This window comes from Podarcis liolepis (genome assembly GCF_965112155.1).
Source record: "Podarcis liolepis genome assembly, chromosome: 1".
NCBI lineage: Eukaryota > Metazoa > Chordata > Lepidosauria > Squamata > Lacertidae > Podarcis > Podarcis liolepis.
Window position 1 is genome coordinate 100,608,548 of NC_139554.1, and position 72,089 is coordinate 100,680,636.

Consider the following 72,089-nt stretch of genomic DNA (forward strand, 5'->3'; position numbering starts at 1 on the left):
CAACTGACCACAGGCTAAATCAGATGAAGTTGACTGGAGCATCAGCTGATCTGCAGCATCTATGCTGAAAACATCTGGGAGTCAGTAAAAGTGGTACCCTGGAAGCAGACTTTGCTGGATCCTCCATGCACTGCTTGGAAGGAGGGTAACCATCCCTTGTGAAAAGCAGTAAGGTACAAACATATACAGAGATGGATGTCAAGGTTAATTTGTGACTTGCCTGTCATAGCAGCTGGGAATGGGCCAAGCAGAACTGTGCTCTTCTTTTTCTCTTTGCCTGATCTTTTCATGCCTGGAACATATACATTGCACTCAGAGAATTCTGGGCACTGTAGTTTGTTAAGCGTTGATGGGAATTATACCTCTGTGAGAGATAAACTACAGAATTCTTTGAGGGAAAGAATGGACTTCAAATGTGCTTTGAAGGAATAGGGTGCTTTGATGGGATAGTGTGTATTTAGCCTGTGACTCTAATCACTCTATCCATGCCTATACCACCCACACACCCCACAGTCATTTGGAGTATCTTCAGGGATCTGTATTTAGCTTGCTGAGATCTTTGAATGAAGGGCAGAACAACAACAACAACAACAACAAATTATTATTATTAATATTATTATTATTATTATTAGTTTATTTATTTATTTAATATTATTCTCTATTTACCAATAAGCCTGATGAACAGTTCTGGAGTATACTCAGTATTTTGTAACATTTTGGTTGGCTTAAGAAAAGTATTGCCCGAATGTTGGTTTTTGGAATTTTTCTTCTGGGCAAACATGGCTAGCTTTGCTTTTTTTACGTATGATTTATGAACTCACATTTTGAATTCGGCATAAATTCTCAGTCAGCAGAGCAACATGGGAGAGCAACATCATGGGATGGGTGTTTCCAGCTACTCTACCCTTTGCCCTTGGAAGCCTTTTAAGAAGCTGCTTCTGACTACAGATTTGGGCTGGTGCAGACTCAGCTGTGCTACAGTTGTTTCTACGAAAGGTACAAATCCCTCTTCGCTTCTGCCCACTATCACCAATCAGCCATTGAATTATGATTTACAAAATATTCACAGTGACAAGACAGTCACTACAGTGGACAGACTCATAGTAGACAACATTCCAGAAAGAAAAAGGAATTATGCCATAGCTGGAATTGATATAATGGCGTTTTTCAGGATGCTTTAATAGACATGAGTGATGTTTTGGCAGGCAATTGCAATAACTCTAGATATCTGATTGCATTACTGACTACTAGCAAAGGGTGTCTCACGGGAAGGAGCATTACTTAAGGTACTTCATATTTTTAACTTGCTGTAGCTATTTTATAACCTAACGTAATGCTATTTTCTAAGAGACACATATTAGAAAGGAAAATATACAAGAAGAAAATGTGAAACATAGGCATAGTTTCTTAGGTAAGCACTGGGAAATACTAATGACAATTTCTTTGGTTATGAGCTGCTTAAAATAACATGTAAGATTTGATTTAGGCAAAATGGCTGCCACTGAACAGAGTTAGAATATATTGTAATCATGGTTTAGGCTTAGGAAAATGTTTGTTTTTCATATACCGTAGTTCATTTAATTTTGAATGTTACATGAACATTTTGGTTCTGTTAGCTTTGGCCAGAGTCCTTTTTTCATGGTCAAGATCTTATTAGAAGTCAATGGCAATCTTCTCACTCACTTGTATGTCTCTGGGTCACACATTGCATCTCGTGAAACCTCTAAAAACACCTCCAGGCATTTAAAACAAACTAGGAGAGGTGGCAGGAGAGGAAGCCCAATGACTTCTCTTTCCATTTCCCAGGCATGCTTACAACGACTGAGACAGAGCCCTCACATGTTTTCTGTGGTTAGGGGGTCGCAGACAGAAGTTGATATGGGGTACTCACTTGTAACAAATGCCTGTGATTCTTAAGCCTCTTGATTTTGAGCAAGATCACACTACTGAATAAATCCTGATCCTTCTCTGTTTGCCTTTTGGGTTGCTCCATAATGACATGGCTTCAAGAGCTAGAAGTTTTAAGCAAGCAGCATCAAACACCAGGAGTCCCTTTTTCACGATCAAGATCTTATTAGAAGCCAATGACAATCAGGAGTGGTGCTAATGCTAAGGTCTGGATACTCATTAACATGGGATATTTTGCCCATAGCCCCAAAGATGCCGTTGCTGATTTTGTTCAACTTATGTGCCTTAGGGCAGGCACACAGTACGGTAACCCGGTAACTCAAGTTTAAGAAATGCTTCCTCCACAGGCAGGTTGGAAGGCGGAGTTTGCTCAGGACATTATATCGAAAGGTGTGTCTCAGTGATGGAATGTTCAGTTAATTTCAAGGGCTCTGTAGATTTTATGAAGGTCTTCACTCTGACAAAATGTGTTTTTCGCCCTGACTACAATGGAACAGGAATGTGGGTCTGTAATTCAGTATGAATCATAGAATTGTAGAGTTGAAAGGGACCCTGAGGGTCATCTAGTCCAACCCCCTACAATGCAGGAATAGGCAGCTGCCTCACATGGTGATCAAACCTGCAACCTTGGCATCACCAGCACCACACTCTAACCAGCTGAGCTATCCAGGCATGTGAAGCACCAGTTGTTTGAGCTGGCCTTTCTATCAATTATGACTGTAGTTTGTGCAATCATTGTGACTTTTTTTTAAAAAAAAGGTACTATACTCACACAATTCAACCTGCATGTGGGCTTAGAGATTATTGATTAATGTAAGTCCAGGTCCCTACAATCCTGCAACCTGCTACAATCCCTCTGACAGCTCTGTACGCCCCCACAGCTGATCACATGAGGACTGCAGAGCAGATGAACAGAATTAAAATAGACTATTCTCTCACATGCCAGATTACAGTATAGCATTCTCTTACAGGGAAAGAGGCACTTGCTTAGAGGCAGCAGAGCATTCCGGATCTATTTTATTTATTTATATATATGCCATCCTCACACTGAAATACCAGTGGTGTAAAATATATAAAAAACACTGTAAAATATCAATAAAGCCATACACGCAAAATAAAGTGGGCAGGGGCCAGGATGGGGAATAAGCAGCATAGTAAGCAACGGGTCTAAAACCCAGAAATTTTTTGTTGTTTAGTCGTTTAGTCGTGTCCGACTCTTCATGACCCCATGGACCAGAGCACGCCAGGCACTCCTGTCTTCCACTGCCTCCCGCAGTTTGGTCAAACTCATGCTGGTAGCTTCGAGAACACTGTTCAACCATCTCGTCCTCTGTCGTCCCTTTCTCCTTGTGCCCTCCATCTTTCCCAACATCAGGGTCTTTTCTAGGGCGTCTTCTCTTCTCAAAAGAGAACCTGGAGCAGGAACCGGCAAGCCACTCCAGTATCCCTGCCAAGAAAATTCCATGGACAAAGACAACAAACCCAGAAATAGACCACAGCAAACCAAACACCAGCAGCCTGAGCTGTAGCCCTGGAAGTGGGCTTCCACCCCCATCATTCTGCCTGGACGCTGAGGTCCAGCGCCGAGGGCCTTCTGGTGGTTCCCTCATTGCGAGAAGCAAAGCTACAGGGAACCAGGCAGAGGGCCTTCTCGGTAGTGGCGCCCGCCCTGTGGAACGCCCTCCCATCAGATGTCAAAACGATAAACTACCTGACATTCAGAAGACATCTTAAGGCAGCCCTGTTCAGGGAAGTTTTTAATGTATAATATTTTAGTGTTTTTTGGTTTCTATGGAAGCCGCCCAGAGCAGCTGGGGAAACCCAGCCAGATGGGCGGGGTGCAAATAATAAATTATTATTATTATTATTATTATTATTATTATTATTATTATTATTATTAGTGCTTGCTGAAATAAGTGAGTACTGTGATGTTTTCAACAACAATGAAAATGCTTTGGTGCAACCACAAAGAAGGCTTGGTTGTTTCCTTCAGCTATTTCTCAATTGAAGGGACAAGGTGGGGCCGAAACTAGGCTTTCTGTCACTGAGGGCAAAGACCCAGTTTGACACCCCACCCCCCAGATGCATGTTTGTGTACATACACATACACCTCCAACACATTTATTCATAAAGGGCATAAAAGTAGGCAATATATCATCTGAATACAAAGGAATCCTAAGAAGTACTATGACTGCATGGTCATGCATCATGATGCACATATGGTTTCCAGTCAACCCTCCATTCAGACACTGACCATCAGCAAGATGGCGGCCTTGTGTACCTTCAGATCATTTTACTATTACCATTTTACAGTAGAGTGAGCTTTACTTAACTCTGCTTATTTCAATGAGTCTATTTTGAGTATGGTTAACACCGGGTATCACCCATGATATATTTTTGATGGCATTTAACTGACATCATAGTTTCTCTTGATCATGTAACACTGAGATTGTGAATGATTGGGGAAGGTCACCTTAAATGGATGTAGTATGGTTACCCACAAGAATGCTATTAGCATTGCAATGCGGTGATGATGAAATTGCAAATCTCAGTTTTAAAGCTCTGTTTAATTCCTCTGTTGCACCCACCCAAAAAGAAAGGCAAGGAAAAGTGGGAAAGAAAGCCTTCACACTGAAATCAGTATAAGTATACCCCCAAAAGAACTGGTCTGGTTTCTTTGTAAATGAGCAGAATGATAGGACCAAGAGAGAGGCAAATTAACCTACAAGGAAACTGACAGCTTTATAACCCATGCCTCTGATTGAAATGTCTCCTGGCAATTGTCCCAGACATGCAGGTAGAACAGTGAGTTCGCTTATTATGTGAACTAAAACAATCTGGCTTTCCACAAATGCACCTTGGGCCCAGCTAAGTGTGAAGGTGTAGAAGTGTGTGCCAAACCAAGGGAAAGACCTTATTTACCTGAAATGGTTTGCTATCAGGATTTGAGATCTAAATATGAAGAGGGCAAAGATGCCTTAAACCCTTACAGTTCTCATATATGTAGAAACATCTATGGTGGTATCCAGGAGGCAGCGAGTGTATCAAGTCTGAGATAGTTTGGTCCATCCTGATTGATGTGAAGAACAGCATATTGATGACAGAGATGGTAATATACACTGCGTAATTCTAACATGATCTTCCATCCTTCCTTTTTGCCGCTCTCTCAGTGTCAAAGAGAGGAGGACAGCTCTTTTGCCTCTCACTTGGATGGTGGGCAAAAGTCTGGAGCTGGCCTTCAAAATTTGTTCCCTCACCCCAAGTATAAATTATCAGTTGGATCCAAACTTAGTAATACTTACCAAGTGGGCTGATTGAAATCTTTTGAACTTGTCCTGATTATTTGAAGTCACATTGATATCATTGTGTCTAATCTGGCTATGGTAGGAAGACAAAACCCAACCATATATATCTAGAGACACCCACAATACAGGCTTATGCACAGCTTCCCTCCAGCAACTTCAGTAAGTAAATCTCTTCTTAAATGAATAAATGGGGCCTGTCAGGTCAAACGTTCAGAAAGGTATTGGACTGAGTAGTAATTACAAACCAGAGATATGTTAAATCACCAAAGAATAATTTATTTCCCTAGCAAAATATACCTAGAAGTTTATGGGCTGTGGGGTCATTGTTTCACACCTTCCTTCCAGCTTCTATAATAAATTCTAGTGAAAAATCTACTACTGAGATGTGGAATTTGAAAGTTATCTTCCTGAACACCCCATGTACTTCCTTTTTTCATCCCTCTGGAAAGAAAGGCGGGCCTCTTTTCTTACTGAAAGGCACAGAAGCCATGTCACTTTGTGATATCTTCATAGTTTTTACTGGGAAGTTTTCAGCGTTTTTCTTTGTAGATGCTTTTCTTCATTCCCAGTGTATCATCCTGCTTGATAGCAGCCCTTTGCCGTGTGCTTCTTTTAAGAGCTGGTTGTGGTGGGGGGGGGGGGAAGAAAAGACAAATAAAAAAGGGAAATAGTTCAACACATTGTTCAACGATCTTTTAGATTTCACTGAGCAGATGACATGAGTGACAGAAATGGAGAGTGCAGCTTATGAAGGCCTGGCATATAGCAAGCCTGCAGGAAAGGTAAGCACAGCTATCAAACACATTTTGTATAAGTGCTTCTCCGGTTGGAATGATTTTTGAAGTTTTTTAGGCCTGCAGGTTAATGTCCCAGGAACATGTCGATGCGGCTGAGAGGCAAGACCATGAACCTGGAAGATAGAGACGGACAGGTTCTCTGGGGAGCGGAGATGAAGCTAAGCAGGTTAAGAGCCTCACCTGTCACAGGCGAACTACCTTCACAAGAAAGCGGATGTTGAACAAAGACAGGGATCCGCTGACAAGAATTTCCAAATGTGCAAGGTAAACAAAACAGAAGGAGAGGGCAGAGCGGGGGAGAGGGAAACTCTGGTTTGTAACCCAAGTAGAAAATATTCACCATAAATAGCAGCTCACTTGTAGCAAGACTATATTAAGGCTTGACAAATTCACCTGTCTAGGGCCTCACACACAGCTGATTTATATGACTGGGCAGGTGGAAAAGTGCTGAGCCCTTTTTTTTTTCTTTTTGGCAAAGGAAGTGCAGTTGTTAGTGGAGCAATGCAGAAGAAATGCCATCTCCGACACTGAGACTGAGCGAAGAATGGAAGAGTTCTACAAATTAGCATTCCCAGATAATGGCATTAAAGTTGCTTAATGCAAAAATCTTGTCCTTTAGATAGTGTACCCGGTACTGATGTACTGATGGATTTAGTTTATTTAGGGCCTCATCATTTTTAGAAAACAGTGCTTTTCTTTTCTCCTTTAAAATGGCTGGGATACCCTTCTTACAGAGGCAGGTGAATGAGTATTGAAATAATCATAATGATGATTATTATAATATAATATTATATGCATCGGTAATGCATATGATCACACCCACACCATACATTCAAAGCACATTGAAAGCAGATGGCTTCCGCCAAGGAATCCTGGGAACTGTAGTTTGTTAAAGGTACAATCCCTGGGAATGGTAGCTGTGTAAGGGGAGAGCTACTGTTCCCTGGGTCCATTTGGGGAAAGTCATGTGTATTAAATATGCTTTAATTGAATGGTGTTGATCTCACCAAAGAGTACAAAGGGAGGGATGATCAGCTCTGGCAGGCCAGTCCAATAGTAGCAAACAAAGCCACCTGAGGTTTCAGTTATGTCATATAAGATTTCCACCCAAGATTCCAGGAATGGAATTAGGGTAAGTTGTGTTTGAAAGATATTTTCTCTTCACATGGCATGACTCTTCTAACACTCTGCTGAAGCTGGGATAACAGGGAAATGGAGGCTGATAGCAAAGGCCTCATGGGATTTCCATGGGAATCTTAAAATGAGACATTTGCTCATTGCTTTTTTCCTAATAAGGTAACTCCTGTCTGGAGCTGCAGCCATCCCATTAAGCCAATCACACTCTAATATGCCAAGCTGAACTCAGTAGCCTAAACTGTATTTTATTTTTGTGGCTTATGTGATTCTGCTAGGTAAGCAAGCAAGGTTGTTTCGATTATGGGTGTTACATTTTGTTTCAAATTGTGTATGTTTGTGTGTGCATGTTTTACCAGTTAAGTGAAATGGTCAACAGTATCAGCAGGATAAAAAGTTATTTTGTCTCTTACTCATACAGCAGAACTGACAAGCAGACAAACAGAAAATACTTTTGTTGATGTCAGATTGATACTGAAAGATTGTCAGCTACTTTTGTTAGCGTAGGATAGATATCGAAAGGTTGTCGACTTCCATTTAGGCACCCTGGTCTTGGAGAAGGTGTATTTACTATATATGTATGGCCTGAGCCATCCCAAAGACTCAGGGTGAGTAAAAAAAAAGTGAACAAATAAAAATACCTACAATACAGAACAGAATATTCTATAATATCATGTTACTAAGTTGTTCAAATGTCCCTATCTTTCTCTTGATGCAGATATATTTCCTAGATCAGCATATAAGATGTCTCTCCCAAATGCCTTGGTAAATGTCCAAAATCCCAGGGAGGAGGGTGGGATGGTAAGAGAAAATAATATATTGTGGGAGGACAAAGATTGATATATGGATGCGGGGGACTGAACCCCTTCAAACTGCACTTTATGTCTCATCAACTATTACGAATCAAGTCCAAACCTTCCAAAATTTCATGCCCAACTCGTAATGGGCTCACCAGAAACCAAAACTCTCCACCATCAGACATGCAACCCTTCAATAAATCCCCCACTTTCATCCAAAACTTAACACTGCTCAATCATTTGAGCTAAAAGCTTTGGAAACTCTTTTTTTTGGGGGGCCCCCACTCTTCTTAATGGCAGTGGGTACTATATATACACAAGTGGCCAGGCCATAAAATGAGGCATGTGCTGAATCGCTGCACAGGAACACTCCTACTTTGTGACAGCAAGTTTGTGGGAAGGAAGGGGAGGGGAGCTGCCCCAGACAAGCTTCCTTGGAAAGTCCCTCAGCTTTCTCTGAGAAAGCTCAGAAAGTCCAAGCTTAATTATGAGGCGAGTGAGGGAAAAATTTCTCAGCGCTGGTCAGGACTTCCTTTTTTGCTGACTTAATCCTGAGTTCCGAAGGACTAGCCCCCAAAGAGAGATCTGACTACACTTCCCCAAAGTGCAGAGGCTTGAATTCTGATGAATCGGCAGTTTGAAGCATTGTATAACTCTGTGGTTATGTCCTTGTTGTGTGGAGAACCACTAAGAAAGTCTCTCTCTGCACCTTTGCTGTCTGAATGTGGGCCTCTAAATCAGCTTATAGTCACAGCACAAATAATGAAAAATGTGGAGAAGAGAAGGGGCTTTCTCCAAGTACTTTCCAGCTGTTGATGACAGGAGCATAGTCAGACCTATGAACAGCTGAAGTGGATTTCATCATTTTATTGTATCCTGATAGCCCCTTCTCCTTCTTTTAACTCCTGTAGTTCAACAGAGTCCGTCCCTGCAGTTTGCATAAGTTTGCGATATTTTCTTTTTTTTTTGCCAAGGGCATAGCTGTAGCTGAGTGACTTTGTAAAGAATGGTCATTCACCCATCATTCTGTTTAGCAGAATCACTCAACAGCATTAAAATGCTGAAGGCATTTTAACTGGTGTGGATATGTTGCTCTTCCTGGGCAGCTTTCATGATCCTGTTAGCTGGCAAGCCTCTTGGTGGGTTGTCTAAAAGGACACTTCTGAAGGAAATTTGTTTTATAAGTAAAAGATGTCTGAAGCAGCATAATTATATGGAATGTTCCTTGTAACTCCCATTCTTTATGTGTCTAATCAGATTTCATTAGCTGGCTTGTCAGCCGAGGGGGCGGGGGCGGCGGTTCAGAATCGATGCAATGCACATTTCGCAAAGTTTTGAAATATATGTTTGATTTTTGCAGTAACGATGGCAAAGGATGTTGCAAGGAGTTGCAAGGGAGATGTTTCCTAGAATTTGACCTTGTTCATGTCAGTAGGGTAAATGGATTGGCTGATATGCCAGATGAAAACATGTCCAATGGGATCTAGACTGCTAACAGCTGACAAAGAATCAGTAACCACCTGCCTCTTTCTTAGTGGTGCTTTATTAAAAATAATGTTTACTGGTGATGGTGGTAGCCACACTATGGGATGGGGGATGTATAGCCTCAGGCAGTTACTGGATGAACTGCTGCAATGTCACAGTAAGCTTAAGGAGCCATTCTGCCATTGGCTCAGCTCTTTTGACCCTAGAGAGCAAGTAGGAATGCAAAAGCCTCAGGAACACGAGGCAGAACCAGAGCAGCCTAGAACAGGAAGCTGTTGTTCAACATCTGGGGGCGAACATGGGCTCCCCATCCCTGCTGTCAAACTGCTACTCATGGCTTTGGGATCTGGGTGTGGAAATGAGCCCCTTTGGAGTTAGACTGACCCACACACCAAGGGACTGGGAGGGGGGGGGTATAGTGAGGCAGGAAGACAGATGGTCTATGTCTCCTTTGTATAAATTTATTTTTAAAAAACTTGTTCTGGTGTGCTTCCTCATTATTTTTTTTCTAAAATCTACATGACATTCTTACTTTAAAAAAGTACTACTTACATAGTTATTAGACATGGTTATGAGGTGATCTGAGGGCAGGGGCGGAGGAAGGGGGGTGCGGTAGGTGTGGACCGCCCCGGGTGTCACTGAGGGGGGTGACAAAATGCCAGGCGGCACTCACTGTGGGGCCTGCAGTGCTCTCGAGCCACGTGTCACTCCTGGGACAGATGCAGTGGCTAGGGCACACGCAGGCTCTGTGCTGCCCAAATGGTCCTCCCATTGCCTCCCCCCCCCCCAGCCGTAGGACGGGTGAGTGGGAGGAGGCAGGCAGATTCGGGGAGCCCTGCGGTTCACCCTGCCCCTGTGGGCGGCTCACCCCGTCCCTGGGCGCGCCACCCCAGGTGCCTGAGTGGCTTCCTCCCCCACTGTCTGAGGACTGCCTTTTAAAATAAATTTTCACATTATTATTTTATCAACCACCACCACCAGTAAGACCTGTTCCAAGTGACTAGAAATGCCCCTGAAAGTTATGTTATGACATGTCAACCCGCTAGGGACCTTATGCGGAAAAGAGGTGGCCCCATCCCTAATCAGGTATACTTTGCTCAACACCTGAAAAGGTGCAACCAATGGGTCAGGTTCAAACGCCCGTAGGCTGAGGAAAGGTCGCAAGGCAGCTTCTGCATTATATAGCATTTCTGCATGGTCTATAGTATGTGTTGTAGATTGCCTTTCCACTGAATCTTAATAATAAAAAACCGGCCTCAGTTAACCAAGTGACATGTTTCTCTATTCCAGGAATAAATGTAGCCATCCTCTCTTCATTTTATTTTAGTTTTTAAAACAACTTTGATCACAGAAATCATCCAATTCCATCAGTGGTATGTTGCTGGTGATAAGACAATCTCTTCTGTATAACCATGAACACGTTATAGGAGATACATTTCCCTGTTGAATTATAAAATTCATCACATCCTGTAGCTGGTTTCTTTTTTTGCTTTCACTGCATGGCCATAGAGGAACTGCCTAGAATATCAGCAAAAGCACCTGTTGTCTATGAAAAGCTATATGGGGATATTGAACTATAAAGCTTATGGAGGTTAATAAATTAACAACCAATTCCACCAGGGCACATTTCACTCACACAATATGTGGCTCTAAGGCTGCACGTGTCCCCTGCCTAATTTTATGCAGCACTTCAGAAACTGTAGGACCAGCTTTGCCCTCTGGTCCATCTCTGGGGGAATCACTCTCTTCCCTGTCATATTTGTAGGTACCAGAGAGAAATGGGGTGAGAAAGAGATGCCATCCTGCAAATACTGCAATACACTTTTGGTTCTGGTCCCACCCACTGCCACTATGTGGCACCCAACATATTCCCCTTGAGGAAATGTGGATTTTGAAAAAGAAAAATGTTCTCCATTCGTGGTTTAGAAGATTGAATTTCGAAGTTATTTGGCTCAATATATGAGATTGTGGAATACTGGTATTAGCAATAGGAAGGAATTTCTCTGTTTGTGAGGAGGCCCAAGCTCCAATGACCCTCATTCCTGCTCATAAGAAAGGCTTGCTCAGTTCTGAATTCTGACCTGGGTTCTGATAAAAAGGAGCCAGGTTATTTTCCTATTTCATTTGGAAAAATAACCAGGTTCTGCCAAGTCCAAGCTGAGCCAAGGGGAGACCAACCATTACTAGTACTGTTGATTTGAATTAGCCTTGATTTGATTGAATCAGCAGAAACATGTTCAACTGGAATGAGACTAGATGCAAGGCATCGTTTTCTAAACTCTGCTGTTCTTATCCATGCTCCTCTGACACATTCTCCTTTAATTAGTCTAAGGTAACCTAGTGTATTGGAGTTGGCCATGGAACAATTGGTTGTTGAACTTCTAGTACCATTGAGTCATGGGGTAGCCTTGAGGTACCCTTAACGTTTTTTCAATTCATTTCTAGTTTCATTGAATGCAGATTCCCAGGCACACAGATGGAACCAGAATTTGTGACTCAGTCCTTCCATCCTTGAAAATGCCAAGCATGACTACATTCCTAGATCACTGAGAATGATGTGATGATTACAGTGCACATCATTTATCCAAATAGCCTAGAGGGCCATTGGAATAATCAGAAGCTCAGATAAACAGCCATGCTATTTACAAGGGTTTGCCATGAGTCAGGCCACATAGCTGGGGGTAGAGGGGTGTAAAGAGGCAACACAGACACTTTCCTGCAAAAATAAGATATATTCTAGATTTTCCCCCTGCATTTTTATATGCAGGACCAAAATTTTATATTTCTGATTTTTCTCCATATGCTATCTTGCATTATTAAGAAAATGAATACTTTAATTCTATAATTTCTATAGGATTATTATAGAACTATTTCTATAATTGGTGCATATATGTGTATACATCACTTGATTGCTCCATTCTTTTATTATACACCTGGTGATTGGCAGTTGAAGTTACAAGAAGCAAAATTAAAGTCCTGTGCTCACATTTTAATCTGCAAGGGCCCATTCACACATTCAGCATATTGCGACACAAGCCTGGCCATGATTCTCCATACCATGGTACCCCTCAGGTTGGATTAGCTCTGTTGGTTAGAGCATGGTGCTGATAACGTCAAGTTCATGGGTTCGAGCCCCAATTGGGTCAACTGCATATTCCTGCATTGCAGAGGCCTGGGCTAAATGATCCTCAAACTCTCTCCCAGCTCATCTATTCTAGATTCATGGATTACTGCAGTGCATTGTACATGGGGCTGTCCTTGAAGACTGACTGGAAATGACAGTTTGTATAGAATGCAGATGTTACACAACTTACTAGGCTGGGTGTTGAGATTATATCTCACATGTGCTTAAAGAACAGCACCGGCTCATGGTGTTTCTGTGAGCACAATTGAAGATTGTAACATGGGACTTGGAGCATAGCTTCTGAAGAAATGTCTGCATTCACATCAGTCTACCTGTGTGCTAAAATTGTTGTCACAGAAACTTCTCTGGGTGTCTCCTCACCCGGAGAAGAGTTATGGGTGCATAACTACAGAGGGTCTTCCCTGTTGTGACGCCCTATTTGTGGAACTCCCTCTCCAGGAAGCATATGCCAGGAAGGCCCTTTAAAATTCCCACCTGAAGGGGAATTTTACTGCTGCTTTATCTTCCTGTTTTTATGAATTTCTTGGCTTTTTATTGTATTTTTACCCTTTTTAACATCTGTAAACAATGCTGATAATGGGATTATGAGCATCAGGATAACGAATCCCCTAATAAATATTTATAAAGTGATGAACCCGCAGTGTGAATCAGTCTAGAGGCTTCAGATAACCATAGTTCAGAAAACCTGGTTCATGTTGTAGCTACTCCTATACACATGCTAGCTATTCTTAGCATTTTTAGAGCTGAATGACTTAATCTATTCTCAATTCCACATCTTCTCACTATGTGTTTCCCCAATGATTTACTCGTTAAACTGCTGCACTCTTGTATTTAATGTGCAAGGCTTTGAGGGGATACGGAATTAGCTGTTTCTCTCTGTTTTGCAAAGTTGCATTGTGCATATGGCAACATCATTTGGTAGCATCACTGAAAACTGCCTACTTCCCGGACAAGCACACTGAATCTAGTTTTCCTCCAATTTCCATCTATCACCCTGTGAAAGCTAGCGCAACAGACTGAAAATGGCTTCTCAGCAACTTCAAGTAGAGATTATCTGTGGTGTGTCGGGGAAGTGGGATGCTACTCAAACATGTGATTTTCCTTTTGAATGGTTTGACGACCGGGTTGTACCATGGGATAGCTTGCAGGATGACTGGCACAGATATTGTCACCTGAGGTTAGATTACTCAATCTGTAATTAATACAAGCAGTGGCCAAGCTGACCCCATAATATCTGAATAGGCTCAACGGGGCTATTCTCAAGTAAGTGGCATGATAATTGCAGCCCAATATCCTGATCTTATGCACAGATGGCACTCCTGAATGAGTGGACTTCCCTGTTCACTTCAGTGGAGGAGATGAAACACCCACCCATCCTTTTGCATATGCAGAGTTTTCCCTTTTCTGTTTAAATTAATGGGAAAGTCATTGAAGGCAGGGAGAATTGTGTGGATGGTTGGGTCAGGATCTTATATTCATGAGAGCTGCAATTCAGTTCAGCCAGAATGTACTTAACTGAAGCCAGTTTAGTTCTATTAGACTCTTGCTCAGTTGGTTTGTAGATCAGATTTTTTTAAAAAAATTGTCCTTAATCTGGCAAATGTTCTATTTCCTAGGGGGTCCAGGAAACTTCTCTAGCATTTTAGTATACAGCTTTTTTGCTTCCAGAGCCCCCTAAGTCTTCAGTGTGTCCCTAATTTATATGGCAATGCTCCAACTGTTTTACCAGCACCAAGCTCTTTTAATAGCATCAAGCACTGGTGTCTCGGCTCTGGAGCAAACAGAATAGTTTGGGTGTGCTTTTGTCTTTGGTGAATGATTTTCTGTTGCGTGGTTATTTGTAATAATGGGCATTCATTATCAAGAGAGAGTCCTTTGCTCAGGAGTCATCATGGGGCATGCTGCAAATGAATCTTGACACGACTTTGCATTTGTGTATTAGGGGCTCATAATGTGCATTTATTTGTGTAATGCAGAATGCAGTTTTTAAAAAACATCAAAGTGCAGATCATACATAGCAGATGCTTCTAAAATATCACATCTTGGCCAATTCTTCTGCGCCCCCCGCCAACTTCCAAATATCTTGGTGCACATTTAAAAGGAATAACCTGCCATATTTTATTTAAAACCATAGCCAAGTTTGAACTTACAGAAGCACAAAGAGGAATGGAATGCTCTTTTTATTTTTTTTAAACAAATAATTCCTGTAACTTTAAATGGTGTAATAGTTTTTATTGTTTTGTTTAAGAAAAAACTATGAAAAATACACTGCTTGAGGTTCCGCCTGGATCAGATTGCTCCTGTGTTATTATACAATGCAGAGTTTATTGTTGCATAAATTCAAGATTGAGTAGTACATATGGTATGCTTGGTTATGTCGTTCTGTATGAAATCTGCAATGCATCCTATACATGCTTACTCAAAAGTATGTCTTACTGTATTCAGTGGTGTTTATACCTGGATGAATATGTCCAGAATTTCTGTTTGAATTGTTCTAATTTAACAGGATCTTTTTAATACTGCTGAGGGCAGGCATATTTCTTGCCCACATTGTTATTCTGTTCGTATTCAAAAAACTGTTTAACCTTGTTCTTTTAGCAGTGCTTGGTAATATCTTGCAATACAGAAAGTTCAAAATAATGTATGAGAAGTCATTACTTTTCTCTGTAGTAGAGCATTGTGTGATGCAGAGACCTGAAAATATGATTTCAAGCAACCAGGTAAATAACATTCACATGACCATTATAGCCTTAAACTGTTTTCGTGGAATGTCTGTATTTGATTACATTTTGTGAGAGTGAGTTGAGGGTCTGTGCGAAGTAAAACTGAGCATTTTAAAGAAACCTATATTCCTTAAAGTTGCCTCTATAGTTATAGAGGAGAAAAGCAGAAAATTGTTCAGTGTATTGTAAAAGGTGGGTGGGTTTCATGGTGATATTAGGAGGGGGAAATAGTTAATTTGATTAGCAAAGACAAGAAATATTATGGAAAAGTTTACTGTGTAGAACACAGAATGAACCATAATATTCCTATATTTGTATATATGCTGGTAACATTTAATAAGGGCCATGAAATCCCAATCAGTTGCCTTATAAATATTACCTAATGTATTGTAATACATATTATTATTATTATGTCTCTTTTTGCCATTGGTTCTGTGCATGATAATGTAATAAATGTGCCGGTGTGTTTCCTCCTTGCTTTCTTTCCCTTCCCTTCCCCTCTCCATGCTTCTAAAGCCCTGCACTTCAGTGTATTTTATTTATTCAGAGTACAGCTCTTGGCCTGCTTAACCAATCAGAGAGGCTTTAAGGGCCCAGGACTAGCCATGGTGCTGAGCTCCAAATGTGATTCCAACCCTGACAGGAGGATTATAGGAAACAGATGACTTACGCTTCTAATTTGTGGCCTTAAATTGCAAACAGAATTTCAGGAGTCGAGCAGAGTAATAAATGGCAATAGAGAAAGCCACACACAGCCAAATCAGTATGTGGTGGTTGTAGGTTAAACTAAATAGGAAGAGACAGGTTATGATGGTTTAGTGTATTACAGAGAAGAAAGTCTTAAATTACTAGTGCTGAGAGGTATTGCACTATAGCAGACAGTATTCCATTGTATAGTCTGCAGATAGCATGAGCAGAACAATAAAAAGGCAGGTTTAGCAGAAAACCTGTTGCTGGACAAATCTTTTCCCTTACCTAGAAAAGAAAAGCTGTGTTTTATGTTTGCTTTGACCTTAACTATATGTTGGCCTCTTAACATCTGTTTTCTACTGTTGCCGTTTTTCACACCAAATTAACTGTCAGGGAGTCAGATAAAATAAGTTTAAAATACTTCCAAATTATTATTTTTTTTATTTTCCACGATGGCCAATAATACTGCCCCCCCATTTTCCCTCTTTATCTCAAACTGTATGAAAAAAATAATCAACAAACTTACACCAGATTTCTTTCTGATAGAAGGCATAATGCCATTGTGATTCTAGCACACCATAAATATATTATTATTATTATTATTATTATTATTATTATTATTATTATTATTATTATTCTCTGACATAACATTGCAGGAGATGAATCCTGGTATACTCCATATTGCTGGAAGATAGTGTAGTTACAGTAATTCATTGTTTGCTAACTAGGACAGTTTCTGGATGATTCCCCCCCCCCCAAAAAAAGAAACACAACCCACCACAAAATGTTTCAGGAAATTTTAAAAAAGGGAATTTGCAAATTTCTTTTTTAAAATGTTATTTATGATTTTCATTTATAACAAATATACATTTCAGCAACACACACACACACACAATTCTTATATACCAATCTTTGAATTCCTCCCCCCTCTTTTTGTGGCTCTATAAATTTGTTTGCTTTCTTTACCCCTGCATATCCCAATTAACTCTATTTATTCTTTTTCTCATCTATTTCCTATACAATTTAGAAACTGAAAGTTTTTTACAATACAGTGGTACCTCGGGTTAAGTACTTAATTCATTCTGGAGGTCCATTCTTAACCTGAAACTGTTCTTAACCTGAAGCACCACTTTAGCTAATGGAGCCTCCCGCTGCCGCCGTGCCACTGCTGCGCGATTTCTGTTCTCATCCTGAAGCAAAGTTCTTAACCCGAGGTACTATTTCTGGGTTAGCGGAGTCTGTAACCTGAAGCATATGTAACCTGAAGCTTATGCAACCCGAGGTACCACTGTAATCCTGCTAATGTCTTAATTTGTTAATAAATATTCAATAAACAACTTCCATTCCTTAGTAAATGTTTTGTTGTCTTGATTTCTTATTCTTCCGATAAGTTTTGCCATTTCTGTATATTCCATTAATTTCTGTAGCCATTCTTCTCTCATTGGGACTTTGTCTTCTTTCCATTTTGCGGCAAATATCATTCTTGCAGCGGTAGTTGCAGGGAATTCGCAAATGTCATGATCTAACAGGACCAAAGTGATTCTTTTTCATGGGTGTTTCCAGATTGGGTTAGGGCTTCTCATGCATAGCAGTCCCCCCCCCCCAGTGTCTGCACTATATTGTTGGTTTCAAAATGCCTGCCCTCCCAACTTATCTGAATTTATGCCTTCAGGGGGGAAATCCAGTAATACAGACATGCTACCAATGACCTGTTTCTGATTATATCAACAACCTAGTTGCAAATTAAGCTCCTCTCTGGAAGCACCCCAGAACTACTGGATCACATGGTTTTCTTGGAGCATCTGAATTTGGGCAGTCCAGTTTCGCGCCACTTCATTAGCTAGAGCTTGCAGTGAAGTGCATCACAGCCAACAAAAGGGGTCTTTATTTCTATTGCCAACATTTATATTCTTCCCCTTCACTGTCAGTTGGCATTTCCAGGGTGGCAAAGGGAGATGAGGAGTAACAATAGCAGGAAGTGATCAGTTTGACTTTTCCTACAGAGGCACTTAAATTACAGAGGCTGCAGTTCTACACCTACTGACATGGGGGATTAAGCCTCATTAAGGAAAGGGGAGTTTACTTCTGAGTAGACATGTACAGGATTGTGCAGTTACAGGATCAGTCCTTTGTTTATTTACTCAGAAATATGTCCTACTGGATATAATGTAGCTGAGTTCTCAGTAAATGTGCCTACGACTGCAGACGTGGCTCTTTACTCAGTGTTAATGCTGATTTCACACAAGCCTTGTGCAATAGTAAAAAGATTTAGCAACAGTGAAGTCTGCCTTAGGTTCTCAATTTACAGGTGTGATAGTCCCTCCCCCCTTCACTACAGCAGTTACACACTTTTGTGTTTGCACTCTCTTAGGAAGGAGAGGAGAAATACCAACCCCAAATACTAATGAGCTACTGAGTTGCTGTCTAATGATTTCTAATAAAGAGATAATTGTCTTGAAAAAGACAAATGTTCAAAATACAATGATAAGGTTGGTGGGTGGAGAGAACAATTCTTTGCTTCAAAGCAATGCTTGAATATATTGTGGCATATAAGGCTTAAAGATGCGTATATTTAATCCTCGAGCCATGTAATGGCATTTTCTTGGTCAGATAATTCATCATGTTAAAAACATTGGAAGCGCTGTGTTTTATTTCAAGCATCAAAGCCCACTTACATCAGAATGAACGAAAAGTGTTGTCATTGCCAAATGGTTATTGTTTTAAGCAGGTCTGTTGATTATCATTGGAAATGACTTGCTAAATACATTTTGATTAATCGCTTGCAAAAATTATGCTTGTTAGAGCTGCTTTCTATTCTGTTCTCAGCGTAGGTTATATAGCTTGCTTCCTTTACAACTGGGATGCGTAAGCCACCCATCCCCCGCTCTTTAAAGTTACCTGGTGAGAAAGGAAAACAAATCTTAGTCTAAAGCTTTTGTCTAAAAACCCTGGTTCCCTTTTTAAACACACACACACACACACACACACACACACACACACACACACACTTATTGTCTGTGCCATACAGGAAAGAATGGAGCCTATATATCAGACCTGGACATTTTCCGACAGGAGATGGCTTTTGTTTTTGCACCCCGTCAACACCGATCACCTAATTAAATCTGATATCTCTGGCTGCCACAAAATAATTTGTTAATAGTTCTTTGGGAATTTACTTAATGAGTTTAGATGTCTTTTGTATGGTACATGTGGGGGCATTTTGGAAAATGGAGCTGAGCGGGGGAAATGGGGGCATAGCAAAGAGGAGTTCAAAACAAAACAAAACAACCCCCCCCTCCACCACCCTCCTGATACAACCAAGCCAGACGCGGTAGGTGTAGTTTGAACACATATGCTTGTGGACTGTAGTCATTCATTAGCAGAGAACAGAAAGCAGTTCTGAAAACAACACACAAAAACCTTCCCTATCAAATCCAGCCGTGGACATCTGTCAGGGATTCACATGCTACACCTTGATCAAGCCGAGACGGTGGCACCATTTTCTTTAACAAACACCAGAAGCCTTCCTTGAGCCTTTATTTTAACATTTTCTCAGGGGTTAGATTCCCTTTCTTCTCCTGCTCTGTGGAGAGTAAAAGGAGCTTGTTAACTTGCTTAGATATTTTGACTGCTGATGCACTCCGGCCACTTGCCTGTGGTAACAGTGTCAAAGCGTTACTGGGGATAATTGCTATATTTGCAGTCCAATGAGTGCCTGGACTTGGCTGCGTGTGCAAGCGGCTAAAACAGAAAAAGGGCAAAGGAGAGAGTTCTGTGAATCGCCTTCCATGCTTTCCCAGTGCATCGTTCGTGTGAACAAATGTCAAATTAATTCAAACTTTGAGCGGGGAAAAGAAGGTGGGAGGTTATAAAGAAGAACTTGAAAGTATAGTCCGTACCTCAACCTGCATTGCTTAAGGATTGGCCAAAATACAGGTCTATTTTGTTGGGTTGATGGCAGTGTTTTATAGGCCTATCTAGAATGGCAATACTACTTTTAACCGACATGCCCCACACCCCATGGATCCTGGGAAATGAGGTCTGGTGAACTTTTTGTTACCGATTCCATGCTGCAGCTCCCATTACTCTTGGGGAGGGGGGCAGGGAGGGAATGCCTATTAAACTAGTTTAACCCTGTAATAGAGATAAGGCCTACATATGAGGAACAAGTCTGTGGAAGAAGATAGAAGGGTTTTCTCGATCAGTGGGCTGTAGACTGAGGGCAGAATGAGCTAGAACAGATCTGTCCAGCTTGCGACCTACTCATATAAATGGAGTTCACCAGCCATGCATTGTTTTTTCTTCTTCTTTCCCTGAGGACTATTGCAATCTTGCTGTTTTTCCGATCAACCAACTGCTGGCAGACGAACAGGAACTGGTGGATCTGTGTTTCACTTGTGACTGATGGGTTCCAGAATCTGTGGCCAGTGCTTGAGCCAAGAGCGAAGGAACGTGCTATGGCATGATGTTTTCTGTTCATGTGCACCTTCATGGCATTTGCTCTCCTCCTGCCCTGCCCAGGAAGGAAGGACTGAATGAGGAACCCAAAACCAAGAAGCTAACTCAGAGCAAACTGTCCTGATCAAACAGATATTCATGGAGGTGGAGCTTAAGAAGAAATGAAAGACTGTAGAGAGTTCTAGGTAGGAGAAATGTCCACCCTGCATTTAGTTGTGCCCAACTTCTTCTCCGTTGGAGGGGCTGGTACTTTATCTTTCCCCAGATGGCTCCTCCTTTTATGAAAAGATGGATAAAACCTCTTGGCAGTGTGAGACCAGGCCCTTAGTTTTTCTGTGAGCGACTGGTTGCAGCTTAGATGTCCGTAACAAAAAACAAAACCAAAGCCCTCCTAGGATCTCTGGTAAACATATCCTGTTGCTATACATGCCCAGCCCACAACAGTAGTCTTGGTGTGTGTTTGACAAAACACAGCTATTCCCATAATGTCACATTGTGCAATATAACATATTTTCTCTTCTCATAGAAGTGTGAGAAAAGTTGCCTAAGAAAGATGTCTGCGCTGGAGCAGTTTCTAGGCCTTCAGTAAAATCACATGACCCTCATTCTGGTCAAAGAATGTTTTCTTCCCATTGTTGTTGTTGTTGTTGTTTAAACTAGAACACCCAAGGTCCATCAACCTGACCCAAGTGCAAGATTGTGGCTTAGAGTCCTGGACGTGCACTTGCAATTAAGGAACAGCTTGCACTGAAGTACACACTCAGCCCAGCATTTTGTTTTTGATACCAGAAATGAGCTCACAATACCGACTTGCAAAAATCCACACTGCGTTTTCTTTCCACATTTCTTGCTTTCAGGAGCCTAATTTAGATGAGGAAAGCCCTTTGTTGCTGCAGTTTTTAAACAACAGAGAGTGAGAGTGAGAGTCACCCAGAGCATTCCTAGTAGATCCAAAGCTATCTTCTACCCAGACTTTCTCTATGGAACTTGGACACAAGGGTACAACTTTGAAACTCTATGAATTTGGACCTGGGGAGCTTTGAACCACCAAAGGGCCAAACCTTTGAGCTCATCACATCACATAAGCGATTAGAGAACCGGGCCAAAAGTTATTCATAAGACCATCTCTCCATTTTAAACTTTGAACACGTGCTGTAAAACATTTGAGCGCCCCTAATTAAGAAGTAACTAGAGAGTATTAAAAATATTAGTTACATTGTCAATTGTGTCACAAGTCATATACAGTATAGATTGCATCTGACAATTTTTTGATGGCCCTTCATTTAGTAAAGATGTGAATAATTTATAGATGCTCTTATGACATCCATTTTCCGAATGGAAATTGAGAATATAATGGAATTTAATGTTATTAATATGCAATAACAAATGGCAACTTAAGGAAAGATTGGTTATAAAATATACCTTCATGATAAGAATTGCATTCACGGCTTGCTGTGCAATTAATTTCTTTTTCTTTCTTCATCAGGAAAGCCAGAATGCATTTTTTTAAAGAATTCTGTTCAAAGAAGTCCATACTTTATAGCATGATGCTTGTGGATTATGTCACTATGAGCAATATATATAGACCCGATATGGCTATTGTAGTGCACCTATGCACTTGCAGCAAGGAGTCTTATTTTACTTATTTAATCAGGATATTTATAAATCACCCTTCCCACGGTGATGTACAACAAACATGCACGTAACATAAAACAAGGATTTTTTTTTTTAAAAAAAGTGAATATTTCAACATGGTTAACAAAGGCAATTTTACTTGTTTTATTAAGATACTGAAATATTTATTATTAATGTAAATCTCTCTCTTGGAACGTGAGGTGTGCCACCATATGACAGTAATGCCAACAAATGGCTATAGTTGCATGAGTGTGCATGTATAACATGTATATTGCATGACAGTTGGTTCAACTCATTTCAACCCTCATTAGGGACACCTTAGGCAGGTAAAGGAAAGGGTAGAGCTGTTGGAACTGTTAATAGTTTTCTATAGCTCATTTCCGAGTATGCTGGAGATTCCTACAAAAGTACTCAAATGGAAAAGTCAGCTGCTGAGCAAACACTCGCCCCCCACCCCAGCCTTCCACATCCATGTGATATTTTAAAAATTATGCCCTTTTGAGGGGTCAAAAATTTGTGCTGGGTTTATCCCATTATCATTTTTCCCTGCTACACACAGAAGAAAAACCCAAATAGAACCAAGGGAGGGCTGCAGGCAATGACAAGGCATTAAAACATAATGGGCCCGATCTTTAGCTGGTGTAAATCAATGCAGCTCCAACGCTGTCAGTTGAGGATCCAGCTCAGGAGGTCAAATTGAGCATACGAGACCTCCTGACCTCCCCAAATAAATCTCTCCGAAGCCCTCTTCACCTTCTCTAGTCAGCTCAGAAACCCTGAGAGAGGGATTCAGTTTGCAACACTCTCCCCTGGAGGCAATTCCCCATTTCCTGTACTACAGCCCAATTTTTCTATCCTCCTGGGTGGTAAAGACAAGGAAGTATAGAATACAGCAATTTCACAGGAGCAGGAGTCGTAGCCAGGAAGCTCTCAGGGAAATGGATGCATCCTGCATTTTTACTGTTGCTCGTAGCAAAGGCTTCAGTGCGCTCCTTTTCTAATGCAAAGTGAAGTCTACTTTGTTTTTCCGCCTCCAGAAACCTTGTGAAGATGGCTGATGCAGGATGATGTGCATTTTACCTGGCAGCCAGGAGTGTTTGTTTAATACGGGATATTATTTTGAATCTGGCAAGATGCTGAATGCTAATGCTCAGCATGCTAATGACTGCCCTCTGCTCTCACGGAAACCATTAGGTACGGAGGGACTTTCGACACATGGCTGAATAGACCTCAGAGCAATATGTCAGCTGCCATGAGGGGGAGAAAAGAAATCCAGCTGGGTTTTTGTAGCTCACTCTGTTATCCAGTAGAGATTCACCTTCATAACAATTAGAGTCCTGGTTATAGAGAATTGTCCACAGCCAGCCCTACCATTAAGCAAAGTGAAGTGGCTGCCTCAGGCAGTAGATGCTGTGCTGAAGGACAGGCCTGTATGTGTCATGGGGCCTGTCCTAGGCTCCCTAAGCTAGCCTGCTGCCCTCAGGTGGATGCTGACAGCGCTGTCCTCCTCCTATTTCAGTAATGTCCACCATTCCTACATGACGAATGCCAAACAACCACCCACCATGGAAGCAGTGTAGGGTAGGTGAGGGAACTTACTCAGTTTGGATGATGGGGGAGGGGAATCCTGAAGGAGCGTCTCCACCCCCATCGTTCAGCCTGGACACTGAGGTCCAGCGCCGAGGGCATTTTGGCGGTTCCCTCCCTGCGAGAAGTGAGGTTATAGGGAATCAGGCAGAGGGCCTTCTCAGTGGTGGCGCCCCCCCTGTGGAACACCCTCCCATCAGATGTCAACTTTTAGAAGACATCTGAAGGCAGTCCTGTTTAAGGAAGTTTTTAATGCTTAATGCTGTATTGTTTTAATATTTGGTTGGAAGCCGCCCAGAGTGGCTGGGGAAACCCAGCCACATGGGTGGGGTGTTGTTGTTTAGTCGTTTAGTCGTGTCCGACTCTTCGTGACCCCATGGACCAGAGCACGCCAGGCACTTCTGTCTTCCACTGTCTCCCGCAGTTTGGTCAGACTCATGTTTGTAGCTTCTAGAACACTGTCCAACCATCTCGTCCTCTGTCGTCCCCTTCTCCTTGTGCCCTCAATCTTTCTCAACATCAGGGTCTTTTCCAGGGAGTCTTCTCTTCTCATGAGGTGGCCAAAGTATTGGAGCCTCAGCTTCACGATCTGTCCTTCCAGTGAGCACTCAGGGCTGATTTCCTTAAAGAATGGATACGTTTGATCTTCTTGTAGTCCATGGGACTCTCAAGAGTCTCCTCCAGCACCATAATTCAAAAGCATCAATTCTTCGGCGATCAGTCTTCTTTATGGTCCAGCTCTCACTTCCATACATCACTACTGGACATGAGTGGGGGATAAATATATTATTATTATTATTATTATTATTATTATTATTATTATTATTATTTACCTGACCCTAATGTGATCTTAGAATGCAACTTGAGAATGAGTGAGCAGGCAGGGACAAAGTGGGCTGGCTTGGGGCTGGCATGGTATTTTGTAGTCTACAAAAGTGTAGAGCCAGTGTGGTGTAATGGTTAAGAGCAGGAGACTCGTGATCTGGGGAACCGGGTTTGATTCCCCGCTCCTCCACATGCAGCTGCTGGGTGACCTTGGGCCAGTCACACTTCTCTCAAGTCTCTCAGCCTCATTCACCTCACAGAGTGTTTGTTGTGGGGGATGAAGGGAAAGGAGAATGTTAGCCACTTTGAGACTCCTTCAGGTAGCGATAAAGTGGGATATCAAATCCAAACTCTTCAAATCCAAACTCTTCTACTTTGTAGTCTACAAGGCTCTGCCACCCCACTGGAGTATCATGTGTCATGTTCACACATATGCTGACATGCCTCACTTATGTCCAGGGCTGGATGCAGTGCTGCATCCTGCACAAACTGTACACTAGGGCCTATAGATTTCAGTAGATGGAGTTGCGTCCCACACAAGTTCCTGTGTATGAAGGCAACACTGCAGCGCTCAACCAGAATCCATTTGTCCCCTTCCTTCCCCCAAGCACCTCTCTCTGGGTATCTCTGATGTCGACCTCTCTTGCTGAGATCTTAAATTATCCTTATCCTTCTGAAAGCTATACTTCTTAATGGTGATCGTTTGCATTTTTACAACTGATTGAACCGAACAGAATACAGTTCTCAACAGCTATTAAGGGAAGTCCTTCTTTGCTTGGCAAATGCTTATTGAGTTGAGGAACAAAGCTGTGAGCCTATTATGTGAAACTGTAATGTGAGATCCATTGTTTGAAGGTTTACTGTTGTCCTTTCTCTTTTTTTCTTTCCTCCCCTCCCCTTTTTGCCTGAGCAGGATGTGAATATCTCTGGTGGATGGAGGTTAGCTAAGTAAGTCATGCATAGATGGAATTTATTAAGTTTGCACGGTAGTGACAGCTGTGAGTGGGAACAGTAACTCCAAGTGTGCCAAGGGCTTGAAGAGAAAGAATTTTCATATGTGTGTCTTAAAGGAAAACTGCAGCGTAATTACGAAAGCTGTCCTAACCACTGCATCCAATTACAGAGGGAATTCGCTAAATATGATTTTAAAATTGTAATAATTTGACAGAAGGCTGCCATTTTGAGTCTCAGGAGGCAGATTAGGACAGAGGAAAGTCAAGTTTCATTAAGAACCACTGGAAATCAGACAATTTAAGGTAAATTCATTTAATTAGAGATACATATAGCACTGTCTGTATAATCAAATAGCTGCTTTAAGAACTGTTAAAGGAACTAATGTGGCTTCTTTTGAATATGGAATTTCCCACGTAATACTTTTGAAATGTAGTCTTGTAGCAGAAATGTTCCCCCTCCTTAATATACTCTGCCTCTCACGATGACAGTGACTCTGACAGGAATATCATTTTAAAGTATGTTTTCCTTTAGTAAAAGGATGGTTCTGTCCATGAGGTTTGATTCAACAGAACAGACAGATAAAGTTCATCTCCTACTTTAGGACGCTCTTAACCAGCCTACAAAGGCTTTTCCTCCAGCCTCTTGCTCTTCGCTGATGTAACTAAGAGCATGTACAGGTAGGAGACAAAGTGCCTTATGCTAGCGTGATACTTCCTTTGACTTGTGCGTATTTATTAAATGTGCGTAGAATGTTTGCAACAGGGGGCGGGTCTGACAATAGCAATCTGAACTGAGAAGACCGCCAGGCAAAAGGCCACACACCATGATGAACGTGGATGCCTGCTGGAACAATGATGCATAGGAGCTAAAGTTGAGGTGGGCTGAGAGGGAGGGCAGGAATACAGGGGGTCTCTGTTTCTGTAGCAATGCAGCTACACCAGGCATAGGCAAACTTGGCCCGCCAGATGTTTTGGGATTACAATTCCCATCATCCCTGAACACTGGTCCTGTTAGCTGGGGATGATGGGAGTTGTAGTCTGAAAACATCTGGAGGGCCAAGTCTGCCTATGCCTGAGCTACATCCTCTCCTGTGTGGGGGGTGGGGAATGGAGAGGAGACGGGGTTTCTGTCAAGTATGTGGCCAAATCATCATCAGCCAGCCACTGGCAAAGGAGGACCAGCCCAAAGGTTCCATAGCGATGCAGAGGAAGAGAAAATTGAAGGCAGAAGAGAGATAAGATAGAGGGGATAATGCAGGGGTCAGCAAACTTTTTCAGCAGAGGGCTGGTCCACTGTCCCACAGACCTAGTGTGGGGCAGGACTATATTTTGAAAAAAACAATGAGTGAATTCCTATGCCCCACAAATAACCCAGAGATGGGCACGTTCTACTCATGTAAAACCATGCTGATTCCTGGACCAGATTGAGAAGGCAATTGGGCCAGATCCAGTCCCCAGGCCTTAGTTTGACTACCCATGGGATAACAGATCCTGTAGACCCTTGCTTCTCACATCTGAGACCCAAGCTAAAGTGGCAGCAGTGCAGGACACCCATCAGTCCTTTCCTGCCATAATCATTCCTGATTATGAGTAGAGTGTCCTCTGCACCTATAGCTCTATAGACTTTTGACACCCATTAGCATAGGTTGGGCAGGGAGTCTGCTGTTTCAGAGTCCTTCTTTTGCACACCTTCATGCAGCCATCTTGATGAAGCTGCCCCTCTCTTGAAGGAGCAGGAAACAAAACTGCAACCCACTGTGAAGAGGAAAAGGGGTCAGTGGGTAGGGGGAGAAGGGCTAGTAATGAGGCACAGCAGAGTTATCTTAGATGGCTGAATCATGGGACTTTTATCAGAGCAGGAGTGATGACATCATCTGCCAGAGTATAATTGATGGACACTCCTTGTTCTGGCAAGCAACTGAGGTGATAATGAGGCTTTCACATTTGTTTGTGAGAACATAGAGGGAGTCATAGAAGAAGAAAAATAAGCAGAGGCGGGATACTTCTTTCCTTTTGTTTGATGGCGTTCTTACTTCATTCTAGCAGTTTAAATGATAACACTTCCTTGCAAGACTGTTTTTATTTCATCTGACTGAAAATCTTTCGTGTTTTCCAACTTAAACCTATGCAACTGGAAGTAAGCACCGCTGAGCTCAATGGAGCTTAACCCACAGAATGTATGTATTGGATTGCATCCAGGCTAATACAAATACTTTTCTGTATACTGCTGCTCTTTGGTAGATAGGTATATGCATGTGTAATAATGGATCAGGATACCTGCCTTGGGGCGTGACTGGGGGACGACTCCCGCACTTCAAAGCTTACCACTACACCCTTAGTCTCTATGTGCTAAGGCAACTTCCTGTGTTGTAATTCTCTGCACCCTTGCCAAACTACAGTTCTCTGGATTCTTTTTGGAAGTGGCGAATGTTTGTGGTTTTGATATACAGTGGTACCTCAGGTTACATACACTTCAGGTTACATACGCTTCAGGTTACAGACTCCTCTAGCCCAGAAAAAGTGCTTCAGGTTAAGAACTTTGCTTCAGGATGAGAACAGAAATTGTGCTCCGGCGGCACGGCAGCAGCAGGAGGCCCCATTAGCTAAAGTGGTGCTTCAGGTTAAGAACAGTTTCAGGTGAAGAACGGACCTCCGGAATGAATTAAGTACTTAACCCGAGGTACCACTGTGACCTCTTTTAAAACAGATGTGTATCAAAGGGCTGATGCATTGGACCTAGTCACTACAGTTGTTCACTTTGTGCACTTGAAGGTGTGAATGACAGGAAGGATATACCATTTATGAATGAAGTTCAGCCAAACATCTTCTTTTCTTTTTGTCTGATAATTTTGGAATGGCATCCTGCTCTTCTCACTTAGTCTTGGCTTGTTTTAGAGAGCTCTCGGTAAAGAATTAAATTATTTCTGATTTTGCAGAGCTCTTTAGGTGGCATCTTTTAATTTTCACCTTTTCCGGGACTTTTGTTGCAACCCAAGATTTAACATGCAGCAGGTTAATTCCACGGTTTTTAATGAAGCACTTCATTCTCTCCCCTTTTTGGTTGTTAGACCACATGGGATACGTTCCCTTGATGTGTGGGGAGTTCTGATTAGATGTAAACATACCTCTGAGGAAGCTCACATTATCACACATGAAACAACAGAAAGGGAAGGGGGAACGATGTGTAGAATCATGTAAAAATAATGGTTGTTAATCAAATTTTCCCTTAATCATTCTCCAGCATCGCTGTGGTAGCAGAGGTGGTCAGAAGGCATGCCAGGATATCCAGGCTGACATGAGATGGAACAAATAACAAGAAAAGGAGCCTCCAAGGAAGCTTGCATTATCACACAGACATTATTTCATATACAGAATTTGAGTCTCCTTGGTTTCTTCCAATTCTGAGAAGGTGTGTGCTATTATACAACATTTCTGGAAGTTGCCAGTATGGATACAATCTCAGAAGTGTGTGTGATGAAGTTGATTATGAGCCTCTACTTCAGGGGTGGGAAACCTCAGACTCTACCTGGTCCTTGGGATTTTCCTTCCACCACTCCCCTTCCCAAGATACGCCCTTCATTACTTCTGCTTTCCACCCTTCTTGAATGGTTTTGCCTCATAGGAATGTGTCCCTGAACTCTGATGATGCTTCCAGCTTGTGTGGGTGGAGCATAGAGTGAAGTGTGTGTAGAAACGAGTCAGTGGTTCAGACATATACCCAATGCTCCAACTACTTTTGCCTCTGGTCTGGTCCAATGCAACATTGGCATGTTGTGGTCCTTGAAGGTTTCTCAGAAGAGAATGTGACTCTTAGCTTGAAGAACGTTCTCCACTCCATACTGTCACCTTCCCCTGCCTGTCATTAACAATGCTGTGTCTCTATGTTAAGAGGAAGTGTGGCAATAGTCTTGTTTAAAATTGACCCCCTCCATTAACTCAGTGGAATGCAAGTGCCTTTCAACTTCATTCCCTCATCTATAGTACAGAGTCCACCATAACGGCTTAATTTACAGGACTACTGTGAGAAATTTTCCAAATAAGCGTGAACTTTTTTGACTACTTAACGTTCGCATAGCACTTTCCCCTAATGCTTAAGAACTTTATGTAACTTTGCAAAAATCCTTACAATTGAAGTGCATGTGATTAGAGAACCTCCAAGGGTCTTTGTATCTCCAAAGTGATATATCATGACTTTCAGCTGTGCCTCTGCACTGCTTTTTTAAAATACCTACATGGTTCTTTATGTGCAGACAATGTCTTATGTCCAGACAGTATGGAGTACCTTGGACTCCCTCATGTAGTTCAATACTTTCTCATTATTTTCTCAAGTTGAATTGCTACCTCTCCAAAGAAGAATACTTTAGTAAATAGTGATAAAATTGTACCATATCATGCCTTGACAGAAGCAAATAATGTTAACTCCTGGTACCTAAATATGTAAGAAATCTACAAATGGGTGAGAATTAAAACTGAATTATTATTTTTTGCCATGTGAGATCCACGTTCCTTCTAGCTGTTGGAGGACTGTCAATACATACTCCATGGGAACCATCCCTTAGTGAGTCTACTGTTCATTGCAACAGGTCCAGGGGGCTCTTGATGCTGGGCTCTCTGTTGGGGTTTCAGCCTTTGGCAGATGACCAGTCCTGCTGACCCTTCACACGAGCCCTGTGTGAGAAGGATTACTTTTGAAAGTAGCTCTATGGGGGGGGGGCACTAGGGGTGCATTGGAAGATGGCCGACAATACCATCTCTCCGACCCACACGGGGTAATTAAGAGGCTGTTATGGGAGTACGCAGCCTCCCTTGTTGCCCCAAGGAAATGGGGAACACTGCCCTTGCCTGCTGTGCCCATAAATCACCCCCTAATTCGAAAGAAGGGGGTGAGGGCCCTAGGCAGAATGCCCCCGTGTGGACCTTGGCTCTCCTGGACGCTGTCTCTGATCGCGCACTAGCTGCAGCAATTTGGAATAATTAATTACAAAAGAAGCAAATGCACATATTTCAAGTGAAGAAGGGGAGTGAAGTCTGCTAATTTAAGTGACCTCTGCGAAAGAAGAAGACGTGTTGGAGAAACAGGAATATTTTATGATGAAGATACACCAAAGGTTGGGTATGTTGACAACGGGACTGAATGGGGGGGGAGAACCTTTTTTACTTTCCTTCTATGTGATTTACAAGAACCCCTCCTCATTAGAATCGTCGGTTGAACTGACCCAAGCAGGATGATTAAGGTCTGTGTGGAGATAAAGTTTAACCAAAAGTATGCTTTATGAAGATCGAGAATCAATAAGAGCTTTGGAATGGCGCAGCAATTAATTCGGAGTCGCCATCTTGCCAAAAGATTTATAGCCAGGAGGAGGAACGGACTTGTTTTCAGACTGCATTCCTGGTGAATCTCCTCAGAGGTTTTGAGAAAGGAGGCAGATTGGTGAAGATTAATGACGTTAAGACTGTTTTGATGTATGGAAGTGATGTTATATGGAAAACGTCTGGATATGGCTACTGGATAAAAAAAAAAATATCCACGCAGGATTACAAACTGTTCTAACCAGCTTGTGGAGACTATCAGAGGTCACAAAGAGAAAGGAAAAATATATGAAAATAACAAGAGATGTGGAAAAACAATAAGAAAGGATTGGCTAGTACTGTGAACATCATAAGGTTAGATTTGTGGACATTAAGACAGCAGTAAGAAGCAAGAAGTTGATTGGATCCCCTTCGGAACTTGAAATATGGGTACCCCCAACAAAAATTTAAAATTCGGCTGTGTAATTTGGAATTTATGTAATTTGGTTTGATTTGATGTGATTGGTCGGTTAATAATAATAAAAAAAATTATTCTTGAAAGTAGCTCTATGGATTGAGCTATGCACATTTCTCACTAACGCCATATACCAAGGGGGAGTGAGATGGAAACACCCCAAACCATACTTTCTCTGTGAGTAAAATAACCGAGGCCACATTATCTTGCTCCAATTAAATTATGTTTTCCCACAGAATGTTAGCTTCAGGGTAGTCTTCTGAGGCACTTGACGTACTTCGTCTTAATTTCTGGGTAATGTGGTGCTGACAATCATTTAAGACAATGTAGCTGATAGGCCAGTCTCCCCCAACCTCCAAAAAATGTTTTTTCCCTAGCATATCCTGGTGACACTTTTCTGAGATGGATGTCTTCCGCAGAATTTGATTAATGTAATGCAATAAAAGAGATGTGCACTAAGGTGTCTGAACATGTCTTGTTAAGTATCTTTGATTCATTATATGTAGTTCTTAGTTCCCTTCTCTTTCTTCAGTTCATTTTTTAACATTTCAATAATATATCTATAAATATGAAAAAGTTGGCACTTTCAAAGTCACTGACATATATGTCTACTAATTCATGGCTCTAAAAAATTTGTATCTTTCAACTTGTCATTTTAAATGTTGTACGTTTTATTGCTGTAAGTAACCTGTGTTAGAAATTAAATGTTGAACTTTAGCGAGGAAATAAATAAAATGGTTGACAGAGTGGCTATACCACAAGGTACCTGAATGTAGTACTAAGATAAAATTGCTGACCGTCTCCCATCCTAAGATGACTGGATGATTTTTGAGTCATGTCATTTGGCAGTGCTCCAAATGAATACAAATAAATGAGCAAGAAAGTTAAAGCTTCAGAAACTGTCAATCACAAGACATCACCTAAGTGCAAGATTGCTTGCACCTGGGCAGGTGTGCATGTGTGTTTGTGAACGGGTTCAGGGGCAAGCTGGAAAATTGCTCTGTCGGGTAAAGCTAAAGGCATGCAAGTAAACTGAGCAGACTGGATTTTCAAGAATCAAGATAGAGCGGGGCAAAGGTATTAGAAGCAGGAGCAAACAGATTCAATCAAGGTACACCCCAAGAGATTTGAATACTGTATGGGCTCTGGACCAATCTTGAAGCAACTTCTTCCTGTTTTCTTTTACTGTGACTACTTGGAGGCTAGAGCCAAAGGGGGCAGCAAAGTCCAAGTGGTCTCACATAGGAATGTGTCAATTTGGGTTTTGCTCCGTTTTCCATTTTCCCAGTCTTTTTTTTTTTAACGCGCTCCTGAAAATTCGTTTGAGTGCATATTTCTCCTAATTTTTGTACACACTGTAGCCAAATTATCTTTTTTTGCGAGGAATTTCTCCATATATAATGCAGTTTTGGATATTGCCTTCAGCTGTATATGAATTTATACAAGCATACACTTTGCACTATTATATGCATATGTATACATTATCTGGCTGGAAAACCACATTACAAAATTCGGAGAAGTGCGGATTTCAAAGGACAATTCTGTTTCCGTGTGCATTGTCTTCCAGTAAGTGTAAATTCTGCAAGTTTGCCTTTAAATGTGAACCAAATCTAATTTAACCTCCAGCTCTAGTCTTAACAGAGCTTGCATTAAGATAGGAGGCAAGGACAGCTGATGAACTATTCCTGATAGCAACTGTCCTCAGTGACGTCAGCAGATCCTCCACATCTGACAAGCTACATAGTGTTCCAAGGCATCACATTCACTGTATGAATCCTGATTTGCTGGAATGAATTTGTTGAAGAAAAAGACTGGGAATTGTGCTGGAGCAGGAGTGTGGGGCAGATAGAGAGAGAAGCTATGAACAACCTAGAAAAAGCAAGCGTTCTTAATAATTACCCTCCCCCCCCAAAAAAAAACAATCTGAAAGGTCTACTTTTTCTCAACATCAAAACTGAATGGAAAAATTTTTGGTGCAGAATAAAATATACCTCATGGCAGGAAAAAAGGCAGCTGGCTGGATCTATCCCAAAGGACAAGATAATGTCACATGCTGCAAATATTTTAAGTTTATTTTTCTTTAAGTGATTTCTTTAAATGAGAATTGCCTCAGTTCTTTCCTGATTCAAAAAAAGAGAGAAACAATTCTTGTGTTTAAATTAAGAGCTTAAGGAGGTAAGGTTTTCCATGGTAAGAGCAATTCTTTTTTCTAAAAAAAATGTTTAGGGGTACTCTCATTTTGACTCAAGAAAACCACAATTTTATAGTTCATATTGGGAAAAATAAATTCAGTAAATGGACAAAAGTACAAAAATTCACAAAATGTTTAGGGGTCTGCCCCCCCCCCCCAGAAAAAAAGCACTGGTTAAGAGCAATATGACAACAGGACCTTAAGAATTTCTCAGCTGGCTGATTGTGAGTTTATATATAATTTCCACTTGGAATCTGCCTTGAGTGCTATATGGCAGAAAGTCGGTCTAGATGTTCTAAAATACACAAAATGAGTAAGTGTGTGCCTGCGTACTGTGGGTGGGCACACATGGCTTCATTGGTGGAAAGTTATTCAGGGTTCAGGTTTTGAAAAAGCTTTCAGAAACAGTTATCCTACTCGTTTACAGCCAGCTTAATGCGCCATGCCTTGACAGGCAACATGCCCTAGTGCAGCGCATGGAAAGGAACGAAAGCCTCAGAAGCATAAGGAAGACGCAACGCTGACCACATGAAAAACTAGGCGGTTTGAGGGCTTGACTGCAAGGTGCAGTGAGAGATGGAGTGGTGGGTTTAGATGGGTAGTGGGTTTGCTGGCAGGAGAGAAAACAGAAGTCATGGTCACTGATCCAGAAGCGATGGCAAACCACACAATGTAACTGCCAAAGATGTTTTCAAAACCATCCAGTGTCTGTGATGGTTTAGAAAGCCAGCACTTGAATATGTGTTGAGGACAGAAGTAGAAAAACAAAGCACTCAAGTGCATTTGTACAGAGTGAGGGAAGGGGCAGGATCCAGCCTGCGCAGTGTGGATTCTCTAAGAGGCTAATGCTTTGCTCTGTTTACAACAATGTACTGTGTGGCTTTAAAAAAAAAAAAAAATTAATACCAGCAGCAGAAATCTGGGATCAAGTAATAATTAAGCATATGAGCTGTGAGTCAGGAAGTCCTTGGTTTATTTTATTGATTTTTAAAAAAGTTCTCTCCCACCTATTTTTATAAAGAGACTTAAGGCAGTTAACAGGCATAATCCTAAAAAAAGCCCCTAAACATATTCAAATTAGTAATATATGCAAAAAAGGAGCCAAAGGCCTTTTAGAAAAGACCGTAGAGTGCAAATACATATTCAAGTGGTACTTTAATTTTGTATAGGAGGTTATTGAAAAGTGTTTGGTACCCAAGTCAACACTGACCACAGCCCTTTTACTGAGACAGCCATAGGGAATCTCTGGCCTGCCACACCTTTTTTAAAAAATCAAGCCTTCCCTGCTCCCCAGGAGAGCTGGATTTTGGAAATTGGCCTTTCCTCACCTGATGATCCTTTCTAATCAGATGATGGGATGGCCAGCTAGACACACGCCATTTTAGTCCATATGTAGCTCTCCCTGTTCTCATTCAGTCTCCCTGGAGGGAGGTTAAGCCGAGACTCAGTGACTTGTCCAAGCTCACCCAGCAAGCTTCATGGGGGATTTGAACCCTGATCTCCAGCTCTTAATCGCTACACCACACTGGCTCTCATATGTTACTGCTTATAAGCAAAGAACAATACATTATGAGAAACAAGGAGCTGTTGTTATTTACATATCTATTAGCTGCATGTCATACTTGAACATTTAGCCCCAAAAGTTCCCCTAGGGTAGAGAGTGAAGCTGTGGTGCACCAGATGTTGCTGAACTACAACTCCCAACAGCCCCAGCCAGCAAGGTCCACAGTCAAGGGTGCTTGGAGCTGTAATTCAGTAACACCTGGAGGGCCAAAGTGTGGTGTAGTGGTTAAGAGCGATAGACTTGTAATCTGGGGAACTGGGTTCGCGTCTCTGCTCCTCCACATGCAGCTGCTGGGTGACCTTGGGCCAGTCACACTTCTTTGAAGTCTCTCAGCCCCACTCACCTCACAGAGTGTTTGTTGTGGGGGAAGAAGGGAAAGGAGAATGTTAGCCACTTTGAGACTCCTTCAGGTAGTGATAAAGCGGGATATCTAATCCAAACTCTTCTTCTTCCTCTTCTTCTTCCCCACCCATACCCCTAAGGGGACTTACAAACAAACTCAGAAGAGAATAAAACCTTATGCGATAATAAAGCCACATAAAACACACAAAAGTAGCAGGAAAAAATACATTAAAACTGCAGTGCTGTAGTAGAATAACACAAAGGGCTTTCTTCAAGAGCCAGGCTTTCTCTGCCTGTTGAGAGATAGGCAGGGAGTCTTCTGGATGAGCCTCCTCTGAGAGGAAATTCTATTACTGTGGCACTGAAACTGTGAGGAAGTGCCTTGCTTCTGAAGATGGGGGAACAGTTAGGAAAGACTCAGATGTAGACTGGAGTGTAGGCGAAGCAGTCCCTTGAGGTTCCTGGACCCAAACTGCTTAGCACTGTTATCTTGACTTGGGCCAAGAAACAAGCTGGCAGCCAAAGGAGGTGTCGAAATGTCTGAGCGATACGCATCATACAGTGAGTGCCTCTCCTCCCGTTGCTGACTGTTGGCACTGGGAGCTAGGCAACGCAGCAGCACAATGTTGTCATGCCACTAGTTGTGTTTAACTGGATGTCACGAGAAAGTGGTGGTGGAGGGCGGAGAGGTGAGTTCAGCTGTCCCCCAACTCTCATAAAGTCTAGTTCTGCCCTGTTTTTCTCCCTCTGAGGAGAAATGGTTGCCACTAGAGACAAGAGATACAGATATACCGTGCCAGAAGTACCTACAGGCCAACTTTCACCCAGGCTATTGGCACTATTGCACTGTCATGGTGTTTGTCAGCCTCTCTCACTCACTGAGGATGTTTGGGGGAAGAGGAAGTACCTAGACATTGTGTTTACAGGAAAGCTCTGTGAAGCGTAGGCCCGGGCGGTGGGGGCAGAAAGGGAAATTTGGTGGAGGTGAAGGAGTATGCTATCCCCTGAGGACCAGCATTTCTCTCAGGAGAAACATAGATAGTAAGCTCTGTCAATTCAGTCGCAAGGCAGATTTTGTGCTGCAGTGTGGACGTTTGCTATGAACAAGACATGTTCTTGGGTTCATATGCATTTCATGGTTTGTCTATGGAATCTGCATTGCAGAAAGAAAGAAAGAAAGAAAGAAAGAAAGAAAGAAAGAAAGAAAGAAAGAAAGAATAATAATAATTTATTATTTATACCCCACCCATCTGACTGAGTCTCCCCAGCCACTCTGGGCGGCTCCCAATCAAGTGTTAAAAACAATACAGCATTAAATATTCAAAACATCCCTGAACAGGTCTGCCTTCAGATGTCTTTTAAAGATAGGATAGCTGCTTATTTCCTTCACATCTGAAGGGAGGGTGTTCCACAGGGTGGGTGCCACTACCGAGAAGGCCCTCTGTCTGGTTCCCTGTAACCTCACTTCTCGCAATGAAGGAACTGCCGGAAGGCCCTCAGCGCTGGATCTCAGTGTTCGGGCTGAACGATGGGGGTGAAGACGCTCCTTCAGGTATACAGGACCGAGGCCGTTTAGAAAGAGCAAATTAACCTTGTCTTGCCTGTTCCTGCAGCATGCAGGTGTGCATCCTGCATCCTTCAACATCCCTCCTGAATTCCCTATTGCTCACTACTTAGAAACTGTGGTATTAAGTGGTATATAAATTATTGTCTTTAAATACATTCATGACCTTCCAAGAGCCCGAGCCTTCACAGTCTGAGACTTCTAGGGGTGTCTGCCTGCCCCAGGTGGCTTGTAGTAAAGAGGCAGGTTCTGCTAAGTAGAAGTGGACAGGACCCCACAGTGTTACCTAGTGGCAGCTGAAGCAGGCTGTTTCTGGGCAGCACCTTGCAGGCTTATGTCTCTTGCAGTTAAAGGTAGTGGGGCAGTTACATCATCAAGTTATTCTGGTGGGAATTAAGCAGCGGCAGACTGTATGGCTCCTTGGGGCTTCTTGCTTCCTTGGTCGCTAGGCAGTTCTCATCATCTTACTCTTGTCAGACCAGACTCACGATATGCCAGCTTTAGAGGCGTATGGACCATTGTCACAACAGTGCCCAGCAATCGATAAATCAGTGTTTTTTGCAATGGAGCTTTCAAGATCAGTCCTAAAAGTAGTCTTTCACAGCTACTAAATGGCCCAGAGAGATTTAATAGGTTTAAGGGTTGCTCTTTTTTTGTAGTCTTGGTGCCAGAGGAGAAGTTGCACCTTCAGCACTCTGGAAGGTATGGGAATCCTACCCAAGTCAGCAGTCACCAACCCTGCAAGAAAGTCTCCCGACATGTGAGAACCACCACAGGAAGGTTTTTAGCTACCCCATCCCCTGCCTTTGGGAGCCTTCCTGCAGGAGGACTCAAAGCAACATCTTCGAAGGGGTATCTCTAGAGCCAAGGTGAAACTGTTCAACCTCCCTTGTTATTGCCAGGAGGTGGATTTCTGTAAATGTGATGTTGTTGCATTTATAGTATTGATATGCTGCTTCCCCTCCCCCTTTTGGTATATAGCGGTACCTCCGGTTAAGTACTGAATTCGTTCCGGAGGTTTGTTCTTAACCTGAAACTGTTCTTAACCTGAAGCACCACTTTAGCTAATGGGGCCTCCCCCTGCCACTGCACCGCCGTCGCACAATTTCTGTTCTTATCCTGAAGCAAAGTTCTTAACCCAAGGTAATATTTCTGGGTTAGCGGAGTCTGTAACCTGAAGCGTATGTAACCCGAGGTACCACTGTATTTGCTATTATGTTGCTGTTTTATTATTCTGGTTATAATTGTTCCTGAGATAGGTGATTTGGAGAGGCATTGCTGCCCTCTTTGTTGCAAGCCATGTGGAGCACAGTTGTTGTGTGTGGAAAACGTGGGACAAAAAAATCAGTAAGAAGTCCAAAAGCCTTTTAGTCGGGCAGATGCTATTTATTTATGTGATCATTGTAAGTGAAAGGAAGCAAAAGAGAGGCATTTGTTCTGTGAATGTACATTTTGCCCATTGGAGATTTTACTGTTGTATAACAAAGGGACACCCAATGACAGTCCCACTGGCTTGTTTTAGGAGACATGGCTCTCAACAGAGTGTTTGTTGTGGGGGAGGAAGGGAAAGGAGAATGTTAACCACTTTGAGACTCCTTCGGGTAGTGATAAAGTGGGATATAAAATCCAAACTCCAACTCCTCCTCCTCCTCCTCCTCCTCCTCCTCCTCCTCCTCCTCTTCTTCTTCTTCTTCTTCTTCTTCTTCTTCTTCTTCTTCTTCTTCTCAAGGTTCCTGAATTTATACAAGTTTTGATGATGTAATAGGAGTCTCTATTATCAGAGGCATTTTGATTCCCTGACTCCAATAAAAATATGGCGGTAGACAACAGGAGATTATGAAATGCCCTTTGAGGACAAGAGATTAAGTACAGAGCACTTATGTCTGAGAAACGGTGTAGTTTTAGAAAATATGATCAAACTAGCAAGAGAACGAGAGGGAGGGGGAGGAAAGGATAACAAATTGCAGAATCCGGCCTCAGCAAGGACAGAAGCTACAGCTGACCTGCGAGAAAATATGGCTGAGCTAAAACACTCATTAGCTAGAGAAAAAAAAGGAAGAAAGTTTTTGTTTGCTATTTGTACCATGATCTTAAAATGCAAGTCTGTAAGCAGTAAGACACCCCCAAAAATGAGGAAGGAATGTTGCATTCTGCAGGCAAGGGTGCCACGAGATCCCATCAGAAAAAAAAACCCTATGTATTTGACTAAGTAAGCATTTTGTGGAATAGGTTGTTTCCTTCCTTGTTCTTTCTTTGGTGCTGAGGTAGGGGATTGTCATTTTTATCACCAGTTCTTGTAACATGTGTGTCATCGTCAAAGATTTTACTGTGCCTGTTATTTTTAGTGCCAGATCAAAAATTTCAAAGGCAATGAATGTTGCAGTCTTGGTATTTTTATTTTTTTGTACTTCAAGTTGGGGTGTGGGAGGTTTCTGCAAACTGCAAGCTGCTTTTTGTGTTTAAACTGAGCTGGGAAATAATAATAATAATAATAATAATAATAATAATAATAATAATAATAATAATAATTTTATATACTGCCCTTCATCACAAGATCTCAGGGTAGTTTACAAAAGAAAAAGTGATGTTCAAAAGTGACAGAGTTTGAGCCATGTCAGTATAGGAAGGTTTGCATCTGCTCACTGTTTAGCTCTGAAGGTGATGTTATACCAAGACAGATCACCGGTCCATCTTCCCTAACTGACAGTGATTCTGCACAATTTCAGGCAAAAGTCTTTCTCAGTCTACCTGGAGAAGCGGGGGACTGAATTTAGGATTCAGACAAACAAGAAACAGACAACATGAAAAGGCAGCTGAACTCCTTCCTGCACCACAGTGAAAATGCATTCATTTCAGGCCAGCCTAGGTACATGGCAATTTAGGGATGGATCTTAATAAGAGGATTAATCTGGCAACCCTGCCTATGACACATGACTTTACAAGTCAGGAGGCAACAGAATTAAGAAACTAAAAGTTAATTTATTATTATTATTATTATTATTATTATTATTATTATTATGGTGTAAATGCAGCATATTCAGAGCATATGTATGTAGCATAATATTAAAGAAAGCTGTGGGAATCCAACTTCAAAGCTGAGCTAGGCGACTATATGTTAGGATACCCTCCCCCCACCGTAGGAGATTAAACACTCGTTTTGCAATATGCCCCAACTAAGAATTTACTGCTGCCTGTTATTTTTAGCAGCAGAAGAGAGATTAAACGAAATCCGGGATTATTTCAGACAGTGTTAGAAATGAGCAATAATTTTTTTATTTTTTATTATCACTGGGATCAGTCTGACCCAGTTGAGATTTGATAAGGCTTTGGTGCTTCTTTCTGAAATACTCACAAATGCTAAAGTTCCTCAGGCCAAGTTGTCCTTCAATGGGGCAGAACAGAAAGTCGAGGGGGAGGGAAACTGGCCATGTGGTAATATCCCCCCCCCACTTCAAAACAAGCAAGCAAATCCTTCCTTTCCATGACACACCCCAGACACACCCCAGGGCTTTACAAATGACATTTCTTAAATGCAAATGAGTGCAATGATAGGCCGGTGGCCTGACTGTATAAGGCAGCTTCCCATGCTCCTATGAAGGGAGAGCAAGACAGGCCGGGTGATATGTCAACACTGAGAATGGACTATAGCTGCTGCACCTTCTTTTCCTTTCTTCTTCTCTTTTGTTGATGGGGAAAGGGGGAAACAGGAATATGGAAGGCTGAAATATGTGGAAAAGTTTCTGCAGCAGTGTTTTGGTTCATAAACCCCTTGGAGGCAGTGTGGCAAATTATGAAGAGCTGGCTCCTCTCAAGGAGAGTCCAAAAATATGGACAGTGCTTTCAATTCAGTTTAAAGCACCATGATACCACTTTAAACGGTCATGGCTTTCCCCAGGAAATCCTAGCAACTGCCATTTATTAAAGATGTTAAGAGCTGTTAGGAGATCCCTGTTCCCTTCACAGAGCTACCATTCCCAGAATTCCCTGTGAGCTGTTAAACCCCTATGGGAACCGTCACTGTGAGGGGAATAAGTCTCTCCTAACAACTCTCATGCCTAGTGTATAGTGCAGGTGGGGACACAACACACACACACACACTCATACATGCCCCACCCAAAAGAAAAGCAGTGCACTGCATAATTCCCAGTTCATTAGGATCGGTTGCCATAGAACACATGTTCACAGAACATTGAGCTTTAACACACTGAGCTTCAACAAGGCACAGGGAGGGCAGTTTCCCATTTCTGCTACACTCCACCATTTTCTTTCTTTCTTGATTAGTTTTAGATCCAATCTTTCCTCCAAGGAGCTTAAGGCAGAATACATAGTTCCCTAGTGAGGTTTGTGGCGGAGTTGAGATTTGAACCCAGAACCTCCCTGTCCTAGTCCAACACTCTAACCATTACACCACAGGAGCATAGCAGACATGGGAAACTTTAAAGGTATTGCACTTGAGATGGCTAGGAACTGCCATGTAGATGTGCCTTAACACTATCCTAGGTTACTAGAGCAAATCATAGCGTATGGTACAGGGAAGTATATAATGACAATGTTGTATCTAGTGGTATCTAATGACAATGATTCCTCTCATCATCATTTGGATTCTCTCTCACACACTCAAGCTTGTACACTAAGTGAAAGCTACAGGATTGAATTATAGACCATTCAGTTTCCCCCTTGCTGGGATCAACACTGCAGAGTATAACTTAACAGAAAGATAGAAAGGTATGTTTCATAAAAAGGGATAAAGTCATATAAAGAGAAGTTCAAATGAAATAAATGGGATTTTTGTGTGTGCATGTGGGCATACTGGATTTCTTGCCACTTTCAAGCTAACCCCCTTAGTTCACTTCAATACAATCACTGAAGTAGCTGGGGAAAGAGACAAAAAGATATGCTTTGATATGGTAGATCAACCCCAAAGTTTCCCCTCCTAATAAAATAAAATAAAAGTCTCTTTTGTATATACCGTTTATAATGCAAATCTCAAGTTTGTAATTTCAGACTCACTTCATGAGGGACAAAGAAGTACCTAGATACACAGAGATAGATAAAATAGAATAGATCTCCAATGACGGGGCATCTTTGATAGTTCAACAAAAGTTTAAAAAATAAATGAAAATCATTTATTTTCCCTGGCTACCTTGAATTAGCTCTCTCTGTGTTTGTATGCATAGATGGGCCTGGGTGAGAATGTTGCTGTATCATTACATAAACTTAGCAAGCCATATGGTTAAACAGCACCAGTTTGCATCAATCAGTACCTCTCTCTTATGGGTAGGATTTCCCCCTTCCTTTTAAAAAGGGAAAACATAACAATATGCTTGGAAAGTGAACACCTGAGTTGGCTGCCTGATTATAGAAAGCAAACACATTTTAAGAGCCAAGTTCCTGAAACATCTGCTGGATTTTAAAATCTCTCCATCTTTATTAAGTAAAGAGAGAATAACATGGGTTCCGGAGTATTACATCAAGGATTGGGACTTGTTATATATTTTCTTTTGGATTTAGATGAATCTGCCTTTTGGTTTTTAGGCAGTCTGCTCCTGTTGCAAAAATACCCATTTTTAAAAAAAGGCAAAGAAAGCTGTTGTAGGTAAGTAGGCCAAATGAAAAAATAAAAATGTTGGATTTTTATACACTGCCTTTAACATTCAAAATAACTCCTGAAAAGGGTCGTCCAAGTCACACTTTAGAAAATACCTCTCAAACAAAAGTCTACTTCCTTCACTTTCTTTTTCAAGCAAGAGTACTGTTGTTTGTTTTTAGTCTTTCCACACAATTTGGGTGGGTGTGGTTGTACAATAATTGTGCATTTCCTTCCCATAATTCCAGATAAGCATTGGCATGTGTGTGTGTCTCCTTCGCTCTCAGCAGCAGGAAGGCAGACATACAGACTGCATAGCACATGGTGCCTAATCTGTGTGGTCCATAAGGATCCGGCATCCTCCGCCAATCAGGATTGCAGGAATAGCAGACTTAGGTTGTAATCCTATGCACACGTACACACACAATGGGAACCCCATTGAACACAGCAGTTGATACTTAACTTTGCCTGAGTGGGCTTCCACTTGGACAATTCTGGTTCTTCTGCTCCCCCTGCAGGCTGGGCTTCCCCATCTCCAGCGGTGGAGGAAGGGGGCTGCGGTGGGTGTGGACAGACCTGGATGTCACCGCTGAGGAGGGTGACAAAATGCTGGGCGGGGACTGCAGCACACCTGAGTCTCTCCTGGGAGAGATGTGGTGGCTTGGGTGTGCACAGGCTCTGCGCTGTCCAAACGGTCCACCTGCTGCCTCCCCCCCAGCTGCCTCCCCCCTTCCCTGCCCCTATGGGTGGCTCGCCCCGCCCCTGTGCGCGCTGCCTGAGCGGTTTCCTCCACCACTGCCCACCCCCCACCCCAGTGCTCTAGCAGGCTCCACAGTTCCCCAGAGTAGATTTTTTTTTAGGGAGGGGGATGGATGGGGAAGGAGTGGAAGGGGAAGCCCTGTTGCATGAGTAGAAGTCTGTTGTGTTTGAAGGCAGGCACAATTGTATGCCACCCGGTAGGAATCACCTTTGACAAGTATAGGAGCACACTGTTAGCTTTAGGAAGAATCAACCCATGGTCTGTTCAGCCTAGGTGTATCTACTTTGACTGACAAAGGATCCCTGCAAAGCATGTACTCTACCACTGTGCTATGGTTCTGTGCCTTAGAACAATTCCATTCCTGCCTGTTAGGGTTATCTGGAGATTCCCTAATCTGTAGGTAGGAATAGGGATGCAAGAAGGCAGCCATTTCCATTCCAACCTGTATTTATCAGAACCAGTGCTGTTTCTGTTCTGCTGCAGTTCAATTTCCATCAAAAACAATGTTAGTCTTGCTGTCTGCTGGCTGAATTTAATGTAATCTGTAACATTGTTAATTCCGTGATTCCAATCCATTCCTTTCACTACAAAGCGGATTCATTTCAATTCATACTAAATGTCAGGAAAGGGGTGGGTATAATTAATGATGAATCATTTGCAGACTAACACCACTCCCCCTGAATAACGAATATGAATCAGATTTGCTTGCCTGATTCCTGTTCCTGGCAGCAAGCGTGCATGCAAATGTGCAGCAGTTCCCGCTTTTGTTTCCACTTAGCGCAGAATTAACTGCCATCCCTCGATAGGAATGAGGCTGTTTCTGCACACAGATTTGTGTCTGCTTGCATGTGGTGCCTCCTCAAGCTCTCTTTAAGCTGATGGAATCTGTCAACAAACAAACAAACAAACAAACAAGAATTCATAGAGCCGCTGTTACGAAATGCTAGATTAAAGCCAGGGAGTGTTCATTTAAAACTAGAGAAACCCAGTTTCACTTGCCTCACAGGGTTGTTGTGGGGACAAAACGGTGGAAAGCATCATATGTGCCACCCTGAGGAGAAAGTGTGTGAAAAAATGTCATAAATTAAAATAATACAAATCCATAATGCTTTGACTGTAAAAAAAAACAGAGAAGCAGAACTTTTAGCAGCTCTTGATGGTGCCAGGATAGCCCAGTGGGTAGAGCAGGAGACTCGAAATCTCAGTGTCATGGTCTTGAGCCCCAAGTTGGGCAAAAAATTCCTGCATTGCAGAGGGTTGGACTAGATGACCCTCATGGTCTCTTCCACCTCTACAATTCTATGCAAGTTGCATTTTTTGAAGTGCTCTGATAATACCTATGAGTTTCAATGATAAAACCTTTGTCAAGACTGTTGGCAGAGAAAACTTGGCAGGAATGGGATAGGATGGAATGTGTGTGTGTGTGTGCGCGCGCCCCACCACTCAATCAAAACCTACAAACCACTGATCTGTATGTTAAGCCTATTGGCACATGCAAGGCAATTTTGTTGCATGACCTACTGGGGAAAAACCAGTAAAAATAGAAGTCAAATCACTTAAAGAACTGCTGTTTAGTGAGTTAGAATGAATGAAGTCTTTCGTGAGTTTGTGCTTGCAGATTCATCGCTGTTTCTGGTCTAGCCGTTCCCCTAGCTGAGTCTCAACTGCCCCAGGCAGTCTTTTTGAGGACACTTGACCTGTCAGTCATATTTCAGAAACTACTGATATGGTACTTGCTGATTTAGTTTAGATTCCAAACAGGCTAGCTGCTGGATTACAGACTAATGACCCATCCGATGCTGAAGGCAAAGGCTTAAAGTGCGGGAGTGAATTAAGCCTCCACGTTGTCTGTAGGGGGAGAATTTATTATGTCATTAAATTTGATTCAATAAATTTTCTTTCTTTTCGATGCAGTGTGCCGAGCGAAAAGCAAAGAAGCAAATTCCACCCCGAGCACTGGCATTTTTGTTTGCTTGCTTTCGTTTACATCGGATGCAGGTAAATCATTCTGGTGATATGCAGAGAAGCTCAGGTGATGTGCAGCTGAAGCTCTGAAATATCAATAGGAATGATAGGTCGGGGAAACTGCACGGCTGATTAACTAAGCCTGGGTCCCTATGAAGCAGGCTCATTTGAATACATGCTCCAGTTGGTAAATACATAGGAAAGTGAGGCTTGGCTTTCTTTGATGACCCCTTAGGTGTGGTTTCAAGGGAATATTCAATGAAATACCAAACCTCCGCAGTGTAAAGATATTAGCATTGCGTTATAGATAGCAGTCCAGATCTAATGCGAGCTGGGTAACCAGATGAGTCAAATGAGGATTGAGGGTCGGTTTGCCGAAGTAGATGGAAGTATACAAATGCAAAGATTGCTCCGATAATTTGAGAATCTTCAACATTTGGTGTTGTATCTGCCTACATATGTCTCAGGGTTGTGTTGCAGCAACAGATAAGGGTGTTTATAAATAATAACAAATAGATTTCAGGAAAAGAGTAGCGCGATTTTGTTGTGGTTGTGGTTGCTCCACATATGTAGCAGCTAATAAAAATTATTTGGGGAATTAAGGAAAATTTAAGTGCTGCTGCACTAAGCACATAATTGAATGGGGGAGCAGGGGGAGTGATGCTACTTAACCTACATTAAGATTGCCAGTGTTACATATTGTGGCAAGGGTAGGGAACCTGTCACACTCCAAATTTTGGACTACAATTCCCATCAGGCCAAGCGGTCTTGGCTAATGGTCAGGGATGATGGGAGTTGTAGTCCAACAATATCTGGAGGACCAAAGGTTCTCTGGTCCCTGTATTATGGGATTCATGCCTGGGAACTATAGATACTTTTCACAATCCTGCAAATAAGTGTGGAAGACCAAGGCATGGAAGACCAAGGATTTCAATGGCCTTGCTTAAGCCTACTGAGGTCTGTGCCGGATTGCAGCTGCTACATTCAAGAAAGAAGTGGTTCTGGGATAATGAGCTACATTAAAGCCTTTCCCATCAGATTAGAAAGTGGTGTAACCAGACGTTTATGTCCACCATGAGCTCTTCAAAGTGGCTGACAAGAGAGATAACATAATAATTTAACAGTTTAAAACATCCCTTGCAATCTGACGCTGAAAAACCTAAACAGGAAATAACAGAATACAGCAGCAATAAAAACAATTCAAAACTGAGAGACGGAATCAGTTCAGTAAAACATCAATTTACAACCCAAATGTCTTCCTAAAAAGAAAGAAAGAAAAGGTTTTTGACAATTCAACAAAAGCCATTAGAGAGGTGGCTTATGATGGGCTTCCCTTGGACACAACCACCACAAAGGTGGTGACATTGGGAAGGCCTCCAGAGATGATTTCGGTAGGTGGTCAGGCTTTTGTGGAAGAAGGTGGTCCTTCAGATAACCTGGTTTAGGGCTTTAAAGATCATCACGAGCACTTTGAATTATGCCCAGAAATAAATTAGAAGCTGGTACAGCTGGTTCAACAAAGGACTTACATTCCCCCTATATGAAGCCCTTCATAGCCTAGCCACCACATTCTGAACCATCTGTAGATTTGAAAACTCTTCTGAGGCAGCCCTTTGCAAAGTGCGTTGCAATAATACAGATGCGGTGTAACCAAGATATTTATCATATAATATTACAGACTCCAAATTCATATTGAATTAATGTGCTCAGTCTATTTTTCTTTTGCAGTCTTTGATCTAAATAAAAAAACAGTGTGTGCTTTGATGCACAAACGACCTTTCCCATTAATTTCAATAGATAAGAGAGCTGGGTACATGCATCCCTTGTGTATGCTCACCTGAGCTATCCATTGAAATTAATGGGGAAATTGTTGCAGCTTTGTATGTAAATTTGGATTCCAACAATCAGTTAATGGGTAATACTGACTGGATACTGTACACCAGCTGTTGCTTATTTTAACTGGATTTCTACAGTTTGCTGTCTATGTCCCTCTGAAAACGAATGCAGATAGCCATATATGCACCGACTGACGATTGGTTCCCATTCATTCTCTCAGAAGTAGTAGCCATTTTCTCCAAGCCAGAAAGATCACTGTTAAAAGTAATTCTGATTTATAGCCATAAATGGCTCAACATTCTTTGGAGGCTGGAAAAGACAAAGTTCACTCGGACTTCTACATTTAAACAATTTCTCTATTGTGCTTTGGGCTATTAAAGGACATTCCAGACTGCTTGCCAATTACGCCCTATTAGCGTAGTAGCAATTTCATGGCATTCATGTGACAATCATACTTCATCCTAAGCAAACCATCACGGCAGCAGTAGCAGCACCACACTTAAAAATAACTGCTTCCACAAGTTATTAGGTGGGGCATCTGAAACGAAACTTAGAAAATAGCAATAGCCTAAACTAACCAGCTCTTCACTGGTAGCTGCATCTAATGCCAAAGTAGTTTCTTCAGCTTAAAACTTGAACATGCTTTTAAAAAATTGAATTCTTCTTCTTTCTTCTTCTTCCTGTGCTTGGGGAATTTCCCAGCTGTTTGGGAAAGAGCTAAATATCGTGCTAAAGTCTAGAATAGGGTTTCTGTGCAGACATTCTAAACCAATGTGGTAGTTTCCAGATCTTGTGGACTTCAACCCCATCAGCCTCAGCCAACACAGCCAATGGTCAGATATGGTGAGGGTTGTAGTCACAACATCTGGAGTGCACCATGTTGGCTACTTCTTAAGTATTTGGAGAAATCAAGAGGTGTATACAGTATACATTTACAAACCAGCAGGAAATCTCTACTGGTGCCTTTCACATTTGAGTGTTTCCTAGTGGCCTATCGCATCCACTGTACACAGTCTTCCTTTCTCCAAATTCAGAAATCACTGGACCTAGACAAGATCTTCTCCAATTTTTGGCAAGATAATTTCCCATTTAGTCCACTGACTAAAACTTGGGGGAATTTATATAAAAAGAAATCTGAGTGGGACTACTTGTAATGTCTGTTGCCCCTGTAAATTTCCAACCAGCCACATACTTGAGAACTTCTGGACTCCATATGGCTGCTGACACACAGGCAGACAGACAGAAGAAACAAATGCATAGATGTGAAATGCCAACGATTGCAAGAGCTCCTATTTAAACCCCTCCCCAAGGGGATAGTTTTAATGCCAGATTGAATGCGTCTTGCTTTTCCCCTTCATATTTTATACAAAGTCTCTGTAGCATACTTTCAGTCTTGAGCGATCGTAAGAGAAATAGCTTACCACTGTTCACAAAGAAGTCTAAGAGTGTTCCTTTAGAGATCACAAGGAAGCGCTTGAACCTGATTTCCGATCTCAATGATGAGGAAAGTCAAATTGCTGCCTTGCAGTCTGGAGAAACCGAAAATTCAGAGGAGAGATATGATTTTGTTTGCATTTTAAGTGGCATTCTCAAACCACTATGTGAACTGCAACACAGCTCTTCTTTGAAGTTCGCACTTCTCTGAATATTTTGATGCAGGACTCCAACAAAAAAACATACTACGAAACCTTAGGGGAAAGTACATAAACATGCATATATTAGTAAAAATAACATACAAAAGTGCATCATGTTAGAGAAAATTCCTTGCAGAAACGTGCACGGTAATACCAAGACTGCATACAAACATACTGGTATGTTTATCAGGACAAATCCCCATTACAATGCTGATGAATTGGCATGAAGATTTATGTATTTTTTAAATCAAATTGCGGCAGAAATGCAGAGAGCTGAGCTGAATATTGGAAGAACGAGAAACTGAGAGAAAGGGGGGAAACTGAGAGATTGGTTCATCCCTTCTTTTCGTCCACCCCCGTGGAATCCGATTTGATGAATATTAGCCTAGAAATGCTTTAAATAAATAAAGATCTCTAATGTCCATTCATTTCCCCCCTTCTGTTTGCTGCTTAAAATAAATGCCTGTGGTTGAGCAACAAGGGTGGCGCTGGGAGAAGAGAGAGGCAAAATGAAACATTCTCCCTGACATCTTTTACTATCACTTCTCAGCCAAAAGTATAAATGCTGCGTTGTTAGTCAAGGCAGAATCAAGCTCCTGTGTCTTGTTAAACAGAGTTGCACATTTCCTGCTCCAGGCCCTCTTTGCAGAACAGTCCTTGTGTCACCTGCTGTAGCTGTCTTTTGAGTCGGGGGGTGGGGGTAAGGTGGTGGGGGGGTGGGAAACAGAAATAAGAAGCAGGTCTTCAGCAATACTTTGTAGTGTGAAAGTGCTTTCTGCAGGCTGTGAAAGTGCTCTTCAAAGATATATCTTGACAACTGTTATTACCAATAGTTTTACAGCACTTTCGGGCCGTGATCTTAAGCACATGTGCCTGGATATAATTTCCATTGAAATGATGACATGTACCTTCAAGAACATGCATTTGGGATTTAGGTTGCAGGATTGCAAGCCCATCCCTCCCACTCCGCCCTCCGGCGTCCTTATGCTATTCATTCTCATAGCACCTTCGTGAGAAATGTCACCCAATGACCCTTATATGGACTAGGAATCCAAGTCAGAAGGTCTAAGACAGAGTTCAGCTGGTGTGGCGCAAGGGGTAGCAAGTCAGACTGTAAGCCAAACTATATTGTGTGAGGAGGGAGGCATACATGATCTTAGCTGACCTTGAACAAGTCACTTTGTTTTCAGCACTCACGTCAGTAAAATGGGCATACCTCCTCCTAAATGCTGTGAGAACCATCACAAGCAAGATAACAGGAAAAAGCAAATTTAAAAGGTTCCTTTCCTGGCTGCTTGTATATTTACAATCAAGTGGGAGCTTGCGTGTGGATTCAAGCTGAGTCCTTGAACAGAATAGGAAAGAATCCGTACCAATGGCAGAGATTGATCTGCCATTGTGAAAAGCAAGTGGGTGGAGTCAAGCCAATTGCCCACATCACCTCAAATTATCAGACGAGGCAGTCAGAAATAAACACATGTACACTTTTGTCAACCTGGGGGATGCCTATGCACTAACCAGAAGTGGATGGGAGGGGGACCTCAGATCCTCAGAGCTGAAAGTAGCCCTACAGGTGTGGCCACTAGGACTCTTCCAAGGCCAAACCCCTCACCAGCCTTGTTCCATGCTCTTTTCACATGTTTTGTCTGGTTGCAATGGGCTCTTGGACATTGATAATGCCTGGGAGTTCTGGCGAATGAATGGCATTGGCTATCTGAGCAGCCATGGTAGGCTGCTGTAAAAATGACTGCTCAAATTTTGTGCATTTGGTTACTGGGCATTTCTACGAACTGTGGAGAACTTAGGCATGGAAGTACCCAGAAGAAGCACGTAGACAAAAAGTTTTGTCAGGTGGGGAAAAGCGAGAAATGCAAGTCACGATTTGTGGACATCACCATGTATATGATCTTCTCTGCCAGGACCTGACTTAGATATTCCTCATGTGGTACAGGAAACAGGGCTATACCTGCCTAGACAGGAGGTGCTTGGAGTGTGTGCACCATAGAGGCTCTCTGAACCCCTCAGCTAGCCTGCTGCCAGTGTGCTTGGCTTATGTACATAGGAGTGCCAACTAAGTTGCAACCATGAGTGCCTGGGGCTGTGGGTAACATGCAACGTGCATGGCCCTGGCACTGAAATTTGTGGGTGACTGGACCCTTCATGGGCAATTTTGCGGGTGCTTGGGCACCCAGCGCCCCAGAGAGTTGGCACCTATATCTGTACATGAAATGGGAGAGGACCATCTTGTTTTGCATTTCAGACAACAAAATATCTTCTGCCAGCGCTGAAGGAAGATTCCTGTTATGCTTTTTTTATGTGTGAGGAGTGACGTGTGAGAATAATTTCTCCAGCCTCATTCCAGGGCACTGGTTTCGTCTTCCTTTAATATCTTCTGTGACATTCACTAAAGCTCCCTGTGGTTTTACAAGCCCTGGGAACCTATGTAAAAACACTGCTCTTAATTGTCAGGTGAGTTATCTCTCCCAACTCCACTGCACATTGCTGACTTTATTACCTGTCAAGTCCTTGGTGATGGGAGGCAAACTAAACACAGAGGGGGGAATGAGCGTCAGCAATAAATGTGTTTTTCATCCTGGCTGGTTTAAGTTTCAAAGGTGGGAGTCTCTGTTACCTATTCGAGAATGCCTCGCTTCACCACAGGTATTTCAGGTAGATTAATGGCTCACTATACAGTACAAAGTCAACGATGCAGGGATGTTACCTTGGATGCCACAGGTACAAGGTACAAACTTTGCACCCCACAAGCTTCTTGTTTTGCCTTTCGTCCTTGCATGATAGCTCAGACTGCTGGTAAAATTTAAACAACCTTAACAAATCCAATGGAGCTACTAGTTCAGGGCTGTGTCTTCTGCCAAAAAGAGCTTCTGGCTAATAGGCACCTCTCTGAGCACTTTGATCGACCAACAAGGACCCTTAGCAGCAGTGAAATATGTTGTCTCACCATGACCAGTGCTGAAGAAAGAGTCAACTGTTAGTCTGGTTGCCTGAAGGTAACTACTAGTATCTGGAATGAGAGGGCATCAGCCTGTCTTTTGCCTCAGACAGTGAATAGCCTTGGGCCAGCCATGCTACTGAGGATGCTATTCTTGGTTGAAAGCAAGGCTTGTGTCTCCAAAGAAGGAAGTAGGTCCTTTCCATGGTCACTTCTCATTTGTGGTATGCTTTCTCCTTCAAAACCCACACTATCTCCCATTTTGTCCTCAGAAAGCTTTTCGTTTCACCAGGACTCTTGGGATTAAGTTCTTAGCTTCTGTTGTTTTATGTTCACATTTGGGTTGCATTTATCATCAAAATGCATAGTGGTAATAATATAATTATAATCACCGGTTGTCAGGATTTGAATTGTCTGGAAAGATGGTGAAGAAACGTATCCAATGAATGCAATAAGAAATGTCACAAACATTCGATATGGCTTTTTATTCAGTACTTCTCAGAAACTAAACTTCAGTTATGAGGGGGAAAACGCAGCTACAAAGAAGGTAAATAGATCTGTTTTGGTGGAACTTTGACAGTCACAGATCCACTGAGACAACTGTTGCCATGCTTCTAGCAACGAAACGGCAGATGTGTTGACCTGAAGGTTACAGCCCAGAATATTCTCTGGTTTTTTGGTGAGGCATCTTGCATGGGGTGGTCATCCTGCACTTGCCATTTTTTGTAAAGTTTTGGTCACATGGGGATTACTTGAAAAATCATTCGATGGGGCACATGGAACCATCTGGAGAGTTGACCAGTAGTAGCATGTAGCTACAAGGCGAGCTAAATTCTATGATACAGACTCTTGAACTTGTGGGGTGGGATGAACATGGATGAACAGCGTGGTGTAGTGGTTAAGAACGGTGGACTCATAATCTGGTGAACCGGGTTCGCGTCCCCACTCCTCCAAATGTAGCTGCTGGGTGACCTTGGGCTAGTCACAGTTCTCTGAAGTCTCTCAGCCTCACTCACCTCACAGAGTGTTTGTTGTGGGGGTGGAAGGGAAAGGAGATTGTTAGCAGCTTTGAGACTCCTTAAGGGGAGTGAAAGGTGGGATATCTAGTCCAAACTCCTCCTCTTCAACAACAACTTGGCTTTATCATGTGGGCCAGATGCTGTACATCAGCTTTCCACGTGGTTCCAGTGAAACCCCCTAGGGTTAGGGTTGTAAGATTACGAACAACAAAATGACCATAGTTGGTGGCCACTCAGTCACAGAAGCTCAAGACATTGCTTTTGCTGTACAGGTAAAACTGATCAATCACATATCTGTAAATTATATATCACAGTGACATGCAGCTAAAAAAACAGATAATTTGATGGAGGAAGGTAAACAGGGAACCTTGCAGGGGTTGCATAGAAAAACCAGACAGCCCAGATCTGTGTTTAACAGTGCAATAATCATTCTGCAGAACCTTCTTTCTTTCAGGGCTTTCCCCGTTGAGTCATTTTGTCTAGTGACAATTCCAGAGATGTTTTTCTTTCCAAACCATGAACATGGACCTTCTTTTCTTTTCCACCAGTGAATCATCTGAGGGGGCTTCTCCAGTCCTTACAGATCCCTTTTCTGCCTCTTTCCTTGTTCTCTACACCTTTTTCCAATGAAGACAACTCTCCTCTCCCGGGCTGTGTGCACACTGCAGCTTTAAAGGAGATTCTAAGCACATTTCCCCCCCTCAAAGAATTATGGACACTCCTCACAGGGTTATAATTCCCAGCAATCCGTAACAAACTACGGTGCCCATAATTCTTTGTGGGGGGAAAGAATACTTTGAATGTACAAAGCCCAGGTTAGAGACACAGGTCACAGCAGAGTGTTTGGGGAAATGTAGTCCCAAGACTCAACAATCCCTTCCACTGCTTAAAAAATCGAGACTTGAACCTTCCTCTCTTGTAAGCAGTCATGTTAGCTGTATGCCTGTAGGGTAGTCGTGACACAAGTTGCACAACCCTTTCCTCCCCAAAGAGTAGCCCTTGTGCAACCAGTGCCAGACTCCACCCCCACTAAATCTGCTACAGGTGGAAATGAGATACACCCAAAACCAGCCCATCCTCATTTCAACATAGCACCCAAAGTGTCTGCAACCAACTTCCAAACATGCCCAGATGGCACCTTTGCACAATGAGGTGGTCCACACCACAACAACAGTGCAGAGTTATTTTAGTAGGTTCTCTCTCCTCCCTTCTAAACTTTGTCAGTGTATATCTGTGGCCTGGCTTGCACACATGATGCCGTGTCGAAAAAGACAAGGGGCCTGCGGTAGACCTGCTGAGCAGGCGAGTTGCAGATCCTGCAGAGCTGAAACCAAAGTGGAGAAGTGAAACCGATTTCTAAAGAGAATGCACTTTCCACAGTCATTATGCTTTTGTATCTCCCTCTCTGCATTGGAAATTGCTAGAGATGCAGTTTGGTTCCTACTGAGCAGCTATGGCAAGGCACTAGCCAAAGGAGTATGCAGGGCTCTCCAAATATTTACGGTTATTGGCACAGTTCACTGATTGGAAGGGAGACCAGTTCTTCACTTAATCAATTGATTGACAGATTTTCAGTAGATTCATTTCTTACATTGTCCTCTGAAAGGGAACAACCTGGAAAAAAATTACGATGTTTAGAACACATTTTGGGAGTATTTTCTTTCTTTTTTGGAGAAAGGTGTATTAGGTCAGTGTGGATTTTAATTAAAAATTGATGTCACACTTTGGTCCTTGTGGCTGCTGCTACTCCCATCTCCTCTTTCTTTTAACTTTGCTTTGGTTTACAGTGATGCTTTGTTTATGCCCATAGCTCCAAATAGAAAGGAATCTTGCAGGAGAGCTGCAAGGGGGTGGCCTGCAGGGCCCATGCCTGGGGCATTTTGCTCTGTGCTCTGGGTGTACCTGTGGCAGGTGCAAGGTTGATGCACTGCCAGTGAGCTGTGCAGCTAGTGGCTGCTGTCAGAGTTGTGGGAGAGCCAAGTGATAAATTTGCATATGCAAATTTTCTGCAAATTGGGTCTGTGCCCAAGCAGCCCTTGAGTATAAATAGTATGGGCTTATGTGCATGACTTCTTAATCCACCACTTGTACTTCATGTAGCTCTTATTCCAATAAATGCAAGAAAGAGTTAACTGAAAAAAGAAAACTTAGAACGTGGTGAGCAAGACATATTTGATTTTTAAAGGAGCAGGAAAAGGAGGAACATCCTGGAAATGTAAAAGATTTACATCGTTCAGTAAATTTATAAGTAAACTATTTGTAAACTGTTGGGTATTAATCCGTTTCACCTGTTGTGTCCTTCTTGAACCGATTAACCTGCAGAACTGGCAGGGTTCACAGGTTTATGTTACCTGGCCGATGGTTTTGGATTAGATCAAAGCAATTAATTTCTGTTTGTAAGGGCTAGGCAGAGCATGAGCCATCTGTTAAGAAAATAAGTCATCAGCTGCTTTGCAAACCACAGTAAATTCTGCAGTCACATGAGTGACTTTAATAGGTCTTGAGTAGCTGTTGCAAATTTGGGAAAACTTGGCAAACTAATATATTGAAGCTACAGTCTTCTGTATGCTTGTAGTAAGTTCCATTAACCACACTAGGACTTTTCTGAGTAAATATGGATTGCAGCCTTAAAAAAACACACACACAAAAAAAGGGGGGGGGGCAACAGCCTAGCACAAACCTGATATTGTGCAAATTGCCTTTGTGGGCAGCAAATATCCCAAACCTGGTCCCATAAAACTTGGGTTGTGGTTTTTGCAAAATGCTTAATAAAGGCAAAGATTGGAGAAATGTTTTAACTTTGGCGTTGTTGCAATCATGCTGGTTTATGACTGTAATTAATCTTTGATTTGATAAAAGTGGGGCAGGTCAACGGCGGAAACCAAGGAATTTTGCTACTAGCTCCAGTGAATTGCACCTTAAGAACACAGGAAGAGCTTGCTGGATGAGGCCAATGACCCATCCAGTCCAACATCCTGTTATCACAGTGGCCAACCACTGTGGGGAAGCCCACAACTTGGATCTGACCACAACAGCACTTTCCCCACTTGTGATTCCCAGAATCTAGCACTCAGATGCATACACTGGAGGTGGAACACTGGCATTCTGGATCGTAGCTGCTGATAGTCTTATCTTCTGTGAAAATTTTCTGGCAGTTTCCCCACACTATCTGAATGGTATCCGGTCTTCCCTCCATTCATTTACCTTCCTAGACTCCCCGCAAACAACTAATCAAGCATAGGGTTAACTCTGATCTGATTCACACAACCATCTTTCCATGCTGGTGATATAGTGGATGACTGTTGCCTCTTCTTGGTCTCATCAGTCTCCTTCAGTAACAAAAAGGCACCTTTGGATCCAACTCAGGGCTGGGTTATGAATTTAAAAACACAACATAACAAATAGGAAAGCCTTGAAATGTCCAGTGTATAGCAAAGATACTATACACGCCAAAACCGATAGGTCTCTGTTTCTGTTCGCACATTCGTAGTGTGTCCATCGCTTGATTTGTCTAACCATGATTCTTCTCTCCTCGGTGACTGGCAGATGGATATGTGAGTCTGCCGAAAGGCATTGCGTTGGAAGTGACATCAGGTGATATGGAAGTGCTATCCTCGATATAAGTTCTGCGATAGCACATTCGCACATGCAAGTCGCAGCTTGACGTCTCGTTCATCAAGGGACGAGCACAAATGTGCAAACCGGCAAACTGCAGCACAAGTGCAAGGCATGCTCCAATATTACCATTCACACTTCATTATTGGTTTTGCTTTGTTTATTTGGAAAACGTGCATCTTGCCATATGACTTTTTCAAAGAAAGCTTCCTTCGTCTGTGCAGCTACATCCCGACGAGTTTTCAGAAGACAGCAATAGTGCTGGAAGGGACACCAGGACATTCTCCTCACTTTGCATGTGTGAACCAACTTAGTGAACACTGCAACTGCGATTTGCCTCTCTATAAACTTGCAATTACTAGAAAGACAGCAATAAATTAATGAGCAAGGTTTCAACTTAAAAATGACCCTGGTCTCTCGGGGGGGGGGGTTATTCTTGCCTTCAGTCTTGCACATCTTTTGTGGTGTAATATGAATGATTTTTTAAAATAATAAATACTAAGGAACAATGTGCTCTTTCCCTCTGTACCTGCCTGCCAACCCTTCCACCCTATCTCTGCAAAACCTTTTGCATGCCTCTGCAGCAGCAACCAGCCTGCAAGGTAGTTTACCAACTTCGTTTGGCTATTGAAGAGCTTGTAAACAAATTCATAAAATTTGTCATGCTGATTATAGTGTTGGCAAACACAATGGCTGATCATGTTATAAATGTTTATCAACACCCGCACTCACCCACCTGCTAAGAGGTGCTACGCTTTAATGAAATTGTTTGACTATCAAGGCTGGTTGCTAAGATACAATGTTCTCGTTACTAGGGATGTGATGCTTGCAGATTTCTGTTATCAAATAATGATTAGAGATGCGCTAACCTCAAGGTGTTCCGTGCAGCGAAAGGTTTGCTGAGCCTCAAATTAGTAAACTGTCTGCCTGAGCAGACACTTACAGAAGGAGCGCGCGAGCATCAAAGTTACAGGGCTGACATTTTAAAAGGAGACAATATCGGTCAGACGAAGCAAGCATCCCCTGCATATGATGAAAGACTATCTGTGGAAATGTTTACATGATCAGTTGCCAAGCACATTGTATTTATGACATATTTCCAACTTAGGATAGTCTTGAGTCCTGGCATCAAATAATTGCATTTTCTTTTTAGTGTATCAAAAGCCCCCTTACACCCACTCCTTCCAATAAGCCCTGTCTTTTAAGATCCCCTATTTTGCTGCAGGAAAGAAAAGCAGGGGGAAAAAGACCAGGACACCAAAGGAGATGAAGCCAAATTAGCAGGAGAAAACATACATAGTCTTTCCAGGCACAAGATTACATATTCCTAAATAATACAGGTCCAAGGTCAGGAGTGTTGTTGATGTAAAACCAGTTAAGTATTACAAAAGAGGGGGAAAATATTAGATATTGATAGCATTTTCTCCGTCGACTTTGGGCAGCGCTAATTTGCTTGTAGACATCTTCAGAAGATGACATAAATATTACACCTTGTATTATCATTGCTTAACAAGTGCATTTCAGTCTGCTTAATCGTTGGATGAGATAATGAATAGTACAAACTTGGTGATCACAAGGATTGTGTTCACACTGCCAAAGGAGTAAGTAATCTTTAAGTGTAATTGTTGAGCTCATTATTGAATTAAGGGTTCAAGCTGTAGTTGCAATGCTGGCGTTAGTGTGAATTTGAGTTGAAAACTAGCTGTGCTGCATAAATCTAAATCACGAATGGGTGTGTTCCTGTTTGACTGTTGGGACCATGCAACTGAGAGATCACCAGTAATGGTCCATTTCAGCACTGGGCTTATTATTCCACTTGTTACTTCAGAATTTTAGTTTGCCACTACATCCCCCCCCAACCAACTGCAGAGCTGCAGGCAATTAAATTAATTCAGCATAGCACTGTCTGTTCAATAAAGTGGATAGCTGTTTGGGGTGGGTAGGTGGAGAACCAGAACTGCAAAAATGGTCACATTTCCCACCTATCCATGTCTGAAGATCTGTGCAGTATAACATGATCACTAAAATGTCTTTGTGTGTGTCCCAGTCCCTAAAATCTTCAATGTGTGATGCTTCTGACTGCTCTATCCTTAGGGCCATTTACTCCTGAGATAATCCACAAAAGATAATTTGAATTCAGCAGAGCAAGTTGATTGCAAATGAAAACCATGGCAAGTCTGATGTAAACACCCCAAATTCTCTGTGTTCAAGTTTACATTAATGTGTGCTAACTGTACAAAGATGCCTCTGCTTCACTCTGGAAGTGCCACATTCTGCTCAGATATATCTGTTTCTCAAAAAATTGAGGTGAGGGAAAACAGTTTCTGTTGGTGTGCAGCAGAAACTGGGTATGCACAGCACTGATTGGCAGGCAGCTGAGACATGATAAACCCCTCTCTCAATAACAGAAGCTGTTTTACAACCTTCAAAATTGGTTATGCTTTTTCTGGGGTGGAGGAAACCACTGAGTCAAAATAAAATAAAATAATGGTTCATGCCATTTTTTTAAAAAAGGAATGAGACACAATCCATCTGAAGCATGTGGTGATGGGCACAACTGACAATCAGTTTCAACACTGTGTTCTGTGTAACAAAGTGAATGTGGGAAGATGCCAGGCTCATTCTGTAGAAGAGAAAAACCATGGTGACAACTTTTTGATGTGTGAATGTCCACATCCCTATGATTCTTATGTCTCAGTCCAAAAAATTCTGATGCAAGCTGGAGAAAGGACTCCAAAAGGGTGGATGGTAGGAGCAAAAAGAAAGGAAGGAAGAAACTCCCATCAAATGTCCTGTCAGCTGTGAAGCTCATGCGCTGACTTCAGGATGATGCTACTTGCCAAACTAACCAGTTCACAGGATTGCCGACATTTTTGGGCCTGTGGGTACATTTGCCAACTGGAGAAACTGCCATGGGTGCACTAGAAAGTTTTGTAGAAGATTAATTTCGGCCTAGGGAGGGACAGGGGAAAGGGACTCGCATTACTTTCACTTTTTTAGTGGGAGATAGTGGGGGTGGAAATGTCTGAACTGGCTGTTCTTATCTCTTGAGTAAGCAAGAGCTGTCTGGAGGAGTTCCTTTTTATTCCAGGTATTAACTTGGCAGCTGCTGAAGAAGCATTTATCACTGTGCCTTTGGGAAAACCCCTTAAGCCAGACCTTCTCTGTATCTTTTTCTTTTTCTTTTTAAAGAGATATCACCTTATAGTTGACACATAGGTGGGATGGGCTTGAGGTCAGCCCAGAAGCTGGTTGGAGCCAAAGTGATAAGATGAAGTAGAAAGGTCGAAGGCAGGATGTCTCTGAATAATACCAGTTGCTGGGAATTGCAGATGGGGAAAATGCTCTTATATCATACTCGTTGTCTTGCCACAGGCATCTGGCTAGCCACTGTGAGAAAAGGATGTTGGACAAGAGGGGCCATTGGCCTGATCCACAAGGACTCTTCTTGTCTTCTTCAAATGTCAGGGGCCAAACAGAAAAGGAGAGGGCTGGCTCTAATTTCCTGGTCCCAGTTCAAATTTTGACTAGAAACCTATCTGTAGTAAGCTTATTGGGAGGTTTTTAATGCTCGATGTTTTGTGTTTTTGGAGATGCTTGTAAGCTGCTCAGAGTGGCTGGGGAAACCCAGCCAGATGGGCGGGGTATAAATAATAAAATTATTGCTATTATTATTAACATTAAAAAGCAAAAGAAGGCAAAACCCTGGAACAGCCAGCTATAGAGTGGCTTCCACAAGCCCACATCCCCACAGGGCCGGCAATTTAATTATCTGCTGCCTGACAATTGCTTCCTTTTAGTTTAACCCTGCTAATTAGCCATGCTAATTTCCTCAGGTATCTCCGCGCCGTGACATAAGTCCGATCACTTTCCACTGTGTGGCTAAAGTCAAATCATAGAACCTTTCATGCACAGCCAGGATCCCAGATAGGCAGGAAGCTAGGCAGGAGGGGGAAACTCTGTTACCATGTTGGAACGGTTCTTTTCACCTCTTAGCCCTGCTTAAGAAGACTTCATATGGTGGTGTGCCACAATGAAACATAAAGCACCATTAAATTTTTTACAAATAATCATTAAAGTGCACGGTTAATTAAGCAGTATGAAAGTCTGTTGGCACACACACACACACACACACACACACACACACACACACACAAAAGCCTTCAAGAGACACCTGCTGAACTCTCCTGGGAGAGTGTTCCACAACATGGGACTGGATTTGCTGAATACCCTTTGGTGACCCCCGTGACCTCTGGATCCCAAGAACTGATGGCTGCACATCTACCCTTTAAATCCTCTTCATCTCCAAGAAGGCTGTTTCTGGAGACTATCTGGAGAGCTTGTATCAAAGATGGGACACCACTTTGATGAGCCTGCTTGCCAAGCACATTATCTCTGAAGCCAAGAGCACCTAAGTTGGATCCCAGGTGAGGATCTTAGGTCAAGGTCATCGGGCAGAAGGCCACCCTGATACATTCTAGGCTTTAGTAATTTGTTACAATTTCAAGAAGAGTAATATATATCACTTTGAAAGCTGGGGGCGGGGGACATTCACAAACCATCCCTTTGGGTGGTACACAACTTCTGCTAATTAAATCTTGACTCTGTTTGTTCTGATCTCAGGCCTCTGTGAAATCAATGGAAAACTGGTCTTCTGTTTTCAGTCAGGTAAGCTGGAAGATAAGATAGGAGATAAACAAAAAATAAAGAGGGGAGCTGGAAGGGATAGGTGGGTGGGACACATCTCTGTACGTGTCATCTGGACACAGAGTCTGAATACCAGATCACAGGTTACAGCAACTGTTGTTTGGAGGGAATATTGCTTATTTTCTTTATTTTCCCAGGCAAAAAACCCCCCTTGAATTCCAATGATGGGTTCTTGGAGTAATGTAAGGGTTCAGAGACAAACAGCCCCTCAGATGGCCAGGCTGTTTAGAGCTTCAAGATTAGAGGAACGAGAAAAACATAGATAGGAAGGAGGAGGAAGATGCTAGTAATTACAGGCTCCAAGGAACCAAAAGTAGAGACGGGCAGTTTCCTGTGTTTCAACCTGTTCTGCAAGGTTCTGCCTGGTCATAGCTGAATCTGAGTTACCACCGACAGCAATTGAAAAAGCAGGTGGTGGCCAGTCTCATCAAATCCACAAGAGGCAGCTAGTAAGTTGGCATACTTTCATCAAGGGACCAACAGGTAAGATTGCCTCTCTAGCAGGTCTGGGGAACCTCTGGCCCTCAGAATGTTATTGAACTTCAGCTCCCAATATCTTTGACCAGTGGTCATGCTGACAACATCTGGATACTCATAGGCTCCCCACCCCTGCTCTGCAGGCATGATGTGAAACAACAAGTTTTTCTAACAGCAATCACAATGCTCTGAACTGATTTACAGGAGAGGATTAATATAGCCAAAGAGAACCATCTATCGTTAATTCAGACAATATCAAGTCATGAATACCTGTCCATGTGGGATAGTATGGACACTTTATCTACAACAGCTGTTGTCTGTCTGAGTTGGGAGGGGGAGAAAGCTTTTCTTCAAATTTATGCTGTAGTGAGTGATTTGCATTGCATCAAATTATACGGGATATATTGTGTCACATGGCATGACCTGGTATAACCTGACTTAATGCAACACACATGTTTGTATTGTATTACACATTTTTTGGGAGGGAAAAATCTCTGAAAAGCTGTTGAGAGCAGGTGGCTTCTGTAAATGGAAGGTACTTTCCCTTGGTATTTCATACCAGCAAAATACCAAAATGTGTCTAAAATGTTCAGCAGTAGTATCAGAGAAAATAATGGACACTTTTTTATTCTTTTTTTTTTAAAAATATCTTTTTGACTATTGTAAAGTGACAGTAGAGGGTCTCTGTTAAAGTCCATAAAGGGTTGGCTCCACATATTCAAAAGCTATTACTGGAAATGATTCAAAAATCAAGGAATTATTATGATTTAAAAAACAAAAAACAAAACAGCTAATGGCCCATGCCTTGCTCTTAGAAAATTATTTTGTCCATTTGTTCATTTGTAATTTGCTTTGGGTTGCCTTTGGAAAGATCAAGCGACTGACAAATTTAATAAGTAAATATAAATAAATGCATTTGAATTTGATCATCTCCACCCTAACCCTTATGGGTCTGACTGTGAGTAAAAGTGTAAGCCGAGAGTCTCAAATGAACATGTTTCTGAAGTCTCTATAGTATAATGGGTGTAGCATGTTGGCCATTCATTATGTGAGAGCCAGCTACAAGTCTTGGCTCCAGAGCAAAGTATACGTGATACAATTTACAGAACTGGTCTATCAGCTAAGATCCGTTCTGTAGCAGGAGAGAAAGGGCTAATGCTTCTCCAGTTCCTGCCAGTGTCCTGATCTGGATTGGCTGTGCCCCAAAGGCTGCTATTCCCTTTAAAAACCAAAACCCATTCAAACTCATTTGAACGTAGTGGGCATTTGGAGCTGGGGACTCAGTTAGATTGGTAAAGAAAAAGCAGTTTATATGCATTGTACATGCGATATAACACTGTGACACCAGATGGTACTGTGGAGTACCATCTTTACCAACAGGATTTTCCTGTCTGAGTTTACAACACATTTAACTGAATTGCATCTTTGAGGTGTCTTGATCCAGCCTGCATAGTCCACTACAGTGGTACCTCGGGTTACAGACGCTTCAGGTTACAGACGCTTCAGGTTACAGACTCCGCTAACCCAGAAATAGTACCTCGGGTTAAGAATTTTGCTTCAGGATGAGAACAGAAATTGCATGGCGGTGGAACGGTGGCAGCGGGAGGCCCCATTAGCTAAAGTGGTGCTTCAGGTTAAGAACAGTTTCAGGTTAAGAACGGACCTCCGGAACAAATTAAGTTCTTAACCTGAGGTACCACTGTAGTTTGAAATCTAAGAGCAGGACTTGATTGTTGCTAAATCCTGGCACCCAATTTATCAACGTATCTTCTGAAATCCAGACTAATTGAATCACAACAACTGTTTTGTGCCTAGGTGACCAGAACATGGTTCCCTTGCACCAATGGCAACAACTTACCATTCAGGACCCCCCCTTTTTTTTGCTTTAACATAGTTAAAAGCAGCTTCCTATGTTCCTGAGTCAGCCCATTGGTCCATCCAGCTGGGTGTTGTCTATCTACACAGACAAACAGTGCCTCTCCAGAATTTCAGACTGGGGTCTCTCTCCAAGCCCTACCTACAGATGCCAGGGATTGAATGTGAGACCTTCTCTACCCACTGAGCTATGGCCCTTCTTCTTTTAAAGGTGGCAGCAAGGCAGTAGATAGATAGGACGGCCTCACAAAACTCTCTCCCCATGCTCTGCGATGATTGCTGATTGTAGAGACAAATACCTGAGGAGTAGCTCGATATTCCTTAAGCATTGGAGCTACTTCTCTGACTGTTGCGGCCTCCCCTTCACCCTCTGCTCGCCAAGCCTCGGAGCCTTTTCCCTTTATGTACCTTTCAAAGTCTTCCTCTTCCATCCATCTCTTGTGGGGAAGCAACACTAGCCAGGCTTGTCATCCTCGCTTACATCACTAACGCCCCTTTGGCCTGTTGCAAACAACTCCCCTTAAGCCAAAAAAGTAGCGGTTCGCTCAGCACACACATTTATATGTACAGTATATATATATATATATATATATATATATATATATATATATATCCTATGGCAGTAAATACCTAAGCACGAAACATGAAAGGCTGTAGGCAAGAAATACCTAAATAGGAAATAAGGGCACCTTGGGATGACTGCTTCATGAACTCAAACTCTTTATCACCCCTCCCTAACTCTCCACACAACCCTGCTTGTTCTTTATCTGTCATTCGATGTACACCTGTAACGTCCTGACAGAATCCATTATGAGTGTGAGGCGCATGCATAGGGATCCAAAGCTGTATGAAACCATTCTCTGAAGTTATTTCAACCCCTCCTCGCCTAAAAATTCATGAGCCATGAAGTGCACCAGAGAGGACAAGGAACATGCACACAGCAAGGAAAAAACAACCACCTTGAAGCAGATCTGTGTCAAACTGTGCTTTTGGTTTTGAACTAGGGAGGGCTCTGACCGTAGTCCATTGCGCACAGGTGGTGCTGTGGGTTTGAGGGTCAATGGACACTGCTCATTCCCCCCAATAAATCATATTTTCTGAAACACATGTGTTAAATACCTTTGGGAAGTCCCAACACAACAGAGACGAGTGATATAAATAAATGCTTTTTAAACCAGAGACTCTTCCTATTTTTTAATCTGTTTCCCTCTGACATTTAAAAAACTGTTTTAAAAAGGAGGGGGGAAAGAGTGAAATGTGACTTGCTATCATAGTCTCCCATCGCTTAAGGAATATTGAAAGAAACATCCTTTAAAATGAAAATAAAGGGTTTGCTATAATTAATTTGTTTCAAAGGTCTGCATGGCTTAAGGGACTAAGCTTTTCCAGTGTTTTCAGGAAAGGTGTTTGGGAAGCGTAGGAATAAATGGGCACGATTTAGCCCAAGTTTACTTTGACACCCTATTGATTCTAATAGGAATGAAGCATATGTTGGATCAGCCTGCGGTCTTTACTTTGGGAAACTTCCACAAGCTACAGCATAATTTCTATGGCTCTATATATTGTAAAGTCACACGGGTAACGCACACGGTCTATCAAAGTTACCAGTATTCCAAGTGTGGTTGCCCCATAGACTACATAAAACTGATATTGACAGTTTTATTTTCAATCCCTTTCCTAATGATCCCTGACACGGAGCTCACTCTTTTCACAGCTGCTGCACACTGGGTCAACATTTACATCGAGCTATCAAGCAAGACTCCAAGATCTCTTCCCTGGTCGCTCACCCTCGGTTCAGACCGTGTAAGCATATGTGCGAAAATAGGATTTTTATTTTTTTTAATGATTTTTAAATATTTGCTCACACTGAATTGCAGTTGGCATTTTCATGTGCGTTTACACAATCTGGAGAGACCTTTCCCCCACTCCTTGCATTCTCTTTTTGTTCTTTCCACCCTGAACAATCTTGTGTTTCCACCAAACTTGGCCACCTCATCACTCAGCCCTAATTCCAGGTCCTTTATGACCAAGTTTTAAAAAACAGCTCCCAGTGCTGATCCTTGGAGCTGTGTGTATGTGGAAAACCCTACTTCTTACATCAATTCATCAGGGGTGGCCAACTCCCAAAAGACTGCAATCTACTCACAGAGTTAAAACCTGGGGGGATTCAGGTCAAAGTTGTTGAGATTTTTTTTTAGGGAGGGGGGCAGCCACATTTTTGGGGCATGCTGGGAAAAATGTTGAGCTTTTTAGGGGAGCCAAAATTGTTGAGCTTCTTTTGGGGGAGCCAGTGATCTACCACAGACGTCGAGATGATCTACCAGTAGGTCACGATCTACCTGTTGGACGTGCCTACATTAGGAGATCTCTTCATTTGTTCCTTTTCTCTGCTTTTCAGTCTTTAACCATAAACAACAAAAGAGGCTTGTAGCACCTTAAAGACTAACACATTTATTATGGGATCAGCTTTCGTGGACTTAAGTCCATTTTGTCAGATGCATGAAGTGAAATGAAGTTGGCAGGTATATAACAGAGGAAAATGGGAGATAGGAGTTGAATGGCAATTGGATGCAAGAATTACAGAGAGTGACTATTAGAGCTTAAGTAGATGTTAAATAGACCCTTTACAGCGGAAGATTGGTGATAATTGCTGAGATCATTGTATTAGTAGGGAAGGGATCCATTTGCAAGAAACAATCATAGATAGCACAGATATCCCAGTTTGGTTTAATGATTCATAAGAGGACCTGTGCTCTTATCCCATAACTGCTAAGCTTCATTTTCTAGCAAAAGTGAACTGCAGATCAAACGGACAGCACATGAATTATAGCAAGAAAACAGATCAAATAATTAAATACTGCTAAAAGCTTTATTTTCTTAAACTATTTGCAAGCATCACCCCCCCCCCGTCTCTTTCCCATGCTTCATTCCAGCATAATCTTTGATCATATGTAATGACACCTCACTGATATCATTACAGTGGCATATTTGTTTTAATGGCCGTTGCCATTCCTGGCTAATCATTGACACTTGCGTGGCATAAGAAAACTGTCATTCACAGAGGGAATTGCCAAGGTCTATAAAGAAGCCAAGTTTTCCAGACCATAATAGATACCCCCCAAACGTACTTGAGTACACCCTTCTTGTTATATAAGCCTTTGAAGAAGGATTGAGGTGCAGCACTGTATACTGATGTAGGCCATTTCCCTCCTCTTAATGGTATCGTAATACCCAAATGTGAAATAATCTCAGCTAACAGCCACCATAAAATATTTTTTAAGAGTATGTTTTATGGGAAAAGCAGCTGAGTTGGAATGAGCGCACACAGCCCAAGCATTGCTTTGTATACTAATTATCTACATCAATGGATGTGCGAATGGGCTCAGGGCACTTTACCTGCTGGGCTGAGCAACTTGCTTGTAGTCATTCGGCGTCGGCTCTTCCTGTGGGCACCTGACTGTTCTGTGCATCCCATCACATTGAGTTATGTCACGTTATGTCACATCATAGATGAGACATGACCCAATGTAACCTGACACACTGCCAGTGCCTGCATTGCACAGGATCAGAGAGCCACGCAAACGGGGAGGAATTCTTGTCAAGGGTGGCGAATTCAGCCCTGCTAGCCAGGATGCTACAAGTCCTGATCAGTGTGTCCATTAGCTTTGTTGAAATAGTTGGCCAATTCCCGAGATATAAATACAAGAATTTTCTCTGCTTGTGTTTATTTACAGCACTTTGAAAACAATAATCTCCCCACTACTTCATCTAAATGAAATGGCAGCACAGCCAATAAAGCAGATATAGAAAACAAAGCCAACTCTCTGCGTATTAATAATACACATTTAAGATTTATCAGCTGCTCTCCCTCTTTCATTCTTTGCTATGTCATTGTGTCTAACAGCTGTAAATACAGATGTCTGATAAAACTTTGATAAACAAACCCATTACCTTTGAACTGGGAGCAGGGGAAGGACTATAAATTCCAACTATCGTTTAAATATAAACATTAAGCTAAAAAAATAATAATGTTTTTTTTGGGATGGGGGATCTGATGCTCTTGTTTCTCAGATGATATTTTGTTAAGTGTGTTACCTTCAGGTCACAGGATGAATAAAGGTGAGTATTATAATATAGGTCTTTTCTCCACCTAGGGGATAAAACTTGAGTTTGGACTATTCCACTGCAGTCTGACTGCAGGTGGCAACAGTCTATCCAGATAGAAACTAGGTGTCAGGGACAAAGGTTTCTTGTCCAGGTTATTCCTTGACTTATCTATTGTCTGTGTACATTTTTGTACGATGCATTTCTGCTGTGTTAACCACCTTCACACTAATATAGACCATGGGTAGGCAAACTAAGGCCTGGGGGCTGGATCCGGCCCAATTGCCTTCTAAATCCGGCCCACTGATGGTCCAGGAATCAGCGTGTTTTTACATGAGTAGAATGTGCCCTTTTATTTAGGGTTATTTGTGGGGCATAGGAATTCATTCATTATTTTATTTTTTTCAAAATATAGTCCGCCCCCCGCCCAAGGTCTGAGGGACAGTGGACCAGCCCCCTGCTGAAAAAGTTTGTTGACCCCCGATATGGACACACGTTTCTCATCTCAGTGCAATGAGAACTAGGCCAGTGTCTTAGGTAAGAAAGGTGCATAATCATACCTAGGGTCACTTGTGCCCTTGGCAAGATGCTGTACACCCACCCACCCACACCACACCATCCAGCGGCGGTTCAGGCTTCCCTATTGCTATTTCCATAACATAACATATTCCCTATTGCTATTTTCACGACAAAAAAAAATCACACGCTTTAATTGCATTCATGTAATTGATGTCACATGTTAATTCAGTCCTGCCAGGCCCAAAGAGCCACTGGGTCCAGCAAACTGCAGAGAAGCCATGATAAACCAAAATGGATTGAAACAGTGGAAATGTGTTCACCTCTGTACATAGAGAGGCTCACCACAGGTCACTGATAATGGCTTCCTGATACGCAGGCTTTATTATTATTTTAAAATTATTTATTTAACTTCAGCCCTTGTGTTGGCTTTTTACCTAGTTCTTTATTGGCTCCATTCATTGTATTATGTATTTCTTTTCTGCCCCTATACTGAGCCTGGCGCTGCAACACACCATTTCATTTGTTTCAGTTTTGGATTTTGTGATCTTTGTTGCTGGCTCAGTTTCACCAAGCGGGCTGTAATTCCTGATCCAGATTTTACAACATCTAGTTAGTCCCTAAGCAGTTCTGCCTTTTTATTCACGTTGTCGTTACAATTCTATTGATTTGTTTATGTCCCACCTTTCCTTCAAGGAGTTCAAAGTGGCATACATGGTTCTCCTCCTTCTCCATTTTGTCCGTGAGGTAATTTAGGCTGAGAGATTGTGTACTGGCCCAAGGTAACCCAGCAAAGCTTCATGGTTATGTGGGGATTTGAACCCTAGTCTCCCAGTTCCCAGTTCAGCACTCCAACCACTACACCACCATGGCTCACATTATCTTGAAAGCCATGAGTTTGTGGAAGGAGAAATTTCACACACCCGGCCCCACAGACTTCTCCTGCAAGTGGGAGGACCCTCTAGAATAGGATTGGGCATGGAGGTTTCTGGATGAAATTGCCACAAAGTGGGCAAAGGCATCTTGCCCATGTAGAGCTCTGCTCTAGCGTATTGCTTATTTGCCCATTTTGAGAAGATCCTTTTTGAGCTCTTTGTAGTGCACTTGGATTTTTACTGTCCTGAACAATTTTGTGCCATCTGCAAACCTGACTGCCTCCCTGCTCATTTTGGTTTCCAGATCATTGACGAGCAAGTTAAATAACATTGTTCCCTCAGGGAACCCGGTGCTTACTTCCCTCCATTGTGAGAACTGTCTGTTGAATTTCCTATGGAAATCAATGTGAAAGCCCCCTTCTCTATTCATTTACATGACACTGAGTCACATTTTGCTCCATGATAGCTACTTCCAAGTGTGTGTGTGTGTGTGTGTGTGTGTGTGTTTGCACATAGGATTGCAGCTTTGAAATGTACTTAACTTTGGCTGGACTGTGCCCAAAACCCACATCCAAATCACCAAATTTGCTTGAGATAATTTTTACGTAGCTATTTAAGCATGGGATATATGCATACATTTCTTTCTTAATTCCCCAGCCAAATTCTTAAGCAGGTAATGACAAGAGAATTGCTTTCTCCTCCCTTTGGATAGTGGAGCTGATGCCGTATCGCTAGCTTCATTTCCACAATTTGGTGTCCAATATGCAATCTGATCACACACCTCGTGTTTTGTGAGTCGTAGTCATGGCGTTAAATTGAATCACAAATCCTACATTAGACTGACATAAATCTGATTTTGGCCTGAACTTGGAGTGTTTGAAATACCAAAACGCTACTCACTGATCCCTAATGAGAAGTAATCAAAGAATTTAACCAGCAGTACAAACACTTACACATTGCTACAGATGTAGCCAAATTGACTCAAAGTGGTTTGCTTTTCTGTATGAAAGATGTGTGCAAATATACCTTACTGACATTTACTCTGTTCTAATGGAATCTATAAAGAGGGAGAGAAACCATGGTGTCTTTGTTCTCCAAAGGGATACTTGTTCTTTCAACATACCCTACTTCTGACCTTCCACAATGGCATAGCATGCTTATGGAATGCAATACACAATGCTGTATAATACAATTTAGAAATTAACCAAGCTACAGGAATACAATTTGGATAGCTCCCAGCCCGCCTGCTTTTGCCACGTTCCAAACACCCATCATTTGTTTGAGGTTCCTTTCTCTCGTCTGTTGCCAGAAAACCAGCTTGGCAACTTTTGCTGCCCAAAATGATCCCATCTATCTGATCTCGGGGCTTGTGATTATGTTGTCTTTTTAAAATCTCCACTTCAAAATGCCGAGAGACAATATAATTTAACACTGGCGTGGGTAATGACATGCTCTGGGAAATAAAGATACCTAGAAGATCAATGCCATTTCTCCAAAGTAGCAGGGGATTATGGGGGGCGGGGAGCATAGAAATAGGACTGAAATCAACTTTGGCTGCGTTTGCAAAGCCTGTTTTCTGAATGTGTATGAGGAGCAGGAAGCGAATGGAAATGTTCTAGGTGTGCACAATTTAACAGACAAGGAAGTTTCCCCGTTTTTTCATTCTTTTCAGTCAGGGATGCTGGCTTGCTGCAAGGAAGGGCTGTAGCAGAGGACCCATGATGTGCATGTTAAAGATCCTAGGTTCAGACTCTGGCATTTCCAGTTATGGCTGGGAAAATCTGTCTGTAGAGAGCCACTGTCAGTACCATGTCAGATGGATTCATAATAGACATTTTGCTGTGCTTTTATTATGCTGGAAGCTGCCCAGAGTGGCTGGGGCAACCCAGTCAGGTGGGGCATAAGTAATAAAAATAAATAAATAAATAAATAATTCATACATTATTATTATTATTAGGCTTGATATAAGGCAGCTTCCTATGTTCTGTCTGCCACATGGAATTCTGAAATCTTATTGTCCAGTTTCATAATCAGGGTTCTGCAATACACTGCACTACTTGAAATGACATCAGGGTGATATGGAATGCAGAGTGATGTAAAAGAGCAAGGTAGAAACTGGGTAGGGCAAAGAGATAGAAATACATAATATTACTGGTTGTATTTCTGTTCTGTTGCTCAGGACAGTCAAAAGGTTTGTCAAGGGAGAATCTCTCTCTCTCTCTCTGTCTTTCTCTCTTGGCAGATGGAGAGACTTGTTCACTTGTCACACTGAACACAGGTACAGGTTGTTTCTACAGATGTAGAAGTGTTTTGTATGAAAGAGTGTACACAGGTTGATTTGTACAGCTCAACCACTGTTTACACAGGTACACAGACTGTACACTTGTTGAATGTTACATGCGAATATCTCTATAAGCCAACCACGGTAGACAGGGGAAAGAGGGGTGATAGGAACACATCTCCAAAATGAGCACAATTGTTGGTGGACCACTAAGCAGCACTAGCAGTGCAGGATCTACGAGAGCTATACCTGACCCTTATGATCCCAATACATTGCCATAGAGACCAGCAACATATTTTGGGGTGTATAGGATCCTGCTTTAACATCAGGGTTGCTGTTTTTGCTCAGGCACGGCAATCAATAAACCCATTTCTAAACACTTCCGTGTTGGCATAGCATGTTTTGGGACTGAGTAGTGAAAGGGTTTTTGCCATACGACCTTTCACTCTTTAGATATTTTTCTCAGTCACTTACCAGAGTGCTCTCTCAACAGATGGAGGGATACTGTTAGTTGCATCAGCTGAGATTGGCTTGATAGACCAAGCTTGAAGTCAACAATGTTTTTCACTTCCATGGGTGCATCTAGCACAGCAAAGGATTTTTGTACAATTGACTGAAGTGGGAAATAAGTTTCCTTAAGTGTATATTGAATTGTACCCCCAGGACTTGATTCAGAGAAGCTGGCATCGCTCAGGGGGGTTACTTAAGTTAACATGTCTGAGAGTTGTTTGTCAATGATGCTTCTTACATCAGTCTTCTAAAGGGTATGATTTGGGGAACAAGGCATTAGTAATAATGTTACAGAAATCCATAACTGCTACATTGAGAATATGAATCTGCCCAGTGGGTGATGTTATGCAGTAGTTCAAGCCAAGAGTCATTTACCTCTTCTTTGATTGTCATCTGAGCTTGTGCATTTTGTTCCTGTGATGGCAGTTGGGTGGGGAAGGCTTTGGGTGCCTGTTGCTCTGCTGCTGGTGTCATCAAGAGCATGTGATGGGGGTCTGAATTCAGAACT

The 72,089-nt window shown here is 42.2% G+C and overlaps 1 long non-coding RNA gene across 1 annotated transcript; it reads left to right on the plus strand.

The window, feature by feature from the left end:
• Positions 1-5,797: 5,797 nt before the first annotated feature.
• On the plus strand, positions 5,798-56,696 carry LOC310703268. Its single transcript, XR_014524049.1, has 6 exons — positions 5,798-5,995; positions 6,066-6,274; positions 28,684-28,851; positions 42,379-42,463; positions 45,129-45,212; positions 56,168-56,696. It is a non-coding gene; the product is annotated as an uncharacterized lncRNA (long non-coding RNA).
• The last annotated feature ends 15,393 nt before the right edge of the window (positions 56,697-72,089 follow it).